Below are 63458 nucleotides of genomic sequence, written 5' to 3'. Positions count from 1 at the left end.
CTCTCTCTCTCTCTCTCTATATATATATATATATATATATATATATAATGTAAAATTACACAAGGTAAAATAAAAATTAACTAAATTATTTTGGGTAAAAGATATGTCTCATAAATTGACTCACTAGACGGTCCCATAAAATTTTTTGTAAATTAGTTTTAATATTTTCTTATGTTAATTAAAGAAAAATGTATAAAATATATTGTATATCAATATTTTAAAAAATCATTTGAGGACATATTAGATATTTTAGAATAAAAAGAAATATAAAGTGTATTTTAAAAAAAATGGAGTGTCATTTCATTTAATTTTGGTTATGATTTTGAGTTTTGTGTTAATTTTATATATTTATTTATCATGTTATATAACATATTAAATAAACTATTAAAAAGTTTTTTTTTTTGTTTGGCTTTTATTTAAACAACCACCATGCGTATACCACGTGATCAACAATAAGCAACACTCGTGTTACCCTAAAGTCTCATCAATATCCGCACAGATAGAGTCTCTCTATTATATATTCAAACAGATTGGTCTAAAACTTTACATTAAATTAAACTCTTCTAAAAAAAATCAAAGGTTTCATAAAATATATATATATATTTAAAACTATAAATATTGTTATTGTTAGAAAAAATACTGAAAATAGCGATGTTTCTGTCTTTATTTAACCTTTTATTTATCAAAAGAACGACCAAACTCTCTGACCCACCATTCGAAAGAGGAAGTCCAACAAGATATGTTCCTTGCTCAAATTAAATTTGGATTCTTTTTGAGGTTGGACTGATTGTTGACTTTTCAATTCCGACGTGGCATACTGACGTTTATATTAGAATCACAAATTTTGAGCCAACCATTACAATCAACCAAACATTAAAAAGGTACACGATGTCTCGAAAAATCCCCAAGCTGACACTGCAAAATGTTTGCTGTTTCCCTACGTTTTTCCATCAAGAATGTTTTTTTCACTTTTTTTTTGCGACATTTTATATTCTTCACGACCCCACATATCTTATGAATTTTGGGAAATATAAAATATTTGTTCTCAATAATAAATTTACATATACGACCGAATTCTCATTTTTCCCACCCTTAAAGATCAACGTGTGCGTAGCCAATATATAGTCATGCAAATTTAAGTCAAAGTTCTTGAAATTTCGGAACGATAATATTGAATCAACAACTTTCTAGGAAACTTCTCAAATTTCATCAAATCTCCACACAATTATATGTAACAAAAATGAATACTAATTTCTCGGAGATAAAGGAAGTCTAAGATTATTACATTATAGTCTCTATTGTGGATGATGCTTCTAGATGTTAGTAATAGAATACTAGTGCTTCTAATACAAGTTTTCAATATTTTAAGCTATTTTTACTATATATTATTGCTATTTTCTCAGGAAAAAAAAACGAAGACTTTAAAATTAATTACTTGCAATTGGGTTTCAGTCTTTCACATGTCTGATCATAAAATAAAAATCATTATTAATTTTTTTTTTCTGGATGGGTCAGGTCAAAATATTATTCGAAGACAGAGATAGATCAATATATTTTCTTGGCTGCCACGGGAAATTGGTTGCACGATATTTAATGTGTTTGACTGCAATAATAATTAATTAAAACTTCTAGACTTTGATTAGGAGAGTCATTGGTTGGGCTTAAGCTCTCAAGATTTGACTTACTTTTTTTATTTTTTTCAAAACTCGTGGTCAGCGTAAGAGCTCATAATATGTTAATAGATATATGACTCAATGTTGTTAATTATATTTTGAAATTATTAATTATATATAAAATTTTATTACTTATAATATATGTCGAACTTGTAAAGTAAAGTGAAGCCTGGGTAACTTGATATTTAGATATTACTCTTTTATTTTTAATTTTTTCCCTTACTTTACCACGTGTCTCTTGGCCAAGTAAAAATAAACATTTTCTAAAAAAGAAAGACATCATGAAGACAAAAACCTCTATTAAAAAAATTTATCAGTTTAGAGTAAAATACTAATTTTAGAACAATAAATACAAATCTAATGCCGATTCTTTGACAAGAGAATCCATTGTTATCATATTATATGATTTGACTGGATTATGCTCGGCTCACTTTCAAAAGTATTATATTTGACTACTTAGAATAACCGATTATTTCGGGATAAAAATTAAGAATGAAGCGCAATACTTTCAAATTCTATTCCCATTTGTCTTAATATTCTACCCACCGGCAATGTACTGTTTCAAGATCAATATGTTCTTGCACGAGAGGGGAAATTGTAATTTTATTTACGTAAGTTGGTCTGTTTTAAATTTCATTCATATAACTTGTCAAATTTTGTTTTTCATATAGTAATTTTAATTTTTTTCTTGATTTTGCTCAAAATCATTAAATCTCTATGATATTGTTTATTGGACATTGATGTTCTCATAAAAATAAAATTTATATTACACATATTAAAATAGACATAAATAAAAAAAGAGAAACAACAAGTTTTTTCTCACATTTTGAAGTATTGGAAGTCGTTTTGATTTATTTTTCTGTTTTTTTATCTGATGAATTTTAATTTGAGTAATAAGAGTTGTATTTTTGTTATATGTGTCAGGCAGAAGAGAATTAGTGTCAAGTAAACCATATTTAATGGATTTAGTGTTTTTGTGGGAAAAAAAGACAAAAAAAAAAAATCAATTTATTGTATGAAAAACAAATGCTAATAAGTTACAAGACTAAAACTCAAGACGGACTAATTTACATTATTAAAATTGCAATTTTTGGATGTCCGAGTTGTTGGAGTAAGTGAACATTTGATTAATTGTCAGTTGTTTGATTTTTCACTAATGTGATTTTTTTTACTACAACACACGAGGGGAGGGGGGATCGAACCCGGGGAACCGGCTAATCTGATAGGGAGTGAGATCACTGGACTACAAGCCCGGTCTCACTAATGTGATTTAGAAGAACTATGATATCCTAGGAATATATCTAATGTACACCAAAAAATAGTAGTTGTTTGTTTCATCTTCATTAAGAAAACCAAGATATATTCTCTACCATAACATTCAACTCAAATTTTCTTCCATAAAGATCAGATTTATTCCTTGTTTCCGTAAATAAATTCCGTAATAATAAAAAATAGGGCATAAAATAAATTTTTAAAAAGATTAGATGAAATCTATAGGATCTTTTTTTCAAAAATAAAAATAGAAATAAATCTTTTTCGTAGAGAACCGACAAATTGATGTTGGAAATCTCCCCCTTAAGATAAGGGGCGTAGCTTCATTAGGAGCTAGGGTGGGCTTTAGCCCAGCCTAGTCTTGTCACGCCCCGAAACTCGAGATTTGACACCGGCGTTGTTTAACAATCACACAATTGAAACAACCAGCCTCGTAGCATAGTATAAACCGAAAACCAGTTTATTATTCATAACTCCTCAAAAAAACAACTGTCTTTACAACTGAAATAAAATAAATTCGCGGAAACGTCTAATCTAAAATTTTAAATTTCTAAAATTAAAAAAAATAATCATGTCTACTAATCACCATCCCCAAAACTGTTCTGATTCTTCTTCTTCTACCTGCTCTTCGGATTTATCTGGGAAAGGTTGTAAGGGGTGAGTATTTTGGGAATACTCAGTAAATGGGGGAATTATCGAACACCACATAAAAATTTCATATTTTCGAAATAACATATATTTACAGCATGCTTTTCATAATTTTTAACACTGCAATTTTTCACCTTTCATGGTTTACTGACGTCAGTCCCTAAGTTTTAATCCTCTAAGGGGGCGAGGCCGTAAAACAGTTCTATCCCACTGTTAAGGGCCATATGTTGGAATTCCACCCATTTTCAGGGAATCCTCACAGTGTCTCACAAAAACGTAACAAGATTTAAAAAAAACGTAGACGGTGTTCGACCGCATTTTTTTTTTTCGAAAACAAAAAAACGCATAACCGAAATTTAAGAATTTAAAACAAGCCCACTTACCTTAAATTCTTGATGCAAAAATTACGTGAATAATTGGGGTTGCTTGCACAGGAATTTTCGAAAATTCCTCTTCAACGGCTGGACGGCGGCAGCGCTTCGCTGTGCTCGAAAATCCTAAGGAGACTAGGGGACAAATTTTCGAAATTTTTGTGTGTTTCTAAGGTGTAGTTTTTCGAAAATAGGGCCCTCCTATTTATAGGAGTTGGCTGCTATCGTGATAGTGCGTTTGAACTGTGAATCAAATCTAGAATCACGATATATCCGTGATCTGGTAGATATTCGAAATCTCCTTCTTCCTTCCCCATCTAATTTTCGAAAATCTCATGGTGTATATTGCTAGATTTCGAATTCTATTATCTCTTATTTGATCTTTTATCCCGGTATCTCAATATCAACCTAAATCTTAGACATTTATCTGCTTATTTTCAAAATTCCTTCTTTAATTCCTTAGATTGAGATAAATTTATTCCTACCAAAATTTCAAGTTTAAAAATAGATGATATTATCTTAATCTCGAGCTTTATAATTCTGTACACGATAAAATTATCTACACAATTATCTACTCAACTTAGATAACCTTAAAACAAATCTTATATTCTGAATGATTTAAATATTAATATCCAAGATTACACCATCAAATTATTAACCTGATATTAAACTGATATGATCACGATATTACAAAATCTCGGGTTTTACAAGTCTAAGAATTAATGTGTATATATAGTTATGCATTTTAAGAATTTTAGTCACTGAGCAGAATTTTTATACATGGATTTCTATGAGTTTTAAATAATTTTGCATTTGAGCTTATTCTATATCTATGTGGTTATCTTATATTATATATTTACTCATTCTAATTCTACACTTTATATATATATTTGTGTTGTTCTGATTATAAATATGAATTTACATAAATATATTGAATAAACTAAAAATATATAAATACTAAATAATAATCAAATTAAGTGATAATTATTAGAGTACAAAATTGTATAACTAAATTATTTGAATGAATAATGTCATATGTACATTCAATTTTTTTTACTTACTTTACTATGAATTTATTTTAAAAGTTCATTATTATAAATGATATTTATCATGTATCTTGATATATTAAATTCTTAAAATGATTTTTAAAATTTATCTAGTTCATATTATACAAAATATAACAAAAAAAATATATTAAATAATATTTACATTTTCAATGTCCAGCCCACCCTTATTTTAAAATCTTGGTTACGCCCCTGCAGTTAAGATTATTCCATATATCGCTAGAAAAATGCCTACTAACTTTTACTGTAACGATCATGGATAGTAGGCTAGCCTGGCTTAATATGAAATTAAGCTCGTGTTCATGCACCATTACTAGTTATGAGCAGTAGGTTGGTCTAACATGGGGCCGTAGCCCATACTCATGCACCGTCAATATCTCACCCCTTGAAAGTGATCTCCTAACACTTGAACTCAGGACTTCTAGGCTTAAGTCAGGTCTTGGGTTCAAGTGTTAGGGGGCGAAAGAGAACACTTTCCAGATGTGAGATATTCTATAAGTAACGGTGTATGGGCTACGGCCCATGCTGGACCAACCTACGACCCATTACCAATAGTGATGCATAATCATGAACTAAGTCTCATGTTGAGACAGCCCACGAACATGGTCGTTATATTCACATTATGTAGAAAAAACGTAATGATGAAATCAGACATTGATGATTAAATTGGGATGGCAAATTAATTGTTTCACAAATTAGGGAATATTTAAAAGAACAAGAAACTGAGTTTAATTCCTCCAAAATTAGTTAAACGTGTATACACAAATTGATCACATTTTAATTAAGGCATACACATACATCCTACCTAGCCATCTATTTTAACTAATTGTTGGCTCAATAATTGTAATTTATTTAATGTATACTCGGTTTGCTGTCGTTGAAAATTTTTATTTGAAAACTTTTGGGCTGTGTTTGGATTTATTTTTTTAAAAAAAATCATTACCTAATTTTTGCAATTATAAAAACAAAACTATCATTTCAGTAACACAAATATCACATTTCGATTGCTCTACTAACAGGAAAACTGATTGCACCAAATAATATATCTTCTAATAATTGCACTATTTTACCATCAATTGGAATCGAACACGTGACCTTGGCTCTGATACCAATTATGAGAATGATTATTTGGCGCTATACAAAAAAATATATATGATAGTAATGATACAACTCAAATCTCTTAAATTATACAACGGCACAAACACCACATTTCGATTGCTCTACAATAGTGATAATTATTGTACTCAACAAATTGTATTAAAAACTTTTTATTTTTATGATACTTCATAAGTTTTCTGTGGTGTGTGTATAATTATTTTGTAAAATAAAAACAACATGGTAATTTTTTTTAGAGAACGGGAATTTTGATAAATTTAGTTGAGGGCATAACACGTTCCAAAATTGTTGGCACTCTCATTCGTTTTATACATCATAGAGATAGATATTATAGTCTGTTACGTTTGGTTTGTATGATGGGACTATAATTAAATGTTTGGTTAGATATTTATGCATTAATAATTATTTATCACACGTTAATAAAAAATTTTAATATAAAATCACAATATTATCCTTCATATTTTTGTTTTATTTATATTTACTAATTATTAACATAATAAAATTATAATTTACTATCTTATCCCAAATTTAATCATTTAAATTAGAGTAGGTCTCTTGTGAGACGAGTTCACGAATCTTTATCTGTGAGACGGGTCAATCTTACTGATATTTACAATAAAAATTAATACTCTTAGCATAAAAAGTAATAATTTTTCATGGATGATTCAAATAAGATATATGTCTCACAAAATACGACATGTGAGACCGTCTCACACAAGTTTTTGCCTTTAAACTAAACATATAATAAATTTACCAACTACTTACTATTCCACATCTAATTCAAACTCAAACATTTTAGTAATCACACAATTTTTAATCGGCAAAAACTTGTGTGAGACGGTCTCATGGGTCGTATATTGTGAGACGGATCTTTATTTGGGTTATCAATGAAAAAGTATTACTTTTTATGCTAAGAGTATTACTTTTTATTGTGAATATTAGTAGGGTTGACCCTTCTCACATATTAAGATCCGTGAGACGGTATCATATGAGACTCGCTCTTTTTAATCATATCCAATCACATTTAAAATATAGTATCATAACGATTTTTAGCTGCCCACATAATATTTAAAAATATATTATCTAACAAAAATTTACATGATAATATACTATAATAAACTTTTCTCTTTATACAACAAAACCAATTAACCAAGCTTTCATTTCATGCTTCAATAAATTTTAATAGCAAACATGACGTGTGACACATCGATGAATTTGAGTTAAATTAAGTTTGATATTTTTAAATAACTAAAAAAATATCGTAATATATAGATATTGTTTGATTGGTAAAGAAATCGATTCACTTAGGTTGCATTTATATAGATGTGTTTCAAATATATTCAAATGTATTTTTATTGTCTAGAGAACTAAGATCATAAACTTCAATTCATCATTTAAATGTTTATAAACATTAATATTAATTAAGATGAATTTCAAACGTGAGATTCATATTTTCTTTGAATAGAAAATTTTGAACTTGATTACTAATATTTTTCTGAAAAATTTATTTAAGTTTTGTCTCTTAAAAACATTTATCTGGTTGAGTTTCGATGGTTTGATTTAACTCGAGTAGGAGAATTGATTTTGGAAATTAATTATATTCTTGGATGTCGAACAACTTCCATCTTAAAATCTATCGTAATTAATTTTGTCTCCTAAATTTGATAGTAAGTAATTTGAAATTTATCTAAATTAAATTAGAGTAGGTTTCTTGTGAGACGGTCTCACAAATATTTATCTGTGAGACGGGTTAACCCTATCGATATTCACAATAAAAAGTAATACTCTTAGCATAAAAAGTAATACTTTTTCATGGATGACCCAAATAAGAGATCCGTGTCACATAATACGACCCGTGAATCGTCTCACACAAGTTTTTGCCATTAAATTAAGTCATAGATTTCAAATCTATCCATTCAAAACACACCTAAAATCTTCAAGCCATCCAATTCAACAAAATTCTTGGTCCTGCCTTATTTGTAACACTTTTTTTCTCTCTTTTTTATTAGATTTTTACCTTTCAAACGTAAGATTCAAAGTAATTCACTTTTAGCCTCCATGCTATACATGATAATCACATAATAATTTGAGTCTTCAGAAAAAAAAAATAAAAAAAATAAAATTCAAAGCCGCCTAAATGGTTTCCAAAACCGAATTCCAGTATTGGAATCTGATTCTTCATTTAATGTGAGTAATTTAAGTGTTCTTCGTATGAAGCTTCATTCACAGCGGTCTTCTTATTTGAAGAATTTATAAATCACACTTTGATTCCCACGACTATATATACCTCAGTTCTCCCACCTTCAAAACCATTCTACTCAAAGAAGAAAACATTTGACAAATTTGTTTCAAATATTTTCATAAACCCTTTCATTCTTTCATTTTCTTGGTTCATTATTGGTTCATTTGTATAGTTTCTATCTAACTTCGCAAATTGAAACTTTTTTGGACTCGAACAATGGAACATATTTCAAGCATTCAAGAAAAGATTTTATCCAAGATTGCAACTAGCGATGGACATGGCGAAAACTCGGCGTTTTTTGACGGCTGGAAGGCTTATGACCTTGATCCATATCATCCCATAAAAAATTCAAATGGTGTGATCCAAATGGGATTGTCAGAAAACCAGGTACCAGATTTAAAAATTGCAGGCACAAACTTTGCTTTACAGTTTCTGCAAAAATGTTATGACATTAAGTTTTTAACCTGCTTTCTTTTGTAACCTCTTGCAGGTCTCGTTTGATTTAATCCAAGAATGGATTAAGAACAATCCGAAAGCCTGCATTTGCACTGCAGAAAGCGTAGAAAAGTTCAAGGACATTGCGATTTTTCAAGATTACCACGGCTTGCCAGAATTCAGAAATGTACTTGAAACTCAATCCATTTGTGACTTTATTTTTGACAGATTATGGATTCTGATCTTTACTTAAATACAAATCTTCAGGCCGTTGCAAGATTCATGGAGAAAGTTCGAGGAAATCGAGTCCGATTCGATCCTGACCGTATAGTAATGAGTGGAGGTGCAACTGGAGCTCAAGAAACACTGGCCTTCTGTTTGGCTGATCCTGGTGATGCTTTATTGGTTCCAACACCTTATTATCCAGCGTAAGAATTCAGCTGCCCCTAAATCAAAGTTTCGGTTCTGTCCAAGTTTAAGAATAAATTTTCACAAGGAACCTCCCATGGATTTCAGTTATATCCAGTCTCACATCAATCATTGCATGTACAATATAATTCAACAAGACTACACAACAAATTTTTGTAGCAATATTTTAGATTAATAATTTTCATAAAATAATCTTAAAAATGAAATATTATTTATTATTTATTAATAAAATGTGTTTGTACACAGTCAGATTGTGTGGGCCAGAGCGGCACGTCCCCCCTTGACTTTGATCATCTAATTGCAACAAAAATTATTGTCCTCACACTTCTCAATATTACGCAGAAACGATCGAGACTTAACATGGCGAACCGGGATACGGCTCTTACCTGTTGTTTGCTACAGCTCGAACGATTTCAAGATGACACGCCATGCCTTAGAATCTGCATACAAGAAAGCTGAAGAATCAAACATCAGAGTAAAGGGCTTGCTTCTAAACAATCCATCAAATCCATTAGGCACAGTTCTTGACAGGGAAACTCTAACAGAAGCATTGAACTTCATAACTGAGAAACAAATCCACTTAATCTCCGATGAGATTTATTCCGCGACGGTCTTCAGCCAGCCCAGTTTCATTAGCATTGCTGAAATAGTGCAAGAAAACATTGAAAAGTGCAACCTAGACCTGATTCACATAGTCTACAGTTTGTCCAAGGATCTTGGATTCCCTGGATTCAGAGTCGGTGTCATATATTCTTACAATGATGCAGTCACAAACTGCGCTCGTAAAATGTCCAGTTTTGGGCTTGTTTCTACTCAAACACAGCACTTGATAGCTTCAATGTTATCAGACGATGTTTTTGTCGACAGATACATAGTAGAAAGCTCGAAAAGATTAGGCGACAGGCACGCCGTTTTATCCAGGGGACTAACTGAAGTTGGGATCAACAGTCTTAAAAGCAATTCAGGACTTTACTGCTGGATGGACTTAAGAAAACTTCTCAAAGATCAAACATTTGAGGCAGAAACCGAGCTCTGGAAAGTGATAATCAACGAAGTAAAACTTAACGTCTCCCCCGGTGCATCCTTCCATTGCTCTGAGCCTGGATGGTTTCGAGTTTGCTTCGCCAACATGGACAACGAAACAATGATGGTTGCATTGAACAGGATACACAAATTTGTTGTACAAAACAAAGGGATTGAGGCGGCTCCACGGAAACAATGCAGGAGGAGTAAGCTGGAGATTAGCTTATCTTTTCGTAGATTGGATGAAATCATGATGGCTCCTCACAAAATGTCTCCTCATTCACCAATGTCTTCGCCTCTCGTTCGAGCCAGAACTTGAATATATGCTACACTGGAGGAGATTCAATACAATATATACTTTCATGATCATTATTAGCATACATAGCACTATATCTCATGCATCGTAAGTTTAAAGAATAAAAAGAAAGTTAAGATTGGGATTTCCCCTTCGTAATATCAGTTTTTTCCCATTTAACAAATGCAAATTATTATCAGGAGAAGCATGTAGTTAATGTTTCTGTTTTTTCCTTTTGTCCTCGACTGGAAAAGGAATTAGCTCCTCTTGTAATCTAAGCTATTAATTTTTTTCCAGAAATATGAAAGCCTGTGTTGTTCTATTTACTCGGCATGCAACCCTGTTTCACATTTGCTGATTATAATAATCATGTTACCATGTAATAGTATAACCAATATTTTTTATTTAATTGTTGTCATTTTCTAAATTTAGATTCCAACCATTAATTCTTTTATGACTCTTCATTCATTTTTATACGATAAACCCCATTTTATTTGGTTAATTCTATTTTCATTCATTCCAACTTTTCACACACTTGAACTGACATAAATAAGGTAAAGCTACAATGATAAAGCAACCTGATTTTTTTAAAGAATTATCCCTCTTATTTTAACGGAAACAATTTGATATTAAACAATATGAAAAAACTTGAATGCAATTAAATTGAACAAAGATGAATAGAATTTTGAATCCAAAGTAGAAATTTTTATTAAGCTAGCAAAGAAAAACTATTTTACAACAGAGAATGGTCCTCTCTAATCGATGGTATATCAAGTATTTATGTAGCAACAAGTGAGATCAATAAAATGAATCTTATCTATACTTCAACACTACTTGCTTACTCGTAACCCAACTAGGGCACTGACTCCTAATCCAATCAAGACTCTTGGGCATTAACTTTTTTTGCTCTTTAATTAATTAAATTATTGAATTTACAGTCACAATTTCTGTCAAACAAAATTTTAACAATTTCCCCACCACTTCAACTTGTGGAGACCCAAAATTTGTTATTGTGAGATGAGTTGTAACAGCCGGTTTAATGAGCACTTGACCACCATTAGTAGCCACTAAATGCCCTTAAAACCGATATTAAAAGCCATTAAATCAGCATTTTGATCAAGCTTGCAACAACTATAAAAATCAAGAAAGAAGGATCCGGAAATGCAGCTCAAAGTTTGGAATTCGATAGAGCATATTCAGCTGCTAAGAGTGAGTTGTAAAAGTAAATTCAACGGACATTAACAACATTGAATGAGTAGTAAAGGCTGCACCTTTCGGCTGCTCATATTGGCCTATAAATAGTGGCCAAAGACTAGATAACTCACACCAGAAACCAAGCACAAAAGCTGTCCAACTTTGGAAGCATCTGCAGCAAATTTTCGTGTCCCTTAGCAATAATATTTCAGCAGCATCTTGGAGCTATATCGAATCTAAGTTGCTATCCATTTTCCGATCCAAGTTACTGTCAAGTTCAAGCTAATTCATGTCCAAATTCGAAGCCTTGCAGCAGCTATTTTCGAAGCAATAATCAAGCAGCCTTCCTTCTCGCAATCTTAAAGATTTACGAACGGTAAATGAGTTTTTGCTATACTTTTATGTACACTTGCAATTTATAAGTATAATATTTGATATATATATATATATATATATATATTAACATACTTGTTCTTCATAAATGTGTCCACGTTTACACACAAATAAATTATGTATGTTTCTTGAAATTCGATCAGCATATGTTATTCTTTTGATTTGCTAAATGATGTTTGAAAGCATGTTTGAGAAAAATATTTTTGAAAGCACTGTTATGATTCGCATTTGAGATGGTCAGGAAATTCCAACATTTGATTTGATTTGATTTGATTTGATTTGGCCATGATGCAGTTAGATATAATACCGATACTATGGCCTCGTCCTCTTAGAGGATATAACTTAGGGAACTGATCAGTTAGCCATGTAAAATAAGATGATTTTCAGTACCATTTGTTTGATTTAATATGATATGATATGATTTGAACATGCTATCTGTATTCGAAGGATATACGAATTGATGAAGAAGAACAAGAATATTTTTGGAGATAGTGAAGATGTCAATTCGTAACGAGACAAGTCATGTTATTTCGTTTTTATTTTATTTTTTTACTTCCGAATTTCGTTCAAGTTTTGTAAAACATTGATATGATTTATGAAATAGATTAGTTTTGGATATTTGATTACTATGATACGCCGGAGGCCGTGACACAACTTGATCAACATCTCCTGCAAATGTTAGTTTCTTACATCCACATCTATATAACACAACCCCTGCAAAAATATGATCAAAAATTAAGCACAATTACTACTAAAAATGTCCCATAACCTATTTAATGTTAATTACAGTCCATTTTATATTAGTCAGAAGTCATTGTCGGAACAAAATCACATTTTTTTTAAATTCATAAAGTATAATCCAAGCTAAGTAATCCAGGATAAAATACAAGTAACCTCAATTGATTGGATTGATTTAACGTGACAGTCAAACTAGAATGTTGTTTTATTATATAAATATTAGTATAATACAATAAATATATATTTNATTATATAAATATTAGTATAATACAATAAATATATATTTTAAATTTAATAAAACCTAAAATATGCATATAAATAGACAAAAAATATATATTTACCAAAATATAATAACTAAATATCTATATGCATATATTTAAATATAAATTATAGTTATATTTTTTTTTTAAAACAAAAACAAAATATTAAATAATGCCTAATAGTACTAAAATAATTTTTTTAACAAATCCAAATCTAAATAATCATGTATATATATAACCAAAAATTAAATTTAAGATTTTCAAAATAAGAAAATTAATTTTAAACCGGTCTAACCGGTTCAAACTGTTTGACGGGTCAAACGATTTTTAGGCTATATTTGGACCGGATCCTTGATTGATTTTCAGTCGAACCGATCAATCCGATCGAGTCCGGTTTTGATCTTTCGGTCTTTGAAAATGACTTGTCAGACCTGTGGAGAGACTAATAACTTTTGCGTTCTGAAAAAAAATGTGACTTTGCGACTAATAGTCTTCCGGACAAAATAAAAGACCCCATTTGATCATTGTAAAATTGTAATATTAGTCGACTGTGAAACAATAAAAATAAACAAATTCTAAATTAGATGATAGAACAATTTTTATTTTTTTTTAAAAACGAACATATGGAGCAAAATATTTTGAAACATGTCATCATCTTGAATTTTTTATTCAGATTATAATATATCGTAATCGTGAACTCCTACAAATTAATGTGATACTTCTTTTTTATTGGTAAAAATAAAATATTAGTATAGTTTGGCCAATTTTCATACGTAAAAGTTTTCTCCAACCATATCAGTTTTGGTTCATACAATAATATGTGGCGGTATGATTTGAAATCCAACTTAAAGAGTAAAAAAAATCACACGATAAATGACTAAAAGGCACCAAAATTATCAAAGGTGAAAAATTAAATATCTTTATCTCATCTCCAAGCATACTTGTGGCAAACTCAGGCATTGCATTAAGAGTCTGTTGGGTATTTCTGTCACACACTAGCCAGAAGTGCCCATTTAACAGCAGTTATACTTTCTTCTACACATAAATCAATCGATTCAGTTAGTTTAAAACAGAAGATTTATTCTCGATTGAGATCAACCATTGCTTCGTTATTCTTCTTGTTCATACATCGATCGATTCAAATTGCATCATCTGTGTACAAATTAACAATTTCCACGATTATCCTCGGTGATGCTTTATTTGGATATACAACCAGAAAAAGAAGCTCGAAATATAAGAAACTAAGCTGAAGTCCAAAAGAGCGACAAGCTAAGCTGCAGCTTCAAATTGCAAGGATGCTCGGGCGATTTCCAGTGCCTCCTCCACTGAAGATGCACTTTGAATTTTGGCTTTCTCAACAGAAGGCTGCTTTCTTGCAAGTTCAGGAAGCAGTTGGAATTCCTAAAATGGATCGGGGAGGTATCAGTGTGGCAAACAGAGCACAGTACAGCAGCCAATATAATGCGGGTAACAATTTGTTAAGTCACACAATGAATTAAAACGTCATTAGAAATCTCACTTCTGTGCTCTCAGATTGAACGGTAATTACATTTTAAACATGCCTAGACAATTTTCTATGAAATTTGTCCCGTTCAGGCCAAATTACAATATTGGAGGAACGATCAGTATATTTATACTGTAAATCTCTGACTATGAAAGAAATACATGATAAAATAGTCTAGTAATTATTTAAAGAAGTTATACCTCAGGACTTCCACTTTCAAGAAAAACTCCTTTCAGTTTACCTGCAAAAAATTTCTATGTAGTCAGCTTCTACAAAAATGGATTCACTCAATGCTTATACTATACATCCCCAGATGGAGAGGGAAATACCAGAATCTATCCAGAATGTTGCGACTTTTGGATCAAATTTCCCAACTTCAACAGTCTCACCAACTGCATAATATTGTGAAACAAGTTATTCTCAAAAAAATCAAAAATTCAAAAAATTGTGGAGACTTGGAGCTTGAAGATAATATGTAGCATATGCAGAGAGCAACACATATGCTCACCATTGTCTCCAAAAAACTGCCACCATACTTTCCTCGGGCAACCTTCATATTCAAACACCCTCGAGTAGAAATAAGGGAGGTAGTCATACCTAAGAAAGATGAAGCGGTCAAGCTCTAGTTTTATAAATAAAAAATCAGTAGATTTTTGTCCAACTTACGTGTCAGTATGAGCGGTTAGTAGTGCTTTAACACAATGTTGTGCAGACTTACGAGCATGATCAACATGCTCAACCCGAGCACTTCGGTTGTAAATCTACAAGATGTAAAGCCCATCGATTTCATCTGGTAAAATTATTGCTCAGTTCGATTGAAGACATAAGACATACCTTTAAGGGAAATGCTGCTACATCCCCAATAGCAAATATTCCTGGCACACTTGTTCTAAACAGACCATCAACCTGATATTTAAATTTTAAAGCAAATTATGTTGTTTTCTACTTGCTGAGCAAGTGGAATTGCCAATCACATCGTCAATGCAGAAGGTACAAATAAGTGAAAGATAATTTTAATTATTTAGTAATCACAACCAGTTCAAACCATAAAAGGTAAATGATAGAGAAGCTTCAATATCTGTTGTTTTATGTTCAGGAAATGGTTCTCCTATTTGTTTCCCGTCAGCAGAAAAAGAGTTCACAAGGTTGAAGTTCAATCAAGCATGCAACATTTTCCCGACAATAAAAGGACATGTCCAAAAATAATAATAACATACAGTACCTGTATTCCACCCAGATTGTTATCCAACCCGACGCTTTCAAATGGAGTGACAGCTGGCTTCGCTCCAATGCCGACAACCACCTGTGGGCCAAAGAACGATGTTTAAATATATTTCCTTCTCCACCTTCAATTTTAATAATCAAGAAAGAAGCATTTCTCAATCATGCACAATAATTATGGTTTATGTGTTGGGGAGCTTAAAAAAATCTATGATAAAGAGCAATTTTTCCGGATTACCGTGTCTGCTTCTATGATCGAACCATCCCCAAGTTTAACACCAGTCACATGCCCATCAGAACCAGCCTCCAATGTCTTTATGGAAGCACCCTGGAGGCATTGATTTATCAAATGCTATTCTTAACCTTTGTCACTTTAAAATAAATAAGATAATTTCTAATTTTGTTACCGTTTTTTCTTCTTCTCTTCCCTAATTTTTCTTTCAATGTTCTTTTTATTTGGGTGGGGTGGGCGCAGTTAAGAAAGGGGAGATAGCACCAACCTTGACAAATTTGACACCATAATCGCGATATAGTTCTTCATACTTTCGCGCTAGAAAAGGAGTAAACAATCTTGTCATAAGATGGTCTTCAGGAAATATGATCTGTAATCCGAAAACTATGCAAGTAAGAATTTGATACAAGAAGTAACTAACACAAAATGAAATTAATCTGTAAATCAGTTGTAGAATCTAAACAAGCTGGAGTGAAGACGTTGTATTCCTTTCAAGGAACCAAAGATAATGGTTATGTTTTCGGTGTTTCTGAAAAAGATTTTCAAAAAATGAATTGGATTGGGAATGTGATGTATGTTTGGTTCTATTTCCACAGAGATTTTTTTTTACTGTAACTAGTATATAATCTATATATTGTCATACAGTACTTTTTAACATTATGTTATTATTTTAAATTTGAAAATATTTTGTTTTAATAAAAAAAAAGTTTCAAAATTGATGAAAAATTAAATATAAAAACTGAGTGTATAGGAGAAAGTGAAAATGAGGTGAAAATGTAAAAATAATTAAAAAAATGATGCGCTTATGTTTGTCAGCTTCTAGGAAATCAAAAAGTTTCTCCAAAACATAACAAATATTGCCCACAGAATCATCGTAAACACTTCTTAGGCAAGAATAATAATTATATTTTTAGTAAACAAATTATTACATAAAAATAATTATAGCTGAAGTGAATGGCATATAGAACAAAAAAATTTCGAGCTGTTAAATGTAATATCGAGTCCTTCACCAATATATTATTAATTAAATAATGGGAGAGAGATTGAAGAAGTTGATCACTTACAGTAGTATCAAGATTCCACCCAACCGCTGCTGCTGCTACTTCCATGCCAATATAACCACCACCAACAACTACAACTTTCTTCGCTTTCTCCTGAGAAATGGATATTTCAAAGTTGATCATGCACCATGAATAAGACCAACTTGACTACTGCCAATCATAGTTATCACAATAATCCAAAATTACCAAAAATGATATTAGTGAATTGGCATCTGCAACATCCCTGATATAATGAACGCCTGGTAAGTTTCCTCCAATTTTATCTGGAAATCTGAAGCCAAGGAACAACACACATTTCATATTATACGTTAAATATCTATAAGAGCCAGTCGCTCGTTGAAGAGAAAACAAAGATTAAAAACCTACAGCAGTAAAAAAAAAAGTTTAATACTAAGCTTGGTGTATATGTAGGGTAAAAAAATGGAAAAGAAAGTAACTTGCTCAAAGTCAGAGTTCAAGGAGAACTTGGAATCCTGTGTTACATGAGTGAAATTTCTATACATGCATTTAAACATTTATTGGGAGTTGGTTTTTTATTCCTTTATTGTTAACAAGGAATGTCAAAGCCAAGCATTATTTCTTTCCAGTACTATTCAGTTGGATGCACATTTCACTGTTGTCCAAAACACTAAAGAGCAAATATAAGACAATTCAAGGAGTATAAAAGTAGCAAATACCTAAGTTGGAAGATAATATGCAGGACTTAGCAGAGAAATTGTGTGATACCTGGAGGAAGTACAACCAGTAGCAATTATAAGTGATCCATATTTAAGCAGCTTTCCTGAATCAGTTCTTAATGTTTGCTTCTCTATATCAAGGCTTGTCACTGGATCCTCAAGAAGCATCTGTATGAAAATGATAATTTTAGGGATTCAACTGTGAACATCACCTAGTTGCACTTGCACCACAATGATGTTATTCAAAATCAGATGCTCAAAAAATTGATCTACTAAATGTGATAATCACACTAAACATAACCACCACACTAGTAAATAATGCATACTGAAAAAAATTATAGCTGAAACTAAAATCATCATGGAATAAATTTTGGAATCAAATTCAAATGGTGAGTGTATGTTCAAATGTTTTTCTTGAGAGCCCTATAACATGCTCAAATGTGCAAACAACGTGGAAACTTGATACACTCGACGCCAGAACAGCTAATAACAAAATCAAAATTCACAGCTTTAACATATTATAAAGTTCAATATTGACAAAGACAAAAATATACTCAAGTACACTCAATATTCTTTTTCAGAATTCAAGTATATTGTCCATAAATATACTGAGATCATGCGGCAAAAAAGAAGAGAAAGGAGGATAGATTATTCGTTACCTCTATCCCTTTCTCCTTGTACCATTCAGGTGTCTGCCTTTCACCCCCTGAGCCAACACAAGTATGGAAACCCTGAAAATGCGATAACACCGAATGTATTCATGATATTCCCAACATTTTTTATGTACGGTTGCAAACAAAATAATGACATCGATAACAAACATGATTCCAAAACAAGCATCACTTAGTTGATTTGAAAAACAATTTATGCAAGCTAAAGCTAGCATTTCAAGATCAATGACATCATGCTCACCGGTAAACGAGCTGGCTTTTTATCTGTTGGGAACAAGTAAGCCTTCGTCAATGCTGGACGCTCATAAGGTGCATATGCCTGTGATCAAAGAAAAAATTGATTGAAGCACAACCACGGACCACCACCAAATACCATACTATCAGCAACGCAAATTTAGATATAAAAAAAATGTGATAATTAATTTGCAATGGGAACAGAAAATACAGTTTATGTTCTTCTGATTTCTAATATGTTCTTGTTCGTATTCCTTGAATTAAATCATCAAAATCTTTAGAAAATGTTTTGATCACCTGCAATCAGTCCTGTGACTGCTGCTACCATCATGATTTTAAATTGAACACCAATTTGTAAATGTGAAATCTGGTTTTTACAAGTGCGGACGACGGCATGCTGCTGTGGCAGCACAGTACACTCATCCTTTTATTGGAGAACTATAAATACAAAGAAAATTTCAATATGTGATGTTCAGTATAGTACCACAGCCAAAAACATTGTGAAGAAGGGTCCCAAATTTTAAGGATATTCCTAGTAGAATCCCTCCATCTCTCAAACTTTTCCAATTATGAGATAGTACATGTGACTTTTTGAACAACGGAGGTTACTAGCATTCATTGTCTACCTCCAGTGGTAGTCCCAGGTCTTCAAATGAGGAGGCGCCTATGCCCACGGATATTGGGGCGAAACTTGCAGTTCTCAACAGCTCACCACATAAATTTCAATTTGTTTTCTAATATTTAGGTTGAGGGAAGATGATATTTCGCTGTGGTTGGGTCGGCTTGTGACGACGGTTCTTAAGCATGATTGACTGAAATTAGTATGTAAGAGATGATGTTGATTCGATGCAGAAACATACATGGGGACTAAAAAGCTACCTCTTTGGAAACAATGCAGAGCTTTCCATCAGCCATCCCATGCTCGACAAAAGTCCGAGCTGCATAGCCTGCAGAATTTCCACCGCCAACTATCACAAACCTGCAATCACAGATCAAAACCCATAAAAATAAATATAATTCCTAAACAGAACTTCAAAAAACGAAGATCAACGTCAAGAAGTTGCAGCTGCGCAATAGCTTACTCTCGATTATCGTTGGCGAAAGAGGAAGCCGAAACGGTGAATCTTCTCCGGTAACTCGCGAAACCGGTAGAAGAAATCTGAGAAATTTGATTGATTGAACCGGATTGCGGACACCATAATGAAATTCCGTGCTTCAATGATATCATATTGGATGTGCTCGCCATCAGCATTCTACGAGCTGCAAGCTTTCGCAACCCAACAGAATGAGAAACAATGAAACTCAAAGTGCAGAATAGTAATGAACTACTGCACAAGAAAATAAAAATGGAAAGAGAGAGATGGAGGACCTGCAGTCATCAGGAATCAAGAATTATACAGTAATTTGTTGTTTTATATGATAAAAAGAGAGTAGTAGACTAGTAGTAGGGTGAAAACAACAATTGAATTTTCTCAATTTTGACGTTTGTGCAAGCTGAAGAGTCAAATAGGATATGGCAACGGCGATTGGCTGGGTGAAAGACACGTTCGCGTCGCCGCGTGGCAACATTCTAGAAACTTGAGCAGTCGAGCTCGAATACGATGATGCTTAAATTTTAATATTGGTGAGCAAAAATTATTCTTAGTTTATCTGAGTTGAACGTGGACTGAGCAAAACATACTGGAGAGAGGGTCAGGTTGAATGAGCGTGAATGAATGAACAAACGTTATAGTACATTAGAAGTGTTTTTGACTAAGTTACGCTCGAATCATTTCAAATAGCGAAATGAAGAGGGCAAATATAATATAATAATGAGATACTTGATATTTATATAGATAAAAAAACAAAGTCCGTATGACAAGAACTTTGATATGTAAGTTACTTTAATAAGGAGATTTAGTCTAATTTTATCTTATTTTTAGTAATTTGTAATTTGATATGTATATTCTTATTTTTTCGAGATTATTTCCTTCTTTATTACATAAGATTTATTCAATAGTTTTATATAATCGAGATTTTATTCACCGTCATACTTGTATGAGTACTTGTATGAGTTAGGATCGGTGCATTCTTGGGTCTGGTAATTGGCGCCATAATGTGTTCGGGTGCTCTTCTACCGTGAAGGATCATCTCAAAGCGAAGAGTAACGGATCGAACTCCGATTAATTTATTGGACCTCAATTTTGGTCTTGAATGTATTCAATCATTTCGACTCATGGAATTGACGTTGATCGGGTTGGCCCAAATCACATCTGGATCGGATCGAAAATATGAGGATATCATATAATATATGTATATATAATTCCATATCCATTTCCTATATGACTGTGTTCCTATAAGAAAAGTTGTGCATTGTGGTACGAACTTCATTCGGCTACAGTGTATACTGGATTTTATGTCGGTGTGGGCTAAATTTTATGATAAAAATATTATTGACAGAAAAAGCAAGAGGCCGAGATATCCATATACTATTAGGGGGCGTTTGGTTTGGGTGATTGGGTGGGTTTATGATTTCTAAACTCACCTAATCAAGCGTTTGGTATGATTTTTATTTAACCAACTCAATCATTCCTATAAATGATTAGGTTGTATTAGGTGAGATAAAATAATCACTCCTCACCCTAGGATTATTTATCCAACTCTCAATCCATATTATTTTTCTAATTTTACCCTTCTCCTATATCTAAACTCACCACCACTTCCCGTCACGACCGCCCACCGACCGCCGTTGCCGCCCACCGACCGCCACCTCCGTCGTCGAAGGAGAATGACAATTTTGTCATTTCATCAAAAAATTCAAAATTATCTCGTACTTAAAAATCATACCAAACATAATACTATTTTACATCATATATTACATTTCTATCACAATCATTTTTTTATTATTTACATACTAATCATTAGTTTATTTTATCCAACCTACCAAACGCAGCCTTAGAGTGTTATTCTCTGGACTGATGATGATAAACACTAAAAAAATTGACTAGATGAACGAGTATTCTTCTTTAAAAAAAAAATTGAAATAGCTTGAAATTAAGCTTATTTTTAATATTTTCAAAATATATAGTACAATATAATAAAATTTAATTTGTGTTAATTTCATTCTATAATATAAAAACGCAAAAAATCATATGAGATGGTCTCACAAATCAATTTTTGTGATCTTGATATTTTATTTGGACATTCATTAAAAATTATTATTTTTAATTGTAAATATGGAAATATTGACACGTCTCACGAATAAATATCTGTGAGACTGTCTCACAAAAAACGTGATATAATTATAGATTTAATTCATGTTTATGAGTTTTTCTATATTATTAAAAAAAATCTTGTAAGATGGTCTTATAGATCAATTTTGTGATATTGATATTTTATTTGGATCATTCATGAAAAAATTATTTTTATTGTAAATATGGATAAGATTGACCCGTCTCACAAATAAAGATCTGTGAGACTGTCTCACAAAAGACTTGATATAAATGTAGATTTAATTCATGTTTGTGAGTTTTTACTCCACCTAGATCCGTCAAAACGGGTCAGGCCATTCAGGTTAGTCAATCCCACCATGAAGAAGAAGCAAGATGAGTTATTATTTTTGTGGTAGCGAGCCAAAATGGGACAGGCTGTTTGGATCCCGAGGAAAGGCGACGAGTCAATTTTTTCTTTAAAAATACTTTTTTTTAATTATAAATTATGTTTAATTTTTTAAAAAATATTTTGGACACCTCACCCCATCGATACCTGATAAATACTCAGGTCATCCTATAACTTGGGCTGAGGAGGGGTCGGAACCATGGTCATATATAACTCAAAGCCAAGATAAGAGTCAGATAGGGACCATTCCCGGAATTGCAAAAAACAGATAAGATAATCAGACCAACATAGGCTCGACTGAGGTCGAGTGGTGTAACAGATTTAAGAGATTGAGGGCTATGTCCTCATTATCGCACCATGATCATCTGCTTGGATACATCAATACATGTGTCGTTTCCAAGTCCATAATATTGGATTCCATACTTCGGAATCATGTTTCTGTCACTCAGTGCATGTTGGGATGATGTAACTAGACTAGAGACAGTCTGGGTTGTCAGAGATATAAGTGTCAGAAAGCATGGCATGAGCAATCATCTTACAATGAATAACAACCGAACACTGAAAACAAGATCATCATTACTTATATTTTTATAAATACCAAGGTTTTTCTTATTAAGGGTAAAACATTCAATTCACTTACTATTTCTCATAAACTTTCAATATATATTCTTTGTATTATATTTTTCTTTACAAAAAAACACTTGACTGACTTGAACAACAAAGTGACCACGTCCGAAAACCTCTCAGTACCCTACTAACGCTCTTTGTTCTTTAAAGTGTGCAGACTATTTAGCCCGAATACTCTCCACCTGATCTCCGGTGTGTCCGATAAAAAATCTAACCAACCCGATATAATCAACTACTAAGCTCCATCCTATCGATATCACCAATTATATTTTATGTTCTCCTATCCCATATAAATTTTATATTAATTCATCAATATATATCAAACATATATTTTAGCCCATAGAAGTAAAAGCCTAAGATCCCAAGCAATAGATAATGGGCTAGCCTTAGAGCCGTGTGATTTGATAAATATGATGATTAAAATTCATAATTAATAATTTTTTTTCCACACCATTGTTGAAGGAGTCAAAGAAGGCAGAGCGATAGACAGAGAGTGGATGAGTCCATTTGGACATACCCCTCTGTTCTACCTATCTTCTGTCTACGTCCCCCTCCTTCTCCTTTCCCCGCCGCCGTGTTCCACAATAGCCATTTCTCAATAATTTTATCCCCATGGCTCCAGAAAGTAGCTCAGCCTCAGCTTCGAGCAGGTCAAACATTGATGGAGTGCTGACACATGGTGGTAAATACGTGCGGTACAATGTGCACGGTACTTTTTTCGAGGTCTCCAACAAATACGTGCCCCCTCTCCGCCCTATTGGTCGCGGCGCCTACGGACTTGTCTGGTAAATTTTAGTATTAATTCAATTGTCAATGGTCTTGTGAGAGATCTTTAATTACCTAATCAGATGCACCAGTTAATGTATTCTACTGAAGGCGGAAACTTGCATCGAACATTGAAATTTTTTCACGTCCCTTGAGTTAAAGTTTCAAAACTTATAATATCTACCTGTCTGCTCCTTGTACGGCGCGGCGCGGCCCTTATTCGGGTGCGAAAGGTCGTTAGTGCTGTCATTTATGGCTTATGAGCGTATAAGAAACATAATTTTTTATGCTTTTCTTTGTACGAGAGAGAAATTTTGTGCATGGAATCTATTGTTTGTTGGAAGACATCGTGGGTAAAATTGTACAATACTAGGCTGTGCAGATTCTTGTTTGCTCATGCAGCTTCGATGTGTACAAACTTCTCGTTTCTTTTCATCTTTTTATGTAGTGCTGCTATCAATAAGGAGACTAATGAGGAGGTTGCCATTAAGAAGATTGGCAATTCATTTGATAACTGTATAGACGCGAAAAGGACTTTGAGGGAGATTAAACTTTTACGCCACTTGGATCATGAAAATGTAGGTTGAATTGAACCCATTATTCTGCTAGCCTTTGCAGTTTCGATAATTCTCGATAGCCGGAGCCCTGATGTTTTTTTGTTTTTTGAAAATTATGTTTCACATTTTAATTAGGCTTTATTCGTTTCAGATTATAGCTATCAAGGACATTATTAGGCCACCAAAGAGGGAAGCTTTTGATGATGTCTACATAGTATATGAATTGATGGACACAGATTTGCATCAGGTTATCAGATCCGATCAAGAATTAACAGATGATCATTGTCAGGTTATACTTTTGAATACCATTTATTTTTACAAATAGTTATTTAATTTTCAGTTCAAATATAGCACTGAAGATGAATCACTGTGATTCCAGTTACATTAACCTCAAATTTAGCAATGAACTAGAATATTGAGAGTGAAAGCAAGAAAGAGCTACTACTAAAATGAATTGGTCAACTGAGAGTTTCATGTGCAAATGTTACATCAAAAGATTTCTGTGGTTGGAGTTATTCGACGAGTGATTAATACATTTTCTGTGGATTGTACTGGGGTATTTCACTAATTCTAAGCAGATAGACTCTTTTCCCTTAGATGCCTAAATTATCTCTCTTTGAACACAGGACAGAAATGGTTGCAGAGTAGATTGTGTTCTTATCGCTTGATTTTTTTTTGCTATTGCCAATTGACATTTAAAATTTGTGTTCAAATATAACGTGTAGATAACCACTCGATTACGAGAAAAATGCATGAGTGGATCCAGCAAATCGTCGGTCACTCCCTCAAATTAAAAATATTAAATTCTGTACATAATTTTCTGAAAAGTCATGTTTTGCTCACTTGAAATCCTTTTAGTCTCCTTTCTCACCTAGTCACACTCCCCCTCATCATTATTCCTGATCCTCTCGTGTGAATTACCAAAATATTTCAGCACCTAGTCTTGGTAAGGAATTCACAGTAAAATGTAACTCCCAGTATCGCAGCATTTTGTGGAAAGGAATTTGATGTCATTGATCTACTGGAACTACCTGCAAGTGGTGTGTTTCTTTTTTGAATAGTCCATTTTTTGTGGAAAAATAAACTCGAATCATGCATATTGCCATGTTGTAATAGCCTCTAGTAGTTTTGCTGCCACTGTTGCATACCTCAAGTTCCTAGTTCTTACCTAAATCTATCCTCTCGAGTTGAGTATTTTGGCATAATTCATGAGAAAAGTGTATTCTTTTCGATTTCCTATAATTATTTGTGAATTATGATCTTATTTATTTTACAATTTTCAGTACTTCCTGTATCAATTGTTACGAGGGCTAAAATATATACATTCAGCAAACGTCTTGCATCGTGACCTTAAGCCAAGCAATTTGCTTCTCAATGCGAACTGTGATCTGAAAATAGGAGATTTTGGTTTGGCAAGGACAATATCTGAAACGGATTTCATGACTGAATACGTGGTAACACGTTGGTATCGAGCGCCTGAATTGCTCCTTAATTGCTCTGAATACACTGCTGCAATAGATGTGTGGTCCGTTGGTTGCATTCTTGCTGAAACAATGACCAGAGAACCTTTATTCCCAGGAAAAGATTATATTCATCAGCTGAAACTCATTACTGAGGTATTCCTTTTTAACATCGCTCTTTTGGGATCATTAGCGATCCACCAGGGTTTGGAGGGACAGTTTCCAATATAACGGAAACATTTCAATAATTTTATTTTTAATTTTTCTAAAAAGTGCAAGTTTCGTATTCTAAATGCATTCAGTCTCCCCACATGTACCCTCTTCCCAGTTCACCATCCTCCCCTGAATATCTGGAGTTTTCTATGTTCGGGATCGAAGCTCCATGATTTTCGAATTATGATTTTGTGGGGTGACATTACGAATTGAATTTTGTACTTTCTCCAAATTTAGCCTAAACATATAAATTCTGTGTACGAAAGATGAATTGAAATTTCAATGTGGTATCAAATCTAGCTACTACTTAGCGTTAGAGGAAGCTTGAGGGAATTAGGAGTCAAAAAGATAACCGAAATGCAAGAATGTATAGTTTGATTAGAGGTTCACCAAGCAAAGTTTCCCTCTGTATGTCTAAATTCTGTTCTATATTATAAATTTGTAAATCGTCTCCTTTTTTGCCTCAAAGCTATTAGGGACCCCTGATGAGATGAGCCTTAAATTCCTAAGAAGCGACAATGCCCGAAGATATGTAAAACAGCTTCCTCAATTCCCAAAACAACAATTGTTGACTAGATTTCCGAACATGTCTCCTTTGGCACTGGATTTACTGGGGAAGCTGCTTAAGTTTGATCCCAGCCAACGTATAACTGGTACATTCAGCTTCTTTTTTAGATTTCATCTCAATAATTAATCTTGTTAAATTCAGCTGATATCAAATTTCTGGATTAAGCAGTTGACGAGGCTCTCTGTCATCCATATTTATCATCTCTTCACGATATAAATGACGAGCCCATTTGCTCCATGCCTTTCAGTTTCGATTTTGAGCGGCCATCAATAACCGAAGAAAACATTAGGGAGCTTATTTGGAGGGAATCAGTTGAGTTTAATCCAGGTCTTGTTAAATAATCATCTTTATTTGCAATAGTTCTTTTGTACTGTTTGGTAAATATATGTTGTTTCTCCATGGATAAATCTTCCCGGACATATATTATTTTAACCATTGTTTAAATTATCACAGCTTGTTATTTATAAAACCGAGTTTACTATTAGAAGTTACTAAGTTTATTTAGGATACTAAATATTTATTTCAGGTTTGTTAATTGTTACTGTGAAGCTTGATGTTACTCTAATTCATTATAGCTAAGATAGTCGATTTGTGCAGTGACTTTAAATTTGATTTAGATGTGATCTTGTTGGGATCTCTGATTTTTTTCATGATCAAATACACAGATTTTTATCTAAAGTTGACATATTTGATTCGATCCTATACATCTGATAAATGGACCAATATTCAAAAAGAAATTATACATGATTCATGTACCACAAATTCTAATATTGGTCATTCTTATAATAATATGTCTTTATTCCTTCGCTTTAGAATTGTAAATGATGGCTTGTAAAAGCAACTCTTGATTAGGTGATAGAGGAAAAATCAATATTTACAATTTCAAATTCTTGGAGAGGTAATATATTATTTTGAGGACGAAGCTGAGAATGCAAGCTGCAAATTGCACGAGTTTAATGTACCATGCTTCAAATGGACTTATGATTGGCTGTATAATTATACTGTATGTCTTTAGAAGCACTTGAAATATGATATGAGATCTTTTCAGGCACCCTGCATTAGAAAATGTAGTTTTATCAGTACCCTGTGTGTTTCGAACCTATATATTTTTTGTTATATCATATATTATATTAATTAGATATTTATTATGTCCTCCACTCAATTAATAGATGTTCGATATTTATCTCGTATTAGGACATTCAATCAGTATACCAAATGATGCTACTCTAACTGGAGGCTAATAGTTCAAGAAAAAAAAAGCATTAGTATATTGGGAAGCTCACATACATTCTGTAGCTGCTGGGAATGCATCAAATAGTGAAGTCACAATCTTGAACATTGTCTATTCTCAAGGAAATGCAAAAAAAGAAAAAGGAAAAAGGGGAAAGACAAATAGTGACTAAACAGTTGAAAGATTAAGTAAACGAGGTGTTAAAAAGATTGACAAGGATATTTATTTTTAGTACCAGCGCTACACGTCCCAGTTTGATAGGTGGCTCAATGAAAACTCGAACTTTCCTGCACGGGGTTGTGAAAGAAGTTATGGCTATCTTTCAATTAAACATGATGGGTTCGTTCAAAAATTATCTTTATGCATACTTGATGACTAGCTTGTCTCCATCTGCTGATAGTGAGTAATAGCTGCATCCTCTGGTTAAAGGGACTTGTATATTATACCAATCTGCATTAGCAAAATAGAAATCTTTAGTGTCGTAGAATGTAAAATGCTATTCTCTATGTAAAACGATCATTTCTTTTTAAAGGTAGTGTGTAAATCATTCGAGATTAGTGAGTGAGGTCATCGCAGAAGATGCCTAAATTCCAACTGACTGCAGCGGTGAAGTCATTCCCTTCGCATATATGATCAATGTTGAACTGCATATTTTGACCCATACATGAAATTATTTGCTCCAAGAAATGCAAAACCTCCTGCATTGTTCAAGAATCAAACATGTTATTTCTGAACAAGGCAACACACACTTTACTGTGAACACATGAAAGGCGGCAAGTTCCTCGTGAGTTGGGTTATTGATATTTTAAAATTGTAAATGTGATTTAGAGATGTAATACCTTTTTTCCGTGGAACGGTTTAGGGAAAGAGAAATCTTCAAAGAAACAATCTTCTGCCATCAATTTGTCTAGTTTCTTTAACTTCTTCTCATTAATGGCAGAGTAAAACTGCATAATTATGTTTGCAGGAGAATCTGCGCTTATTTTGATGTTAGAATTGCTAGATGGAATCGCAAATAGTTGTAAGGATTTGCTTTTGATGCTCTTATTTAAATGTATCGGTTGGAGCAGCATCCCAATATCTGGTTCTTGAAAGCCGCATGGTCTGTTTAGAAACACAGAGTGAAATGAATGCTTCACCTCTGGTTTGACATTGAACTGGATACTCTGCATTGTGACAGCATTGCTAAATCTCATTGAAGCAGCCATCGTAGAAGGATTGACAAAATATGCACCTGACATGTGAATTTGAGTGTTGTGATAGAGCAAAATGGGAATGTTTGTTCCTTGGAACATGGAAAAGGCATCATGGTTTCTTGGCATTTTAGTTTATTTATGTGGCTTGACATGTAACCAAAGAATCGATCCTTGAGACATTCCAAATTCTGTGATAGATACTCTTTTGATTTGGTCAAGAATTGATACCATGATTCACCTTGAAATGGAAGCATAGTAGGACGTTTTCTTCCCCAAATTCGAAAAAAAGAGGGGAGAAGTACTTGCTTGATTATTGCATCAAAGTTTTGCCATAGTTGGTACCATCATGCATAAAGATTTTACCAAATACCATGAACTAAATCGAGGTATGTGGTTTAATGCACATCGCAACATGTAGCAAACAGTAATGTACATGGTCTAAATAAACATTTCTGGTTTTTATAATTTTATGGTTTTGAGCAACCAATCTGTATAACGTGCCTTGTTGGTTAAGGAAAACACTTGATCTTTTGAATCAGACTACTTCGACAATATCACGCAAGAATGCAGCAACCAAAATTTTTCAATTCACAAAAACGAGTACAAGAAAATGCAATACAAGAGTTTTATACAACATTTTTCCTTAATACTGAGATTTTTTCCTAGGTGAACTCAGATATTGAGCCGAGGATATGAGAGAATGAAATGCTTTTGCTGCTATCCTCATTTTGATCTGTCCTCTCTGTGGAATTAGTCTCTGCCTCTTCAAATTCTTGTCAAATGCAGAATTAGTAGCCGTTGCATCATTTACCTTGGTTCTCATCTTTTGTCAAGATGTTTGAGCTGAAAACACTGTTTTTTTTGTTCTTTTTGGAGTGATTTTTTATCTGATTCTTGATACTTGAGTACTTTGGATTGAATACAATTATAAGCTGGGGTGGTTTATATAGGGTGTTTTATTTTGGTGGATCTGGGGAGGACAAGTGAGGGTGGTAGCAAGGGTTCTTTCACTAGGCAGGGGAGTGGGGAGACATGCCAGCTATAATGTTTAAACCTCAAAGATTCTGTAAGAGCACCATTTATTTTATTTTATTTTGTTCAAATTTTGTCGATCAATACAATATATGCTCTGTGCAGATAGAGATGTAAGAAGTAATTATGACAAACATGTGACTAATATGTTTTTTTTTTATTTTATTTTATGGGCGAGACCTTTAAGTTTTTAAAAATAACATAAAAATTTGAGAAACTTTTCTTTTATCAATGAAAGCGGCTATATTCACTTCTAAATGATGCTTAATTGAAAATGTAAAGTGGTAATTATTGAATTTATGATTCTTAATAAAATAAAATGACTATGGTTTTCCTTACTTCATGAGTTTATGCAATCTGTTTCCTTTTGTTTTTAAACTAAGGTTGTCACCGAGAAAATGATTGTGTACTTCATATTATATTGCTCATGGTGGCAGCCTGGCTTCTTCACCATGTGCAAGTGTCTGTAAACATGTATAAATTGCTCTATGGTGTTCCCAAGGTTCACAGAAATCTACCAAATATCCATGGGAGAATTTCCATCCCAAGCACATGAGTTCGTGTTCGTGTCCCGCCAGCAGTAAACATCGCTCAGATTTATTGGTTTTTGGGCCATTCAATTGGATCAATCATAGAATAAATATTCTTTAAAAATGTCAAATTGTCATACAAGTTGGGGAGATGGGAATTTTTGCATGGTTGGACAGTCCTCTGGCATGTACCCAAACCTCGATGAAAGAAAAATAGACTTGTTTTGGGTCGTAAAATTGGTAGGAGACAAGGTGAGGTAGCTGAAAGCACGAGTAGGGGATGAAAAAAGAAACAACGGCAAATCAATGCTGGCAAGGTGGCTTTGTCTCTTAACCTCAAGCCCCATCTAAAATAACATTTTTCTTGTCAACAAATCCAATTTTCTTCAGCCTTGATGACATCTAGCGTCATTGTTGTGCCTCTAAATCTAATCTAATCTAAGCCAAGACTTAGAAAGAACAAACAAGAAACCAAAAGCTAGAATTAGCAGTCAACTTTTTTAACAAGATTTAAGGTTTTCAACTGAGAGTAATTCTTATTTTGAGTGAAAAGATCATATCGTGAATCCGGAAATGGATGATTTCGCTGTTGCAGGAACCAAAGGTTTCGGGGATTCATCGTCAAGAAGCTACTGCTTGAATTATCGGTTACATAGTGATTGAACCTTGAAATTTAAATATTTTAAAAAATTATACAGCCTTGAATATTGCAAATATCAAGGTTTGAAGTTGTCATCCTGAGCGTGCAAAAATAAGGAGCAAAAACAAAACTATCTATTTTTTGTCGCAACAAGTTGATGAAACAAGTTTTTGTCGGTGCCAATTCTTTCATTCTGAATTTCAGATATCCAGACGTCGTTGATGTTACACTCCATTCATAGCTTCGTGAATTATTTCTTCAAGAGAGTTCGATTGGAACGATGTCAAAGTCATGAAATACTCGTCAAGTGAAGTTTACTCAATGTGTTTTGCCATAAATACGCCATATGACAATTATAATGTTTGTAGTTTAGTGGATTTATTTGAAATCTGATAGTGACCCCCCATAGATGTAGATCATTTGACCGAACTAAATTTAAATCTTGTGTCTTTGTGTTCTTATTTGATTATTCACCTACTCATTACGTAAAGATAAATGACAAGTTACAAATACCAAAGACGACACAGTTTCAACAACTTTAACACCAAATAAATGTACACATTTTTGAGTTCTAAAAAGGGCTAAATTTCTTGATTTAAAGGTTTTCAGCAGTTGTATAATATATAAGAAAGCCTAAGTTCAATCTCATTTTCTGTGTTACTCGGACATATCATTTGCATTGGGTTTATTTGAGAAAAAATGAATAAAGCCATAACTTTTTTAGGTGGAAAATTTTCTTATTGTTTAAAGTCAATATAAAACTTTTCATATTTTGTTTTATTTAAAAGAAGTTAAATGATTGTACTATTAAAGTCAAACAAAAAAACTTGTGCTTTTTTTAGCATTATTTTACTATTAATGTCAAACTAAAATTAATTTTGATTGTTTCTGATCTTGATAATGAAGGCAAGTATGTAGACAATATAATAATATATATTGATAATCTTTATTCGGATAATAAATTTTTCAATAAATTAACATCATAATACTTTTTTCTAAAAAATTGTATAAAACTCAATGATAAAATCTGTTATGTGTAATAATTGTCCTTATTTGGTGGAGCGATCGAACCGTGGTGCTTGAGCTGCTGTGCAGTTTAAAAGATTTGAGTTGCACCATTACCACTAGTTATAGTTTTGGTAAAGCGGTAAGCGCTCGGTCTACAATTGGTATCAGAGCCAATGTCACGGGTTCGATTCCCATTGATTGCAAGGAGTGCAATTATTGGGAGGGAGATTGTTGGATGCAATAATTGTCCCTGTTTGGTAAAGCGATCGAACCGTGGTGCTTGAACTGCTGTGCGGTTTAAAAAATTTGAGTTGCACCATTACCACTAGCTATAGTTTTTGGTAAAGCAGCAAGCGCTCGGTCCTTCAACATCCATATAATAAGCTCATATAATTTACCAAATTTATTAGATACCATCATATCTTTTAATAATATGAATATATCGTTATATATTTTTATACAAGACTAATAATACTATACGGGGAGTGTTATTTAGAAAAATTGCAACTTTGGTTATGTAAGTTGGATTTTTTTTTTTTTGGTTTAAATCTTGTAATTTGTCGATATTTGATGACTTTGATTTTTTTTCTTGTTTTGGTCATTTTTATCAGAAGCCGCTAAACTCATCAATCATTTTTTTATTTGATATCGATGGACGTAGTATATGTATCGTGAATAAATTTATATTACACGAATTAAAATATATCTAGATAAAAACAAAAGGGAAAAAAAGTTGACATCCAATATTTAAAAATAAAAGAAAAAACTTGTATTTTTTTTGGTTTGGACTTTAATAGATTTTAATTAGGGATGTAAATGAACAAAACCGTTTGCGAGCAATTCGAAGCTCGGCTCGATAAAAAGCTCGTTTGAGTTCGTTTGTTAATCGTATCAAGCCAAACTCAAGCTCGATTTCAAGCTCGAAAATTTAATCAAACCAAGCTCACGCCTAATGATATTCGGCTCGTGAGCTCGCAAACATGTTTGATAATAGGCTCGCAAACATGTTTGATAATAGGCTTGCGAGCTCGAGCTCGACTTGTTTAGGTGGCTCGTAAGCTCGAGCTCGACTCGTTTAGGTGGCTCGTAAGTTCGAAATTGGCTCATTTATCGAGTTGACAAATAAAAAAATTAGTACTAATGTCAATGGAAGGAATTGAACACAAAACATAGTTGAAAAAAATATGAATTTATACCACATAGTCACAATTACATTTTTTATCTTACTTGCATATCATTATACTAAAATGTTCTTTAAAAATTAAAACATAATAAATTATCAGAAATACATCAACTTATTCTTTTTTCCCAAAAAAATTTACACCACCAAGTCATATATACGTTGAGTAACTTTACAAATTATTATCCTAAAATATTATATTAATTGAATATAATGAATTTATATTGATTAAAAAATAAAATTTATTTGGAACACAGCGAATTGAGTATTAAAGGAGTGAAATTATTGCAGTTTTATTTATATGGTGATATCAGTGTATGACGAATATTTGTTATCTGGATGCTGGATATATTATTTTGGGACGTTCAATAATATAATGAGTTTATGTTTTTTTAGTTGTTATTTTTGTCGTTTTGGTTATTTATGAATGAATTTATATTTTTATGTCTGATTTAAAATTAGTTCATAGATAGATTTAATTTTTAACAAGCTCAAACTCGAGCTCAATTTTATGTTTTACGACCTCGAAAACGATCCGAGCTCAAGCCAGGCTTGTTAAACATGATACACGAGCTATTAATGAATCAAGCTCGAGCCCGGCTTGATTAAATGATAAACGAGCTTTTAACGAGCCATGCTCGAACTTTTTTCGAGCTTAGTACTTTCAATACAAACCGAGCTCGAGCCTGATAATAGAAGCGCGAATCGAGCTCGAGCTCGAGTTCGAGTTCGAGCCTCAAACAATCTTAAACAAACCAAGTTCAAGCCTGATACTGTTTGATTTGGTTTAGATCGTTTGGCTCCCTAATTTTAATATGTAAAATATAAGTTTTAATGTCGTCATATAAACCAGAAAAACATGAGGGTCCAATAAGCAAAAGCAGACCCGTAGTGTGGGCTAGTCTAGGTTTCACGTCCTAATATATCATAGACCTAACTCAGACTACAATATATATGTACATTTTTGCAGGCCAACCGACACTTATGGGTCATATATTTGTTATATTTTTTGGGCTTTTTGTTTTATGTTATAAATTGTATATTTATTAATGGGCTAAAAGTATTGGTATACATTGATGGACTAATAGAGACGTCAACAGAGTTCGGATTGGTTGGCATAAATATAATTATGCATGTATTATCTTTGTCCCACGTTTATTAAAATTTTAAATTTAAAATAATTTATAATAACATATAATAGACTTATATAGTAATTTGAGTTAACAATTTTCATTAAATAAGAACGGATACAATCTAGTTGCGATAGAGATTTAAGGCAACACATGATAGAATAAATATTTGATGTATAATATAAGGATAAGTTGATGATAAATAAGATGTATGATATTATATTTAATGTTTGATATGATTTTAATAAGAGTGATTAAATTTATATATTAGATTGTAATGACAAAATTAACCTTATCATAATAAATTTTATAATTTCAAAATTGTTGCTTGAGTTCATATTTCTTATCTGTTCATGAGCCGACAGTACTTGCATGATTTATTTATTTTTACCTAATTTTATATATTATATAATATGATAATTGAGCCCTTGATTTTGTGAGTCAAATCAAATATCGATTTTTAAGGTTAATCGAGTGATACTAATAATTTTATTGAGATTTATAAAATCATTTATATAATTATCTCAAGTTCATTTATATAATTATCATATTATATAATATATAAAAATAAATAAAAATATTTATTTGATTTTAATTTCTACCTATTAGCAGAGATTTATAAAAATCATTTATATAATTATCATCTAGTGAATACTAATTTAGAACTTGATCATATATAGGATGTAATATACTAATTAGTCTTAAACTCAACCAAACCATTTTTATATATTAAAGACAATTAAGTCATTTGTAGTGTTTTTTATCAATAAATTAAAATTATCACATCTCATAAAAATGATATTTTATCTTTGTATAAAATTATTTATCACATGCCCATGATATTATAATGAGCTTTCTAAAAAGGTACCAAACGTGAGATAAGGAGGATTATTTATCAATCTTTCTCTTATTCCGTGTACCAAATTATACCTTATTATACAGTTGCATACACTGTAATTTAAAAAATAATCGTGTATCGTGCCGAATACCAAAGTCGGGAATGATGATAAAAGTGTATTTGAACCTATTATCCAAAGCTTGGTTTGGACAGTCAAGATTCGGGGAGATCTACGGTCCTACAGATAATCATTAGTATAAAAGGGAAATCCTTTGATTAATCGGATAAATATAAGTATTATTATTATTATTATTATTATCTTACTACGACTGCCGTTGCCTAAAGCAACTGTTTTTTATCGATAAAATCAAAATTGGACGGATATTTTTATGCGTGACTTATTCTGTAATATTTTTTTAAATAATTTGATATAGTTTATGTACATTGATAATATTTGGATTATCTAACTCTTATTGAATAAAACAATATTAATTAATCTATAAATTAAATATTTATTATATTATAGAATGAGATTTAGTTTCAATGGGCATGAATATATGAGATGCAAGTAATCCTGCTGTTTTAGCTAGAAAACAGGTTCCCGTAGAAAATAATGTCAAACACAATTTTTTTTTAGCCCGTGACATGCAACGAGTTTCCGACGTCGATATTATTTAACAATTTAACATCGTAAACAACAAATTTCATATAACAAAATAGTCAAAATAAGTCTATTTCATAATAATAATTGTCTTTATAACGCAAAATTCAAAAGAGAAATAAAATGTGAAAACGTTTACCGCTGAAATAAAAATAAAGATAACAAAACTAAAACAAGTGCATGAACTCGAGATTGAACGTCATAACCAGTTGATAGCATAAGGTCTCAAAAAATTTGAAATTTTGATGTAAGTGGCGCGTTAATCCATTTAGGTATAGTTTAGTACAATGGATAAGTGAGGGATTGATAAATAATCCTCCTTATCCCACGTTTGGTATCTTTTTAGAAAGCTCGTGATAATACCATGGGCCCGTGATAAATAATTTTATACAAAGATAAAATATCTCTTTTATGAAATGTGATAATTTTAATTTAATGATAAAAACAGCACAAATGAATTAATTGTTCTCAATATATAAAAATCATAAACCTTATCGTTCTCTTATTTCACCGCACCATCAAATAAATATTTTTATTTATTTATATATATATTATATAATATGATAATTATATAAATGAACTCGAGATAATTATATAAATGATTTTTTATAAATCTTATTAAAATTATTATTATCACTCAATTAACCTTAAAAATTGATATTTGACTTGACTCACAAAATCAAAAGCTCAATTATCATATTATATAATATATAAAATTAGGTAAAAATAAATAAATCATGCAAGCACTGTCGACGCATGAACAGATAAGAGATATGAACTCAAACAACAACTTTGGAATTATAAAATTTATTATGATAAGGTTAATTTTGTCATTACAATCTAATATATAAATTTAATCACTCTTATTAAAATCATACCAAACATTAAATATAATATCTACATCTTATTTATCCTTAACTTATCATTATATTATATATAACATGTTTTTCCTACATGTGTACCAAACTATGCCTTATAATTCTATCCAAACACATTTATTTTTTATTGAATCTAAATTTATTATATAATATAATAAATTTAAATAAAATGCAAACGGGATAACATAAAAATGTCGGTAGCAAGATTACCTAATGAAAATGAAAGACACATTAGGTCAATCCAGTCGTAATTAACATTAAGTTTGATTATAAGTCTAATCCAATTAATTAATTAGTTAGCCCCTTCCCCTTTTTTCGAAAAGGAAAACATCCCATTAATCTATCCCAAAGTGACTTGGGAGATGTTATCTATATTAGGGTTTATTTCATCCTATCCATGTGGGCATTGCCTCAATGATAGGATGGATGTCCAAGATTTGCCTATACATATATAGGACACATTTTTTTTTAAAATTGTACATGTGACAAGATCTTATCCGTTGAAATATAGTGAGGGTAGTGTCCACATAGGTAAGATCTCATTAACCCTATATTAGTACTCTCATCCACTCAGATGAATCATGATCACTCATTCATACATAATGGTTAAATGAATTACCATGATTTATCTACTCAGCACACATCAAATGTCGAGCGGATATAAAAATCATCCATGTGAGTAACATAAACAAAACCCCAACCACCAACATTAATTAACAAACTTCCTTGCTTGTTTCGCATTCCCCTTCGGTTATTAGTAACGCATCATTTTGGCTTCATATAGGTTTTTTGATAATGTTTTTTTTTGGGGGTAAAATACAGAACTTGCCTGAAATTAAGAAATGTCCCAAGTTGTAAATATTATACATTTGATATATTAAAAATAAAGATCACTGGAATAAATGCTATAAATGTTATTAATAAAAAAAATAAGTATATTAGATTTTTGAGAAAAAACCATCAATATGAGTAAAATTGATAAGATTCAATTGGTTTGTTTAGTAATTTAATTCTTAAAACACATAAATTGATTGTAAAAATTAAATATACAAAAGTGCCACTAATAACATTTAATTTAATTCTCACCCATATAATAATAATAATCATAATAGGAATAATTGTTGTTGTTATTATTATTATTATATTTATTTTGTGATCCTTAACATTTAATATATAAATGTTACATATATTTTTTAAATAATAAATATAAATTAACTGCTTATGTGCTCGGAGTCACGCGCTAACATAGTGTATCGTGCCAAAATATAAAAGAAACATTTATTAATTGTTATTTAAATGTATTTGTTATTATTATTATTATTATTATTTTATTATTATTATTATATATTTTTAATTTAGGGTAGCTCTATATTAAGAACTCGGCAGCCTTGCATCTCTGCATGTTAATCTATCCCTTTTTCCTATGATTTCTCGTCTTCTTCTGCATTTGATTTTCTTCGATCCTCTCTTTCATTTTCATTAATTAATCTTAAGCCCTTTTCTCTTTTCTCCGGATCTGAGCTTTCTCTTGATCAAGAAATTATCGCCTACCGAGAAAGTTGAGGAAAAACCCATACCCATTAAATTCAAAAGATAAAGATTTTAGCTTTATCGGAAGTTTTATTTATTTTTTATGTTGGATTTTGTTTCTGTTTCCTGGGGTTTCTTTGTTTTTCGGTGAAGAAAAATGAAAGCAGCTCACAATAATTCAGACAAGTTTACGTGGGATACAGTGAGAAGCTCCGGGGCGGCCGCGATTGTGGTGGCGCCGGCTCAAAATAAGGGCTTACCCAGGTTAATGGTATGGCTTCTTTTATTCGTTTCAATTACGTACTTGGTGTACACTCTGAAACTACTTTCCTCTTCCCACAATTCTTGCGACGAGGACATTTTCATCAACCGGCGCAACAGTGTTCATATTTTCGAGCCAGTGAGCGAATTCATCTCATCATCGAACAATATCTCTATGCCGTCGCAATTGGGCGGCGGAATCGGAAAAGTAAAAACTCGAGAAGATTTTACTGAACAAAACAGATCCGGGTTAGAACACATAGTATTCGGCATTGCAGCTTCGGCCAAGCTTTGGGATAAGCGGAAAGAGTACATTAAACTATGGTGGAAGCCTGAAAAGCAAATGCGAGGGATTGTTTGGCTTGACAGCAGCGTGAAAACTTACAAAAACGAAAGTGGAAGCCTCCCAGAGTTGAGAATCTCCGGTGACACTTCCCGTTTTGCTTATAAAAACAAACGGGGCCACCGGTCAGCAATCCGTATTTCGAGGATAGTTTCAGAGACTTTAAGGTTAGGAATGGATAATGTGCGATGGTTTGTAATGGGAGATGATGATACGGTGTTTGTTACTGATAATTTGATTAGGATTTTAAATAAATATGATCATAATCAGTATTATTATATAGGGAGTTTGAGTGAGAGCCATTTGCAGAACATATATTTTTCTTATAGCATGGCGTATGGAGGTGGAGGTTTCGCTATAAGTTATCCTTTGGCTAAGGCTCTGGAGAAGATGCAGGATAAGTGTATTCAGAGATATCCTGGATTGTATGGTTCTGATGATAGAATGCAGGCTTGCATGGCTGAACTTGGGGTTCCACTTACCAAAGAACTTGGTTTTCACCAGGTGAATTTATCATCTTTTCCTTGATTTTATAATTTTTTCCTCCCTTTGTGGCTGTTTATATTTTGGCTTTCCCCTGTTTTTGGATGGCTTTCTATTCTTTTGATTTTTATGGATTCGTTGGTTTTTCGGCTTAATTTACAGTGCATTTGGTAGTGGTACCGGAAATCTGCAAGGTTTTGTTGCGGGATAGTTGTTGAATTAGTGGAGATCCTGATTTTTGTTGGTTTTCCTAGAACTGTTCAATGTGAGACTGAAAGTTTTATCCTTTAGCTAAAATAATATGAAAATTGCAGCTTTGGGCCCTGCGATGTTTGAAAAAATGCATGGTTGATTGTAGGGAAATGTGTTTGTTGAAGTCTCTGGACCCATAGCAATGATTTTCCGGTGTTGGGGTTCCAAATTCTCTAGTCTTTTTTGTTTTTAGTTAGGGTCTCGTTATGTAAAAAAAAGTACAACTCAAGAATCCAATGAAGTATTGAAGTGCATATGTACTACAACGAAGCGGGACCGACCAGGATTTGCTGGTTTGATTCCATTCAAGTGTGTCCTGTTATAATCACAAGTCTGGGTTCCACTTAATCATTAACTGTATCAATCTAGCAGTCTCAGCGGTTTGGACATGACCATGCAACACCATTTTTTCCTCAATCCACTGAACTTATATCGTTTTATTTAATTGTTGTTTTACAGAAATGTGGCTGTTGAGTATGATTGGAATTATTGTTGCTTTTGTGCAACATCATTGTTTCGTCAACCCACTGAACTTTGTCAACAAATTTTGTTTCACGTCATTGTCATTTTATATAAATGTGGTTGTTTAATGTGATTGAAATTATTGTTGCTTTTGTGCAGTCTCTTTCAAAAGTTTCGAAAGGTTTGTAATTAATTCTAACAGTGTAGTCTTGGTGGATGACAATACAGTATGATGTTTATGGGAACTTATTTGGTCTTCTGGCTGCACACCCTGTCACGCCATTGCTTTCTTTACACCACCTAGACGTGGTTGAGCCAATATTCCCGAACGTTACTCAAGTGCAAGCTTTAAAACGGCTGAAACTTCCAATGAACCTCGACTCTGCTGGCCTGATGCAACAATCTATTTGCTATCACAAAGCAAATGATTGGACTTTATCGGTGTCTTGGGGGTTTGCTGTTCAAATCTTTCGTGGGGTTATGTCAGCTCGAGAGATAGAGATGCCATCGAGGACTTTCTTGAATTGGTACAAAAGATCGGATTACACGGCTTACGCATTCAACACGAGGCCGGTTATGAGGAACCCTTGTCAAAAACCATTTGTTTTCTACATGTCGAGGGCTAGGATGGACTCACGAACAAAACAAACATTGAGCGAGTACACCAGACATAACGTTCCTCATCCCGTGTGCAGATGGAAAATGGCTAATCCCAGTGATATTGAGAGAGTGGAGGTTTACAAGAAACCCGATCCACATCTATGGGACAGGGTAAGCTACATTCTCCCATCTTTAATAGCCTACGCATAATCTAACTCTCTCTGTTTTCCAAATTTTACGTAATTGATCTTCAGGGATAGAATGTAACTTTTGTTTTGCTTTTTGGGGCTTGAAAAATGTTGTCATTTTCCATGGAAGGTCACTGTTTTTCGATTGATGGGCGTATCTGGGGAGAGGGTTTATTTCGGCTAGACCCCACTTATAATTTAATACGAAGAAAATAACACCTCAAGAGTCAATTTTATGCTTAGATTTCATTGTCGAGAACAATTTGTAACGACAACGCCATAAACTAACAGTTTAATCTGACAGCTCAGTGGCTTTATGATATTAACATGTAATTTAATGTCTCTTGAATTTAGAACTTTTGATTAGTACCGTATCCAGTTTACCAATGCCGATATTGAGTTGTTTTTTCCTTTTGGGCAGTCTCCGAGGAGGAACTGTTGCCGTGTCTTGAGCTCGAACAAGAAAATCTTGATTATGGAGGTTGGTGTATGCAAGGAAGGAGAGATTAGTGAAGTATGATATCGGAATGCTAACTTATATTAACTTGAACCTCTTGCGACCCCGGCTTGCTCTATTTCTTGATTCGCCATGTTCACCTGTTGAAAACTTGTCGGCACATTCAATTCCCCGAGGAAGAAGGTTTGGGAAGAATCAACGTAAAGTGTTGCTAGATATGTTTTCTATATTTGATTCTTGAAAATCAATGTGATAATGAAGTTCAAGACTCGTAGGTTCGAGTTCCGATCCACTGAATTGAATGTAATTATAGAATCCCCTTTATTCAATTATATCATTGAATCCCATATGATGAAAAATAATGGGACATTATGAGGTCGAGTTTTGGTCAAAATCTCATTAATGGAAGCGGCACCAATCGGATGATTCAACAAAAACTTGTATTGTCGGCATTTATCGTTTAAATAATTAACTTCCAATGCTAGATATATAGCACGTACCACCTCTTTTATTTTATGTTATTTTGTTGCTGTAATTGAATAAATTTGAAGTCTTTATTTCACTCTAATTATGTATTATTTGTTTTACAAATGTTTTTCATTTAAAGTTTGCTTTTGTCCTGTGCTGCAAATTATTTGCTAGAACTGTTATAGCTTTTTGTTTCTTATTTCTCAATTGAGCCAAGTTGAGTCCCAATGATAATTTGGGTCGAATGCGTACGTATCGTATAGGTTGACTCGGATATCAAAACTGGCATACTATTTACCAATTGTAATTGATTAAGCTGTCAGTAAAGTGGAGAAGTAATTAAATTTATAAATTGTGAATAAGTGAAAAAATTTAATTGTGTGTGATATTTTAAAATAAAATTAAATAGTTGAAAATTTATAAATCGTGAATATTTGATAAATAGATGAATCTAATACTGGTTTTTTAATTTTAAAAAAATCTTAATAGGATAGATAATACACATCTCTTTCCCAAAATTATTGGAGATAAGAGTATTCGAACATATTTTTATTTCTTTACTAAAATATCTTAATCTCTTTGGAATAGTCAAAATCATCATGAGACCCTTTGAGAGTTTGATTAAATTAAGTGAGTGTTTGCACAATTTTTATTTTATAGAAGTGATTAAATTTATAGAATATGAAGAAGTAGTTATAATCAGAAGTGTATTGTTCGAAAACAGAAGTAAAAAACTGAAAAATTGAAGTGAGTAGTATTTCATAAATAATTGATTCTAATATTAACTTGTTATTAGAATTTTTTTTGGAAGTAGAATCAACATACCATCAGCTTTTACGTTTTAATTAAAATAATCCGAAGCTAACTCATAATTTGGATTGAAGAAATAGACAAAATTGATTTTTTTAATCCAAATACCTAGAATCACTTTTTTTAGTGATTGTAAACATTCCTTAAGCAGAAGCTAACATAAAATCCAGAGTTAAGAAATACACTAAATTGATTTTTTTTTATGTAACTACTGAATATTCATTTGTTTTAGAGATTGCAAACACTCTGTAAGCATATTAAAATTATGAGTTATTGAAATGCTTAGGGGTGGGGAAAATACCAAACATCCCGCACTTACCGTACCGCAAAATACCGCACATACCTAATTTAACGATGTATCGTAAATTTGGGTACGGTATACAGAACTTTTCGATACTAGTATGACATTAATAAAAATTGATAGATGTGAATAACACCGATTTTTTTAATTTCAATATAGATGGTATTATACCAATATCATACCGAAATTTCGGTATATAAAATTTTTTTGTAAGAACGGTATGAAATTTATGTCATAATGAAATTTCGATATGGTTCGGTATTTATTTTTCAATATCGAAAATTTTCTATACGATATATAATATTTTTTGGAAAACTCTGTATTCCTTACTGAACCAAGCCTAGAAATGCCATCGAGCTTGCCTCCGACTAGTCTAATTTTTTTTAAAAAAAAAAATTGTAGAAGAATTATAGGCATGCTTGCTTCATAATTGCATGCTTGCTTTATGAATTATGATTACGATTTAGGAACAAACTCTTTTTGTACACAAAGATAGGTCTATTCTGTGAGGCCCGGGGCCGAAGAGGGCGGGGAGTGATCGCCGGTACCACGAGATTGCACGGACAATGAGCGGTTCCTGGCAGGCTTCTAGGCAGAGGGAACATGAATGAACCGATCTTACACCGGAAAGAGAGGGATTCCAAGACTGTTCAATGTAATGGACTGTACAGTTGAAGATGGCTTAAAAGATTTGATATGTACTACTCATACCACGAAGGTGCATCTTCTTTTCGGTAGCTCATCACATAAGAACTCCAAAGTTAAGCGTGCTTGACTTGAGACAATTATGGGATGGGTGACCTCCTGGGAAGTTTCCTAAGATGCGTGTGAGTGAGGATATAAGCATGTTGGAAAGACTCGTCTTGGTACAGTGAGGACAGTCGTCGAATCTGGGGCGTTATAGCTGGTATCAGAGCCGACCTCTCCTAGTACGGTGTGGGTTCGGGGACGAACCAAGCGGAAGTTGGTGGGCATGTGAGGCCCGGGGCCGAAGAGGGCGGGGGGTGATCGCCGGTGCCACGAGTTTGCACGGACAATGACCGGCTCCTGGCAGGCTTCTAGGCGGAGGGAACATAAATGAACCGATCTTACACCGGAAAGAGAGGGATTCCGAGACTGTTCAATGTAATGGACTGTACAGTTGAAGATGACTTAAAAGATTTGATATGTACTACTCATACTACGAACGTGCATCTTCTTTTCGGTAGCTCAACACATAAGAACTCCAAAGTTAAGCGTGCTTGACTTGGGACAATTATGGGATGGGTGACCTCCTCGGAAGTTTCCTAGGGTGCGTGTGAGTGAGGATATAAGCACGCTGGAAAGACTCGTCTTGGTACAGTGAGGACAGTTGTCGAATCTGGGGCGTTATATATTCTCTTCCCAAGGAATAAATATGGCCTAATTTCACCCCAGCCTCAATGCTTTCATATCTGTTTCTTTCATCGTTGAACTAACAGAATATTAAAGCTAACCAACTGAATTGAACTAACTCTTCGAAGAACGATGTAAGGTAGATAAAATGCAACAATCATGGATCATTAGGCTTAGCCTAACTGCAGGTACCAACACTTTAAGAATCTAGGTACTTAAGTCTGGAGGTCCTGTGTTCAAGTGTTGGGGAGGCGAAAAAAACCACTTTCCAGATGTTGGATATTCTATGAGTGACGATACATGGGCATGTGCTAGGGCTCATGCTTGACTATCCTAATGACCCATGATCAGTAGTAGTGCATGGATATGGGACGAGGCTCATGTTGGTTCAACCTAATGACCCATGATCGTTACATAAAATGTCTGAATCATATGTTTCTGATATTTGCTAGAGCTTTTATTTAACCGGTAAGCAGAGGTAGAAAAAGAATCTGTCGGAGCAAAATAAACCTATGTAACCAAAAATCGCAAGGAATATTTTTGTGGCACCGTACGTAGTCATCAACTATCATTTTGGTACAATCTCATATACTTGGTTTCATAATTAATATATGAGTCAAATTAATGTGTATGATTGATTACATGATTTGCAAGACGATATAATTATTAAGAGAAAAATTACTCGGAATAATGATTATCTGATACTGAAAGAACAATCGAAATATTGGGTCAGGTGTACATTTTAAAATATCAAGTTACACCACTATTATCAAATATCATTTTTTTGATATTAGAAAGGGTTGAAATTAAAATTAATATTCAAATCATGGACTTGGTTTAGTTTGTAATTGTCGATTTTAATTATATTGAAATTTAACACGAAACTCGACTTTCGCCTCCCCACATTTAACATGTCAATTATGGTTGATTCATGTAGGATAAGTTCTCTTCTTGAACTGAATATTTAATATGCTTCACAATTTAATTTAACAAGAAAAAACTTTGGCAAAAACTTGTGTGAGACGGTCTCACGGGTCGTATTTTGTGAGACAGATCTCTTATTTGGGTCATTCATGAAAAAATATTACTTTTTATGCTAAAAGTATTACTTTTTATTGTGAATATCGGTAGGGTTGACCCGTCTTACAGATAAAGATTTGTGAGACCGTCTTATAATAACATGCTAAAAGAACTTTTTAGTTCCCGACAAAATTGGAACCCTGAATTTTATTAGAGCCACAAAAGTTTCATCATTAGCCACTGACCGACACCGTTTGAGTGTATTAAAAATAAAGAGAAAAAACATGTGTCGAAAAGATTGACAACGAAGAGAAAAACAATTTATAGCAAAAAAAAATTTCACCAAAATTAAAGTTAACCGACATCAACTTGATTGAATCGACCAAATCTGAAATTAAATAAAACGATTTTACCAGCTAATTTTAAGGGGTTGAAGAAAACATTAACATTTTTCTACATATAATATTTTCCTCACCTAAGAAATTAGTCAAATTACTTTCACGTTTAATTATATTTACCTACCCAATCTAACAGTTTTGATATGCGTACTCACCATTGAGGTGATACTTAATATTATATGTGATGAAACAAATCAAAATTTGTCGATAAACACATAGATTGATATATTAAATACAGCGACAAAACATAAATATTTTTCGAGTTTTTTCCCCGTAAAAAAGGAAAAAAAAGAAGCTATCCTGCCAAATCATGAAGCAAATGTTCTCCCGTCACATTCCTGTAGGGTAAATTCTGGTTTTGACCCTCTAAGATTGAATACTGAACTGTTTGACAATCTTCCATATCATATCTAGGGTCAAAAAATGAGCTTTGTAAGCCATGCTGGTATAATCCCAATGTCAAAGACACCCCACCACCACCACCGCAGCCGCCATACGAGACCGGTGGGAACCCACCTCCGGCCGCAGCTGAGTGATGAGGGTATGATGGGAAGTCCAATTCTATGGCACCGAACGAGTCCCCAACTCCACCAAAACAAAGATTCTTCACTTCAGTTTCAAGGGTTTTCTTGCTTTTTTCACCATTTTTCTCAGGATCCTTTAGTATGGAAGATAGAGATTCCGAGTGAATTCTAACCAACTGATCATGTGTTGGCTTCTGATCTTCATTCCTTGAAAGTTTTTTATTCAGAAACTCCTCATTTTCAGCGCCATGCACGCCATCGTGATGCTCTTTAAATTCTTCCAAGTACATTTCCTCCACCATAGGTTTCCATAGCCTTACTCTAGCATTGATGAACCAATTGGAGACCTGAAGAAGAAAGAAAAAAATAACTTATCGTACATGACAAGAAAATAATTTCATGAGTAACATATTTTATTTAATGTAGGGGATTTGTTGAAGAAGAGATACATATGCATATGCTTCCTTGATTACATAAATAAATTATCAATCTTGAATTAAATAATATATGCCAAAAGGGACTCGCCTGGCTTTTAGAGAGACCTGTTTGGCGTGCTAAAGTTACTTTATCTGTATCATTTGGATACCTGTAAATATCAAGAAAGCTAATCAGTACTAAAAAATTGGACTAATTAATTTTTCTTATAAAGTTTTTTTTATAAATCTTTGTTGAGGATAGTGGGAAAGAGATGGGGTCCTGTAGAGGTTGTAACGAGTAAAATCGGTTGTAACGAGTAAAATCCACACAAAAAATAACACAGGAAACCAAGAAAATTCAACAAAGACAAATAAGAATAAAATAAATAAACTTAAGACATATCTATATACACGAACACAAGAAACAACGGAATATTATACGATTTCAACAGAAACTAACAAAAAAACCGGCTAGCGTCTGCAAAATAATGATTGACAACAAGCAAGAATCTGAGAGTACTATTAGAACAGCAAGCAGGAAGTTTCATTTTTTTATTCCTTTTGCTGGATCAAGATTTTAATGAACATATACGTATGTTAGGAAAACTTATACTTGAAAATTATCATTTCATCACGGGTATATAATTATGAACAATAGAGAGCAACTTACGGATGGAGAAAGTGTTGGAAAAGCCACGCACGAAGAACAGAAACCGAATTCTCGGGCAGGCCTCGTTGTGGCCTCCACGGATGGTTTTCCATCATGCTCGTTTGCTGGAATGCTCTCTGTTGCCTCAAAGCTTGATCAAGAAGTCTTAATCTTGGTGTTTCCCCTTTACTTGTGCCTGTTGCTGCAGAATTTTTGTCTCCCATGGCCTTCTCTATTGCCTTCATTTGACTCACAATTCCATATTTTAGGCATCTAAAGTATTTTGACATAGCTCTTGACGCTAAGGCTGAATAAACACTCGCAGCTCCATTCCCAGCCACTGCTTCAAATGATGATACCACAGCCTTCATTTGATCATAGTAATACTTGTACCTTCTATCCACCTGTAACCCCACCACCCAAAAACTCTGAAATTTAATGTAATCTCGATATTCACCATATTTTCACCATGTGGGCATGCATTAATGGAATAGAGTCCCGGACGATTCAGATTTTAAAGCCTCCCACATTAATTTGTATCAGTGAAAAAAAGGTTCATTCATCCCAAGAAGTAAAGAAGTGAAAAGTACTGAAAAATGATTATCTTTAAAGGAAGAAATTAAAATATTTATACCTCTTGAAGCATTTGAAGCAACTTGGTCGTTCGTTTCTGCAATTCCAAGTGGTCAAGAGCATGAAGTGATTGCGTTGACATGACATTTTGCCGCTCACTGGTTTTCTGAATCTTTTGCTTGGAGTTCTCAGCTTTATTTGTTCCGAGATTACAGAGCTCGTTCAGAAGCTCTTGTGTAGGCCCCAGAAACTTTGAATTTCCAAACTGAAAGTTGTCTGGCATCATACAGTGTTTTTGTCGATGTATATTAACTGACCTAGAACTTGATGGATCAAATCTTAAATCAGCTTCTTGTCTGATTCCGAAAGAATATTGCAGGCCCATACTACTCGAAGGATTTGATGAATTGAGAGAGAGTGAAAGACCTTTGTCTGGCCTTTCATTACCTTCACATGGGAAAACACATCTCAAAGATGAAAAATCCACAAAAGATTTCTCTGGTGAAACCATTGAAGAATCAGTAATCCCAGTTAAACCATGCTTAGAGGATTCACTAGAACTATCGGACCCGTTAATTCCTTTCAAAAAAGAAGAAGGTGAACCCACATGGTTTCCAAACTTGTTCGAGAACCCATTCCAGAAAACTAGGCTGTTTTCTTGGTTCAGATTCTTCGAAGGAAACCCTATTAATCCCATGCCTGAAGAACTCAAATTGTAGATCTCTGGATTGAGCTCAAAACCTTGCAACTGATTCACTAAATGAGCCTGCAGATTTTGATTCCCAATTGAATCAGCCATACAGAACTTATACATACTACCTTACTCACCGACCTTTCGCAAAAATCTTAACTCAAACCCTGAAAATACTAGAAAACCACCATTCTCAAGCTGAAAAACCGATCAAGATCCAAACCCATCAACCAAAGAATAACCAGATTCAAAACAAATATCAACCTATCTACTGACAAGAAACCATACACACTTATTTTCTGTGTGACTTTTTTGTTGAATCTTTTCTTTCCCTAATGTGACATATACGCACCCTTGTACGTGCACTTTGTTGGGATGCTTGGGGTAAGTACCATAAATGAGATGGGTGCTACAGTAATAGTAATACGTACGCTTTAATATATAGATAATGGTGGCAATACAAATGGGACCTTACTTTTGTTACTTACTCTGATTTACCCAACAAGAAATATCATGCCATGGAAGCAAACAGAGGAAAAGGAGATGCACAAATCTTTGATCCCAAATACAAGGGAATAAATAGGGCCTGATCATTGATTATGTCCTCAAAACTTATATTAATATATCCTTTGTTTTTTACAAGCATTATATTAATTAATATATTCACCCACCCACACACACACACACACACACACACATTTGTTTGTATATACGTGTTCAGACAGACAAAAGCAATAAACTTTCGTTGTTCATGCATATATATAAAGTTTCCATGATTATAAGAAGTCCATAAATAGAGTGGTGCATATGTAGGCGATGATTGCATACAATGTTGTTCGATCACACCTACGAATCCCAAGAACTTGAGTAAACAGCAGATATATGTAGTATGTACGTAGCAGTCTTTTTCAGACACGGGTTGTTGCTTTTGACCTGTGCTTTGTGATCAAATTTCAATGCAACAGTAAATATCATCGCTTATACTAAATGAGGCAATATTATATATGATCCCTATTTTTGTTAATTCACAAATAAATTGTAATACAGCATACATATGTTTGAACTGTAAATTACTAATTTTGAGCGCTTGGCTTGGTGTGGCCTTTTTCTCATATTTTTATTTATAAACCACCACTCTAGGAGACCATTGATAAGATTATTAATCTTATAATTTCTTATCTTGGTTGATATGCATTTATTTTCTAAAATATTTATGATTTCAGTATTAAAGATAATATATTAAAATCTGATATTTAAACTACATATATTAATTTAATTATTTAGATGCCAGTATATATTGTGTTGTGGAATAGTAGTCCCTGTGAGCCCATGAGATGAAGTGGTCCATGTGTTTCCAACTAATTCGAATTAAAACATCCAATTAAGGCCCTTCACCAGTCTTCTTTTTTTATCCTTTTCCTCCATCCTGCCTAATTGGGACCAGATATATGTTTTTCATTTTCTTTTTCATTTTTCTAATATTATATTTTTTCATTATCATAAAATAAAAAATTTGAGTAACAAATTGAATGAAATCGATAACATATCAAAAAAATTGAATCTCAAAATTTCATTAATGTAAAACTAAAGCAATACATGGTTTAGTTCTTAAAATAAAATTAATGCTATGAAATCAATCACATAAATAACATTTCAAGCTGTTTTTTACATACATGATACACATAGTGAACTAGATTGTCGAGTTTATGTGACACCCGGAGCAAATTGTATAGGTCGGTATGTGGTCCGCAATTCAAAGGATGTAATATGGTCTATAATATAAGTGGTTAATATCTGAAAGATAGAAACCCCAACAATGATTGGGCGACATGAGCATGAATGAATCGATCTCATACCCAAATGAGATACATAAAAGATTTGAGATGTATTACTCATATCAACAAGGTGCATCTTTTTTCTTTTTTTTTTGTTTTTTTTCTGAAACTCATAACTTAAAAACTCAAAAGTTAAGAGTGTTTGACTTATAACGATTCTGAAACCCCTGAGAAGTTTGTTAGTGTACATGTGAGTGTGGACATAAACATTTTAAAAATATCAATATTGATATATTGTGGATAGCAGTAAAATTTGGGACGTCACAGTTTAAATCCAAAAAAACTTTTTTTCATGGTTCAAATTGCAAAGTGATTATATATAATTATCCACTCCAATAAAAAAAAAATTTACTGTATATTTTTCCATTGAAAAGTTATTATTCCCATATATATTTTATTTGGTTGATTAAATGTCAATGTTGTCATTATGATCTTTGTCTCTAATCATATGACTAATAAATTTGGAAAATGAAACAGGACAAAGTGTGCGCCAATGGCATGAAAAATGTGTCGATATCGTGACCACCAATCGACAAGGAGGCTATTATAATATCTATATTTGTATCTTTTTTATTCTTATAAATGATAATGAAATAGTGGTGGATAAAATCACATTCGGTCTCTCGAGATTTCATCGAATTTTTCCCAAAAAGCACCCTTATAATCCAAAAAAGCTTATCACTCCTCAAAGACAAGAAAATTAAATAACAATAAAACTCAATTTCAAATATAATTATAAAAAAAATCAATTATTTACTGTACACAGAAAATGTATAAAAGCATGCAACACGTGTTCAGATACCCCCAAAAAAAAAACCCAATCACCAAAATCCATAACCTCTAAAAAAATAATTGAAGCATAAAAATAAAAAAACAAATTAAGTAAATTCAATGAAAAACTAGAAGAATAAAAACTATCAACACTCTCAAGCTTTTGAGCAATTTATAATTTATATATTCATATTTTATATAGTGTAAATTCCATTAGCTAGTTTGCACTTGGATTGATGGTTTTGAAATGATTGATTTTAAAAATCTTAACTTGCTTAGATATACAAAATGTAAGCTGTGTATGAATTTAAACAATTTCAATAGTAATTGTGAAACCTTTCGAATACATCCAAAATTTATGTCATTTAAAATTTATTTACGCAAGACTTTCGTGAATCAAATATCTTCTTTCAAATTAAATCCATAATAATAGTCAATAGACGTCCCATTTCATTGATAATTTAATCAATGGATAAAGAAACCATCATATTTCGTTGATTTAATCAATTAAATATGAATTAACCTACTAATATATATGAATTCATTTATTTTATACTTAATTCAGAATATTGTACTCCTTAAGCATTATAGTTTAATTATTAAAAATATTCAATGATTTTTATCGAAATGATTTACATATAAATAAATATAATTGTCTTTGATATCTCAAGGTCGTGATAACTTCTAGTAAATTATTTTTGTAAAAAATGGCATCGTAATTTATCAAGATTTTACTGTAGTTTGTGTACTTAATTTGGATGGTTAAGGATCAATATCTATCTGGATATAGAATTCTGTGGTATTCTGTTATCTTCACATTAAATGCCCCCTACTACTTTCCTGCAATTAAAATAATTAATCATATATTAATGTTTCACAAAAATTAATGTGACACGTTCTCATTAACCAATTTTGTGAGACCTATATTCTATTTGAGTCACTTATGAAAAATTATTTTATTGTAAATATAGGCAAGATTATCTCATCTTACGAATAAAGATTTATGAGACAGTGTTCCGAATGCTTTTAGCAATAGTAGACGGCATGAATTGTCAAATAAAAAAAAATAAAAATAAAAATAAAATAGAGTGGTCCTTGAATTATTTATTTATTATTTTTTTCTTTTTTAGAGAATGGAGCCCCTACTCTAAATGCCACTGAATGAAAGCTGAAAATTAAATGGAGGCACAGAATTAATTTCGAACCAAATAAGGGACCGTAACATAACGGTGACTTTGGTAGAAGTCTAGTTTTGAACACCTAAAGGCTTCCATCTAATACAATATGGTCCCAGTCTATCGCAATTCAAAATTATGGTTGGACGGATGAGAAGAGAAAATCTTACAATTTAAAACATTCCAATATACATATTTCTTTTAGAAAAAATTATGATTTTGGTGATTTATGTTTGTTTTTTTTGTGATTTTGGTCATTTATATTGTCAAATCAATCTAAGTTCGCTATCTTGGATTTTAAGCAATTTTTAGTCATTTTTCTCATTGCTTGAACATGATGTTGATGTGGCGCTGATATGCATAATACCACATAAGAACTTTCATGGAAAGATATAAAATCAATAAAATAAAGAACCAAAATTGCAAGAAAAAAAAAAGAAAGAAAAGAAAAGATGGACTAAAAACCAGTGTTTGGCAAAATAGCGGACCAAAATCGTAGAGAGAGAAACATATCAAACCAAAAAAAAAAAATTTTCCTTTTTTTCTTTAATTAAGATTGAAGAAGATATGGATAGTCATTATATATATATTTTTATATATAGTTAGCAAACTCATATTTGATTTCATTCAATCTAATTATAAAAATGAACCTATGGAACAATGATGATCTCAATCTCGTTCACCAAACTTTTCTCAAATCAATTCTCAACTGATTGGTCTTTCTTAATCTCAATATATCGACGAGCAAATGTTGAGTCATGTTCAATCAAACTAAATTTTCCCAACTGAAATCATATCTTCAAAATAAAAAAGGAAAGGGAAGAAAGTTGTTGCTAACAGTGGGAGTGACTCTTTCACAAGGAAATTTAAGGATGAAGATGAACGTCTTGCAAAAGTATGGTGCAACGCTTCCACTAATCTGACACATGGAAATAACTAAAGCAACAGTAGTTTTTGAGAATTGGTTAAATAAGAATATTACCATACGTTACCATGGGATGAAAAGTTCGTTCAAGGGACAACATTTCAAGGATGTAGCAAAAAAAGTTTTCACTTTCCAAACCAAACAAAGAGAACTAGAAACACTCAACCAAACTGAATTGTCATTTGAGATGAAGGTATTCTTAAAATTTATCACAATATTTTATTCTACTTGAAATTCAACAAATTCCTAAGTACATTTGTTTTAGTATGCTCAAGCTCAAACAATGTTTAAGAAAGATTGTGGAATTGCATGGTCCTACGAGAAAGCTTAGTTGATCCTTAGAGATCGACCAAATTGGAAGATATAGTTGTTCGAAAAATTTGAAGGAGATGCGGCAAATGCAACCAATAAGTTGAAGAATATTTATGACAAATTATCTACATCTCCTTTCTCCACGCCCACCGCCGATGAAGGAAATGACGTGCAAGAATTGTCCAAAACCATTAGACCACCGAGAAGAAAGACCTTTAAAACGAGCATGAAAGAATCTGGTCCAAAAAATTCACCTGTGACAGATTTGTATGCAAAAAGCGGGATGATCGTACAAAATTTTATGAAATTGAGGATACGAAGATTGCAATAGCAAAAGAGCATTATGCAAAAGTTGAGGAACAAATGACAAAGAAGTACGAAATAGTGCTAAGGAAGCAGGAAATGAAGGTTATGAAGCAAGCAATGAAAGATATGGAGCATGAAAGGGAGCAAGAAAATCGGATCATGGAGAAAGACATTAACGATCCAAACATGAATGATGTACAACGTGAGTATTTTACAAAGATGCAACAAAAAATTCTTCATAAAATATTTGGACAGTAATTTATTTAGTTGTATGTAATTTTTTTTAATTATTTGTAATTTTTTAAATTTATAATATTTCTTAGTTTTCTGTAATATTTAAAATTTAATTATTTGTAATTATAATTTCTTTTAATTATGCAATTTTATTTTATGTTTAAATATTCATACATTTAATAAAATAAAAATTAATATTTCAACATCACCTCTACGACATTATCTCATCCAAGCAGAACCATGAGATAAGTTATCATCGATGTATCAGCATGCAATGAAGTTACCAACTTCATCACACTAACATCCTCACGTCATTGAACGTGCTCTAATGATCAGGATTATTAAGATTCTTAGTTGGGCCTTAGTTAAACCGGGACCGTGATTTATTCATGATTGTTTTACTGGGATGTATAATGGACCTTAAATGGTGGATCAATGCTAGCCGTGTTGCATGGGCCTTTCGCTCATCTGAAATTGGGTTATTCAATTTTTGACTTACCCAAATTCAATTTTTATTGATGTGATTCAAGATCGAATAAGAAATGTGGACATAGAGGAAATTATGTTCCACACACTGATATATAAAAATATTGGCAAAAACTTGTGTGAGACGATTTCACGGGTCGTATTTGTGAGACGGATCTCTTATTTGGGTCATCAATGAAAAAGTATTACTTTTTATTGTGAATATGGGTAGGGTTGACCCGTCTCACAGATTAAGATCCGTGAGACGGTCTCACATGAGACCCACTCAAAATGTTTTAGATGCACAGCTTCTTTCTACTTATTTGTGCTTATTTTGTGGTTCTATATTCATTATTTTCGGGGGCGTTTAAATTTCGGATAAAACCAAAAAAATTGAGAATCGAATTCAACAGAAAATCGAAATTTTTAATTCGGATATAAATGTTAAAACCGATGTGGTTCGGTTTCGGATTTTATTTTTCAAAACAGAAAAAACGAAATTTAATTAAATTAATAAATTTATTATTTGTATTTAGATTATATTTTATGAAATGATATTTAATGAATTAAGATTTATTTTTGTTAATGTTGATTGTTATTTATTTAGTTCATTTAAACTTTATATTTTGAAGTTTTATTAAAAAAAATGACTAAAAAATAATATATTTTAATTACTTGTTTAAATATTTATCAAAACCAAATAAACCTAATCGAACCAACCAAACAGTTTTGCTAAAAAATGGAACTGAATAGAATGAAAACGATTCGGATATCAGATTATACATTTTGAAAACCAAAAACCGACGAACACCCCTAATTATTTTATCAGTTTTTATACTATTATATTATTTATGGATTTAATTGAATTATTTCATCCAGGCATTATTTATTCATTATCATAAATTGTCAAAATAGATCAAGTTCATGCAAAAACATTTCGAAGATTCTATGCAACAGAACAAAGCTTAAATATTAGGGATAATATCTCCCATCACCTGTGATATACTACATTTATTTTAATAAATATTGAATAAAAACATATTTCTGTATTGTTTCATCTAAATAAACATTTTAAAATAAAAAAATATATTACATATACAAAATATATAACATTAATTATTCACAGAACAAGTGTGTCAAGGTTGCTATATACAATAATGGTTCCAAAGATATCCCATTTAAAATCTTGGTATCTTTCATCGGTTGAACTACCTCGAAAAAATTCACGTATTGCTACGATGGATTTTGTTTGGGTATATCACACAAACGGATAGATTTAAGGAACGACACTAGTTTGATCATGAATTTAAAATCATTTTTTTTTATATTTTGTGGTATTTGCTTCTCCAGTATGTTTGAAGGTTGTTTTAAAAAGAGAGAAATGTGTTTAAAGTATAATTGATTCGAAAGCAAAAGAATTTTTAATTTGGTGTTCAGATATTTACTTTTTGAGGTTTTGCAGTGTTATAGATTCGACTCATTTATCGTTTTCAATACGAGGAACAGTAAGGTGCCATGGCCCGCAGGTTTTGCACCTTGTATAAAATTTCCTACATGAAGCAAACCATGCATTCCCTTTCCCGGCTGCGGCTGCGGCTGCTCGTATTGTAATGGCTTGCTACAAATCCAACAAAAATAAGCCCCCCAGGCCAGGCCAGGCCACGAAGAAATAATCCTCGTTTGCCACGGGCAGAGCCAGGGGAATGTGGACGGACGAGCACATTTACGAGCATGGGGCCAACCCGAAGGTGAGGTTGATAGAACTGGAGATTACTGAATCTGTGCTAGCTGGTGTGAATATCGGTCGAATGATTGAAGAAGATCGGACTGATGATTGGAAAGCGTATTTTTATGAGTCGCTTTATCAAAGGGCAATTGAGACTGCCTAATTTGGCCGAGACATTTGATGAATCAAAAATTGATGGTGTAAGGGAAGAAACTTTTCTGGGAGAACAAGATTTGATACTTTATATACAGCACACTACTTTCGAAATAACCATGCCTTGTACGGTAGTTTTATTTTGCTCTTGATTCTTGGGTAGTTGGGTTACGTTTTGATTTTTGAAGGAAATTTCCAGGACCAAGAACAGAACAGCTGGAAAAGGTTGATAGAAATATTTACGGGAGTTCTTTTACAGGTTTCCAGATGGGGACTCGGCTGCAGATGTTTATGACAGAATAACACGTAAAAATTTATTGTCGTAAGGCGTGTTACTCGAATCAAACTCTGCTGCTTGCAAAATTTTGCAGGGTTCAGAGAAACTCTGCGACACGGTATTGATATTGGAAGATTTCAGCCACCTGGTGAGCAAAGTCCCGACATGAATTTGGGGATAGTTTCTCATGGGCTAACACTGAGGGTGTTCATGATGAGGTGGTACAAATGGACGGTGTAGCAAATTTGAAGAGCTTTACAATTTGGACAATAACAAACTGATTGTAATGGAAAGAGGTTATGGTGTAAGGTAGCACTCTCATTTCTTCATTTCCTTATTTCAGGACCTATATTTTTCGAATTTTCAACTCGGCACCAAAGTTCAGAATCCATCATTGTTCAAACGAGTTCATCTATGCTACACCAAGAATATTTCTCCATCTATTTTAATATCATTAGATCATGTGGGTATCTCATATTTTTGTGAAAGTTGAAATATATGTATATAATTCTATAACTAACATTTGACCGCATCATATGGGCAAAAATTCTCCAAGTGTAGCATAGAATAATCCGTTCAAGACCCTAAATCTCTGAGAAATAAGTACACATTTGCATGTACAGCTTGTTAATGCACCGCACAAAGGAAGAGTTGAAGGAATTTGGATTGACGGATGAAATGCTTGCTGACCACGAATGGCAAGTATTAATATGTTCGTGTCGAATCCTATAATATGGAAAACGAATTACACTATACGCGTTGAAAATAAGCAGCTAAATGCATGTGCACGGCTTGCTCATCTTGAAGGCAAAAACATGCTGAGCCTGGGGAAGTAAACTACGATTGCAGGATAACTGGAGCATCCTACTTTAGAGATGAAGAAAATAAAACCAGCTCGAAGATAAATTTGAAGTCTGAACTTTCAGAAGTACCGGGATAAAGAGCTTGATAACGCAAAAGTTCAGAATGAGACAGAACCAAACAGAAATCAAAATGTAAAAGAATATGGATCGTAACCAAGATTTTTATGCTAGAATACAAATCTATATATCCAAGACTATACTTGAGCTGCCTTCTACAGGTATGATGTATACATCTATGACTTGTATTCTGTATAGCATTCATTACTGAAATGGGAGAGGGCCAGACCCAGAGAATTGGTGAGAGGTGAGCCGAAGAGGTGAGATTTGATATAACAGGCCGAATAAAATTTAGATTTCAAGAAACATTATACACGACATTTCAAATTTCATGTCGTGTCTTGTGCCCCTGAGACTAAAGGGCAGAAGTTTGAACCGTATGGTTTTTTCAAAAGTGGTTGTAGAATGATTCCTGAGATATTCTACAACTCATTCTACAACACAGATGGTGCAATGAGGACCTTGAAACCAACAAACATACGGAACTCGATTTCAAAAATTTCTACCAGTGAAGTATCATATGATTAGTCATTAGCAAACAATGTAAGTCGTGTAATACAGATGGAAACCACAACTTAAGCCAAAAGCATGTAGCAGAAGGAGAAAAAGTACCATTAACCACGAGGACCAAATTACCCGGTAATTGGATTCACCTACACTTTGCTAGTTTCACACCATCCAGCATTATCAAATATGTGTAAATTTTCTTTCAGAAACTAACCTTCAAATAGCAGGCGCTCACTGTGTGGCGAAAGAATGGCAAAAAAGTTCCTAGTAATGAATAGGGTGAACTCAAACTTTTATCAACATCCACTTCTTAATTTCTTCTTCCAGACTAAACTTTTAGTACATCAACCAGTTTCTTTGATAACTCCATGGGCCAAAACAGATTCTTCGGCTCAGTTTCAAAAGAAAGGAATTAACTCAAATCCTTTGTAGAGATCTGACTGTTGCATCTCAAATTCAAGAGTTCTCTATTGAAGCAGTTACGATACGCATTTGTCGAGGTCTTTCAGGCTCTCCATTTCGTCTCCAAAAAGCCCTTCTCCACCAAACTTCAAATCCTCTCTGTATATTTGGACAGTCGTCACCAGCATTAAGGAAACGATTGAACCATGACAGAAAAATCTCTTGCTGCCAGGGCATTGGCAGAGTTAATATTGTGTTGCTAAGACCATCTTCAATTAAATGTCGATCAAGACCCTTGGATGCCCTCCGCATCCATCCAAAATCATCGTAAAATGGCACCAACCATGTCTGCAAAAGCATGCACCTGATGTCTTTTGAGGCCAATAGCTGCCCCTTGCCGATCCCAACAAAAAGTCTGGCCGTAACTCTGCTAACTTCGTATCGGTGAATGACAGGCACTTTTGAATGAGCCTCGCCTAACTCAGACTGTAATGCCCATGTCTTCAAAAACTCCTCAGCAATCTGTCTATCAATCAATATATCCAAAAGCCAATGCAAATTATCAGCCTGTCTTGCTATCTGGTCTACATTCTGCGTCGCTTCTTCTGCGGCTTTCAGAAAATATTGCCGAAGAAAGTTCAGGCACCCGTCACAAGCCGAGTATAACGACTCCTTTCTCAAATCCGTGTGGGATGAATTCTCACGAAGCATTTTGGAAACCAAAATTTTCATCTCTCTCCTGGCTTTCTCATCTTTTCCTTCAAGAACTACGTGCAAGAGCTTGAGAAGCACGTCTTCATTATCATTTCCGTATTCTACCCCTGTGGTAACATCAACAGAAACCCTCTTCAAAACTTCCACAGCTCCAACTCCTTCGAGACAAAGCTCTGATAACAAAGAAGCTACCTTCTCTTCTTCATCTTCTGCCCATGGAGCAGCTTCTAAGTACTCTAAGCAAGACAACACGCCCGCATCAAATCCAATTGCTGCTGAGACCTAATTACAAGACATTTATCATATTTTTACTACATAACTGTGAAGTTTAACTTAATGTTCCAACAACAATCATCCATCTGTTCACAATTTTGAATAATAATAAATGGTTTATCTACTATGAACAGTGGAATGAACGGTCATCAAATAGAAATACAAGAGCGAGTGAAACCGTGAACAAAGTCTAACCACATCAAGTCAAAGTTTGTTGGCAAAGACATCTTGTGAACAAAAAGGACTACTCTAAGGAATTTAGATTTTGACGTATATTCAATTTTTAACGGACTTGATCCAAAGAAATGAAATTCCCAAGACTCTGAGGCATTTGCTTATTGTTGCGTTCCATTCCTATGATGAGAAAGTAGGGTGGTAAAATCAAACACAAACAATATTGCCACCAATCAAGATTGATTCTCTAAATTTCAGGTCCACTATCAATCAAAATTAAGTCTTCAATGTCTTATAAGTCCATGTGCAGTTGGAAAGACAATATTATGCATCGGAAAATTGGAACAAATTAACATGAATAGATAAAAAAGAACACATATTTTACATAAATAACATTATACGACAAGATTCTCAAGAGATCCATAGTTGAAACTTAATTTTCCTTTCAAGCTTTTATTGGGTTCAGACTAGTTTTGCTACAGATGCAATCCGGAGTGGGCATTGATGTACAGCAGTTCAAATCATCTACTTAACAAAATGACAAATATTAGCTACCCTACTTCACTTACATGATTGCATTTAAAGGTTTGTAAAGATTATTCATGATAAAACACCAACAACGCAAATATAGTGTTTTAACATCACCAATCAATAAGTTAAGCGAGAAGTTCAACAGCACAGCTGAAACCCTAGGGCAATCTACTAGGGAGGATATGGTCTCAAGCTTATTAAACATTCTACAACTGTTCATGGAATCGATTTGGGATTTGAACACACTGGAAAAGACAAAACCACAATTGCCAACTACCAGATTCGAGAAAAATTTCAGCCAATTATAGCAACTTCAACAACTTGGTTTACATCTCACACTTTAAATTCTGAAACCGCGAGTTATGCATCAGTAAAACTCAAATAGGAAATTGATCTAGCTCTAAGGACTGGCAAGCTATCCATCACATGTTAAGTTCTCATTTGTTAGCAAACTTTATCGCCCCTTACCATAAGCATCAAAATATTAATATCCAGCTTCTCCGTCAGTATAGTTCTGTTCATCTCCAATTTTCTATTATGCTATTCACAAGCTTGCAATCTTCTCCATTCATTCACTTATTTTTCGATTCTGGATCAACTTTTCACCACCTATCACTAGATTTACATATATTTGAAAAAAATAAAGATTCAAGTACATAGAAGAAATGCCGATTAGTGATTTCTGCGAGCATGTAAGCCTCACCTTGAGAATACCCAATACTCGTGAAACATCTTCCCTCATCAGTTTCTTCCTCAAATCCTTACAATACATTAGCCTAAGACTCTCAATATAAACTTCAATATCATCACAATCCGCTATCTCCACAATGTATGGCCCCATACTGCGCTGCTGCCTAACCCACTTCTCATTCAATTTCAAAGCAAAAAATCTGCTATGAGCCACAAGGATCTGTCTATGTACACTCATAGTGACGCTAACCCCATCCTTGGAACTTAATGTCAACTTCACATCGCCAGTACCCACATCATTAAACTGGTTTCCGGGGCTCCTCGAAGCCAGAAGATCCAATAAACGCCGCTGCATTAGCGACTGCTTGTCTTGGGGCGGTGGGTTTGCGGAAAGCTTCGAGCTTTGGGGATTCTCAGCCGGAACGACACCATTGGGCACAAAGGTTGAGGCTTTGAGGTGGCAATCGGGTTCATTGGACATCATTTCGAAAAGGGTTGGGCTTGAACGGGTTTTATCCACAAACGGAGGGGGTGACATTGGATTGAGAAGGCCAGCGGTAAGTGCGGAGTTGAATTTACTGAACGATGACGGAAAATTATCTGCCGCGGGGTTGGCACTGCCATTGACGGTGTTCGTTATGGTGTAGGAGTCCATGGTGGAGGGTGAGTGCCGAAATTTGAGATCTATGGGAGAAGAAGGTGGAAAGGGATACGACACTAGTGATGACGTAGGCGTGGCTTCAACCGGCGGTGAAGGTGGCGGATGTGGCGGTTTGGAGGCTGAGCAACACCAAGAATTGCCTGGAGAAACTCCAATGGGAGTGTCAAGCTGGGGGCTTTGATAAAGTTTTTGGGTTGTATAAGGGGTGGATGTATTAGATGAAGGTGTCGAGTCTAAACCGGCGCAACCCGTGGGAGGAGTGGTGGTGATGGTAGTCTCACGGTGGCGGCGGCGCTTGGGTTTGATGGGTTGGGTTTGAACTTTGATATGAGTGGTGGTAGCTGCCATATGATTGAAGAAGTGTCAATGTGTTTAGTACTTGGGGCAGTGCGTGCGCTATGTGTGGGTGTGTGTGTGTTTGTTTTGGGGGTGTTTTTTGTCATTAACTTTAGGACTCCATTGGCCTCATCACCAGATTTCGCAATGTATAGACAGAATGGCGATCGATACAAGACAAAAAAGAGGGGTATTTTTTATTTTATTTTAGCAGATAAAAACGAAAACAGAGATGGCAAAATAGATGACTCTGTTCAATGGAGCATTAATGAGGCAATACATTTCAATGTGTATAGAGAAAGAATATGTGGTCCTTCAACTTTATCCTTTATTCCTCTTGAAATGAACCTTTTTTAAAATCAAGTAAGATGTAATCATAAAGGCTGTATTCAAGTATTAGTGACGATAATATGGGGTAGTTTATATAGATGGTTAATGATTAAAGATAGTACTGGAATTTTCGGTTGCAAGAAGTTGGATCCCCTTTTTTTGGTGAACAAATGCCGCCTACACATTCGAAATGGATGACCTGATTTCATCGACGAAGTAACTTAGAAGTTTGATTTGGAATATGCAGGAACATATTAAGACAGAAATATAAATTAAAAACAATTAAAAGTTACTTAAATTTATTTGTATCATTCCTAGTATTTAAAATGTTGAGGAGCTAGGGGATTTGATTTTATCGACGAGATTAGTGTAGTTTACTGTTGGGATTGCATATGAAGCTATAAATTGATCAGGTCACAAGAACTTCTCTTCAATGACATCGAATTGAGAAATCTGCCTTATATTTGAATTTTATTTTTTTTTTTTGGCATTTGAAAACTTGTGAATAATTTTGATATTGAAAGTAGACAAGGATAAAATGGAATTGTGGTTGAGAGTAGTGGAAAACTTGGTTTTGTACATCACTTGAATGACAAGTTTAGATCAAATGGAATTGTAGGTATGGTTGGGAAATTATTGAGCATTATTAGGTTTTAGTTTGGCTTTGCTAGGAAGCACTGGCGTTCACTAGTTTAGATACAAAAGAGGACGAAAAAGAAATTTCAAAGCCCCACTGATTTTGATGTGTTTTGGTCATGCTTTCACGTCTTTTGTTGTTGTCTATGATTATATTCAACATGGTTACTCTAGCAAATCAAGATATTGGAATATTTTATACATTCTAGTTTCGGTGTTTAAATAGGTAAAACATGAGTTTAGATTCGATATATCGTTTCATTATTTATAATAAAATTATAATTAAAATAAATTGATTTTAAGTTCATTTCTTACTCAAACTATTGGTTTAATGTTTTGAGATTCAGTCAAACTACTTTAATTTAAGTAACAAATAAGATGACTCGGAATTATTTGCTCCAATAGTTTTAGTATTCCGTTTTAATTGATATGACATTATTA

General features: G+C 33.2%; 7 protein-coding genes across 16 annotated transcripts; 4 read left to right on the top strand and 3 right to left on the bottom strand.

Moving 5' to 3' along the window:
• Positions 1 to 8445: 8445 nt before the first annotated feature.
• LOC140980423 (1-aminocyclopropane-1-carboxylate synthase-like) lies at positions 8446 to 10888 on the top strand. The gene is made up of 4 exons (XM_073446230.1): positions 8446 to 8773; positions 8877 to 9008; positions 9089 to 9249; positions 9593 to 10888. Exons 1-4 carry the CDS (start codon positions 8603 to 8605, stop codon positions 10590 to 10592), a joined length of 1464 nt encoding a protein of 487 aa, XP_073302331.1. The 5' UTR covers positions 8446 to 8602; the 3' UTR covers positions 10593 to 10888.
• A 3324-nt stretch (positions 10889 to 14212) lies between these two features.
• On the bottom strand, positions 14213 to 20285 carry LOC140981361 (monodehydroascorbate reductase, chloroplastic/mitochondrial). Its single transcript, XM_073447743.1, has 17 exons — positions 20123 to 20285; positions 19836 to 20013; positions 19633 to 19732; positions 18761 to 18838; positions 18508 to 18579; positions 17898 to 18016; positions 17358 to 17442; positions 17175 to 17264; positions 16379 to 16480; positions 16117 to 16206; positions 15880 to 15960; positions 15492 to 15563; positions 15324 to 15418; positions 15166 to 15254; positions 14987 to 15049; positions 14858 to 14898; positions 14213 to 14554 (listed from the first exon to the last, which is right to left on the bottom strand). The coding sequence occupies exons 1-17, from the start codon at positions 20130 to 20132 to the stop codon at positions 14423 to 14425; spliced, it is 1497 nt and encodes a 498-aa protein (XP_073303844.1). The 5' UTR covers positions 20133 to 20285; the 3' UTR covers positions 14213 to 14422.
• Positions 20286 to 23417: 3132 nt separating this feature from the next.
• Positions 23418 to 30061, top strand: LOC140980352 (mitogen-activated protein kinase 4-like). 9 transcript variants are annotated; one of them, XM_073446123.1, is made up of 7 exons: positions 23418 to 23762; positions 24191 to 24320; positions 24451 to 24588; positions 25583 to 25915; positions 26442 to 26625; positions 26709 to 26851; positions 29918 to 30061. In XM_073446123.1, exons 1-7 carry the CDS (start codon positions 23590 to 23592, stop codon positions 30017 to 30019), a joined length of 1203 nt encoding a protein of 400 aa, XP_073302224.1. In that variant the 5' UTR covers positions 23418 to 23589; the 3' UTR covers positions 30020 to 30061. The 9 variants fall into 9 exon arrangements, with proteins under 9 accessions (XP_073302224.1, XP_073302223.1, XP_073302228.1 ...); XM_073446122.1 differs by having other exon boundaries at positions 26709 to 26867; positions 29918 to 30059; XM_073446127.1 differs by lacking the exon at positions 29918 to 30061 and adding an exon at positions 29634 to 29891.
• Positions 30062 to 38258: 8197 nt separating this feature from the next.
• On the top strand, positions 38259 to 41917 carry LOC140980080 (uncharacterized). Its single transcript, XM_073445751.1, has 3 exons — positions 38259 to 39502; positions 40424 to 40966; positions 41405 to 41917. The coding sequence occupies exons 1-3, from the start codon at positions 38552 to 38554 to the stop codon at positions 41501 to 41503; spliced, it is 1593 nt and encodes a 530-aa protein (XP_073301852.1). The 5' UTR covers positions 38259 to 38551; the 3' UTR covers positions 41504 to 41917.
• Positions 41918 to 46041: 4124 nt separating this feature from the next.
• LOC140980223 (homeobox protein BEL1 homolog) lies at positions 46042 to 49384 on the bottom strand. 2 transcript variants are annotated; one of them, XM_073445943.1, is made up of 4 exons: positions 48035 to 49384; positions 47422 to 47828; positions 46861 to 46921; positions 46042 to 46682 (listed from the first exon to the last, which is right to left on the bottom strand). In XM_073445943.1, exons 1-4 carry the CDS (start codon positions 48785 to 48787, stop codon positions 46107 to 46109), a joined length of 1797 nt encoding a protein of 598 aa, XP_073302044.1. In that variant the 5' UTR covers positions 48788 to 49384; the 3' UTR covers positions 46042 to 46106. The 2 variants fall into 2 exon arrangements, with proteins under 2 accessions (XP_073302044.1, XP_073302045.1); XM_073445944.1 differs by having other exon boundaries at positions 47422 to 47804; positions 48035 to 49376.
• A 7006-nt stretch (positions 49385 to 56390) lies between these two features.
• LOC140980821 (uncharacterized) lies at positions 56391 to 57783 on the top strand. The gene is made up of 5 exons (XM_073446876.1): positions 56391 to 56530; positions 56755 to 56825; positions 56938 to 57061; positions 57467 to 57541; positions 57651 to 57783. The coding sequence occupies exons 1-5, from the start codon at positions 56391 to 56393 to the stop codon at positions 57781 to 57783; spliced, it is 543 nt and encodes a 180-aa protein (XP_073302977.1).
• Positions 57784 to 58249: 466 nt separating this feature from the next.
• LOC140980921 (BTB/POZ domain-containing protein At1g63850-like) lies at positions 58250 to 62247 on the bottom strand. Its single transcript, XM_073447036.1, has 2 exons — positions 61068 to 62247; positions 58250 to 59668 (listed from the first exon to the last, which is right to left on the bottom strand). The coding sequence occupies exons 1-2, from the start codon at positions 62061 to 62063 to the stop codon at positions 58727 to 58729; spliced, it is 1938 nt and encodes a 645-aa protein (XP_073303137.1). The 5' UTR covers positions 62064 to 62247; the 3' UTR covers positions 58250 to 58726.
• Positions 62248 to 63458: the final 1211 nt, after the last annotated feature.

This window comes from Primulina huaijiensis, chromosome 7 (genome assembly GCF_012295235.1).
Source record: "Primulina huaijiensis isolate GDHJ02 chromosome 7, ASM1229523v2, whole genome shotgun sequence".
NCBI classification, from domain to species: Eukaryota; Viridiplantae; Streptophyta; class Magnoliopsida; order Lamiales; family Gesneriaceae; genus Primulina; species Primulina huaijiensis.
This window is presented reverse-complemented; position numbering and strand designations above follow the sequence as displayed.

Bases quoted from the DNA above. Each gene is read 5' to 3' on its own strand.
- LOC140980423 (XM_073446230.1), top strand. From the start codon at position 8,603: ATGGAACATATTTCAAGCATTCAAGAAAAGATTTTATCCAAGATTGCA. The intron at 9,009-9,088 runs GTACTTGAAACT...ACAAATCTTCAG, and splicing joins GCTTGCCAGAATTCAGAAAT to GCCGTTGCAAGATTCATGGA. The intron at 9,250-9,592 runs GTAAGAATTCAG...AATATTACGCAG, and splicing joins CCAACACCTTATTATCCAGC to AAACGATCGAGACTTAACAT.
- LOC140981361 (XM_073447743.1), bottom strand. The intron at 18,839-19,632 runs GTAGCTTTTTAG...CTTTGATCACAG, and splicing joins TCTGCATTGTTTCCAAAGAG to GCATATGCACCTTATGAGCG. The intron at 15,419-15,491 runs GTATGTCTTATG...TACATCTTGTAG, and splicing joins TAGCAGCATTTCCCTTAAAG to ATTTACAACCGAAGTGCTCG.
- LOC140980352 (XM_073446121.1), top strand. From the start codon at position 23,590: ATGGCTCCAGAAAGTAGCTCAGCCTCAGCTTCGAGCAGGTCAAACATT. The intron at 25,916-26,441 runs GTATTCCTTTTT...TTTGCCTCAAAG, and splicing joins AGCTGAAACTCATTACTGAG to CTATTAGGGACCCCTGATGA. The intron at 26,626-26,708 runs GTACATTCAGCT...TGGATTAAGCAG, and splicing joins TCCCAGCCAACGTATAACTG to TTGACGAGGCTCTCTGTCAT.
- LOC140980080 (XM_073445751.1), top strand. From the start codon at position 38,552: ATGAAAGCAGCTCACAATAATTCAGACAAGTTTACGTGGGATACAGTG. The intron at 39,503-40,423 runs GTGAATTTATCA...ATGACAATACAG, and splicing joins AAGAACTTGGTTTTCACCAG to TATGATGTTTATGGGAACTT. The intron at 40,967-41,404 runs GTAAGCTACATT...CCTTTTGGGCAG, and splicing joins ATCCACATCTATGGGACAGG to TCTCCGAGGAGGAACTGTTG.
- LOC140980223 (XM_073445943.1), bottom strand. From the start codon at position 48,787: ATGTATAAGTTCTGTATGGCTGATTCAATTGGGAATCAAAATCTGCAG. The intron at 47,829-48,034 runs GTATAAATATTT...ATTAAATTTCAG, and splicing joins TGCTTCAAATGCTTCAAGAG to AGTTTTTGGGTGGTGGGGTT. The intron at 46,683-46,860 runs GCGAGTCCCTTT...TTTCTTCTTCAG, and splicing joins CAGGTCTCTCTAAAAGCCAG to GTCTCCAATTGGTTCATCAA.
- LOC140980821 (XM_073446876.1), top strand. From the start codon at position 56,391: ATGTGGACGGACGAGCACATTTACGAGCATGGGGCCAACCCGAAGGTG. The intron at 56,531-56,754 runs GTATTTTTATGA...TGATTTTTGAAG, and splicing joins CGGACTGATGATTGGAAAGC to GAAATTTCCAGGACCAAGAA. The intron at 57,062-57,466 runs GTGGTACAAATG...TTGCATGTACAG, and splicing joins CTGAGGGTGTTCATGATGAG to CTTGTTAATGCACCGCACAA.
- LOC140980921 (XM_073447036.1), bottom strand. From the start codon at position 62,063: ATGGCAGCTACCACCACTCATATCAAAGTTCAAACCCAACCCATCAAA. The intron at 59,669-61,067 runs GTGAGGCTTACA...TCTTGTAATTAG, and splicing joins GAGTATTGGGTATTCTCAAG to GTCTCAGCAGCAATTGGATT.